This window comes from Nansenia antarctica, assembly GCF_963989245.1.
Source record: "Nansenia antarctica genome assembly, chromosome: 2".
In the NCBI taxonomy this organism is placed as follows: Eukaryota; Metazoa; Chordata; class Actinopteri; order Argentiniformes; family Microstomatidae; genus Nansenia; species Nansenia antarctica.
This window is the reverse complement of record NC_137675.1, coordinates 37,768,650-37,831,850: the sequence shown is the minus strand read 5'-3', so window position 1 is coordinate 37,831,850 and position 63,201 is coordinate 37,768,650. Positions and strand designations below refer to the sequence as shown.

The 63,201-nt window shown below is 44.6% G+C and overlaps 1 protein-coding gene across 1 annotated transcript; it reads left to right on the top strand.

Annotated features, from left to right (window-relative positions):
- Positions 1-3,249: 3,249 nt before the first annotated feature.
- On the top strand, positions 3,250-41,301 carry asphd1 (aspartate beta-hydroxylase domain containing 1; the record flags this gene model as incomplete). Its single annotated transcript, XM_080524801.1, is given in 7 exon segments — positions 3,250-3,465; positions 3,467-3,704; positions 3,707-3,708; positions 4,346-4,552; positions 12,510-12,717; positions 14,202-14,315; positions 41,192-41,301. Coding segments are annotated over 7 exon segments (1,095 nt in total).
- Positions 41,302-63,201: the final 21,900 nt, after the last annotated feature.

Genomic DNA, 63,201 nt, shown 5'->3' with positions numbered 1-63,201 from the left:
ATGACACCAGGGCGGGAAAACAACATCATTGGGCACAATTAGGACATGTTCACTATGGGGTGTACTCACTTTTGTTGCCAGCTGTTTAGACATTAATTAGTAATTTTCAAAGGACAATAAATCTATACTGTTATTCAAGCAGCACACTGACTACTTTAAGTGATATCAAAGTTTCAGTAGGATAATGTTATCCCCTGAAAGGATATAACAGAATATTTGCAAAAATCTAAAGGGTGTACTCACTTTTGAGATATACTGTATGTCCCCATCAACACCATATCTGAGAAAATTGGAAAAGACATGTCTAACTGTCTACCAGCATGTCATGCACTCACTGGCTGTGACACAACAAGTAGTTTGTACAGAATAGGAAAGACAACAGCATTCAACAAACTCAAGACCCATCTCAGCGAGCTCAAAGATCTGGCCCATTTTGGACTCTCTGCCAGCTTGGAAGAGTCTTTGCCAGTCGCAAGAGAATTTGCGCTACTCCTATATGGAAAGAAGAAAATGGAAAATGGATTGATGTGCACAAACCTGGATGAACTGAGGTTCATAATTGCATCAACATCAGATACAGCCTCTGCAAATCTGTCGCCAACAGAGGATGCATTTCAGCAGCATGTGCAGAGAGCAATGTTCCAGACAGCGGTATGGTGTCACAGCCACATGCCCAAACCCCTGTTACGGAGTCCTATTGGCAAGGGGTGGATTATCAGACATGGGGCCATTCAACCTGTCCTTTTTACAAAACCCCCAGCACCTACAGAAGTGAGAGATATCACTCACTTATATTGCAAAGATGCAAAGTGTGGAGAGAGTGGAAGGTGCCAGTGCCTCTCTGTTGGCCTTCCCTGTACAGAGTTCTGCACCTGCTGTGCAGAATGTCAGAATGTGTCCCCTAATGTTTGAGGACTAAATTTAATTGTACTTTGAATTAAGGTTCCAGTTTTAATAAAACCTGTACTATTTACACCTATGTTTTAGAGGCTTGCAATTTAGAACTAATAAACTTTATTTTATTGGGTTACTCTTATTCTGACTATTTGGTGATGTAGTTCAGCCACCTGGTATTTCCCTCTCCAAATATGATGACCATCAGAGTGAGCATTCTTAACTTATTAGGCTATTATGCCACTTATCCCCCATTCGGAATTTGACTGTATCAGAGAAGAGGTAGGCCTATGTCTAAAGAAATTAGGCCCAATCCCGATTCCCTTTTCTACCCATATGGCTCGTTTTCGAGTGTGACTTGATTTCGAGCCAAGGCCTTCGAACAGAGCCACAAGCCGTCGGGGTTGAAATCTACCCCTATGAAATGGGACAACCCTTCAAGACTGATACGTCATCAGTAGCTAAAGCATTGACGCTCACGACTCATTCACAACTTCACTTCTACGCTATCAATCGATCAAACAAGTCATCAAATAAAAAAGAACAATGCTTCATTATCAGACCATGACAGAATAACAGCGCTCTAACCTGTATGAAACCTGTGCTCCTACCCTGCCAGTCTGCACTGATTTAGGACAACAGTGCAGCAACTTCGCGGCTGAACTTTAGTTACATTTACGGCGGCATATACCATCAATGGGAAACATGGAAAAATGCATGACTTACAGATTTAATTGTATGACGTTCCGAAATCCGAAGTGACAGGAACGCTGGAGAAACAGCCGCTGTCCACTGCATTAATTAACTACATGTCCTTGATGAGTCTCCCGCTCACTGCCCTCCATAAAAAATGGCACATCCATCGATAATATTACATAATAACAACTGCTCGGATTAGATTGCGAGTTGTTTTGGTATAATAAGTGCCGCAATACAGATAGCGTCATATACCACCAAGGGGGGGGGGGGGGGTGGAATTCCCGCCTATCATGCACATATCAGCCTGTGGATGGATAACTTTAGATAGATAACTTTACATTAAATATGTCTACCATCATCCGCTGTCAAACACCACAATTTATTTCTAAATAAACATGATTGTACATCTCTGTAATCGCGCACCAATGTATTTCTATGGGGAAGGCTGTGCTTGACGATTCCATTGGACTAACGCCGGGCAGAGGAACAGGGACTGTCACCCTGTGACAAACGTGCAGATATGAATGCTCCGGTGTCCTGCTTTGATAGTCTAATGGAAGTGATCAGTAGGCTACCAGCCCTCTACTGCTAAACCCGAGCGCGCTGGACTGTGGAAATTTCTATGTTAAGCATAGGCACCTCGGCATAACAGCGATTTTTTGTTATGCTTGTTGTAAAGAAAAGGTCTATAATGCATTGAAATGACATTAGTACATCAGACATTAGACATTAGACATCAGACATGGAAATATGTCATATGCGCGACTGTCCACAAATCAGCCTGTAACGTTAGACACAGCACCTCGACATAAAAGCGATTTTTTTTGTTATGCTTGTTATAAAGAAAAGGTCTATAATGCATTGTAATGACATTAAACTAAGATAATTAGATGGTTATCATAAATTTTCAAATCTTTATTAATAAGTAATTACAGAGAAAGTAATGACATTTCCGCATTGAATAGAGCGACATAACATTTGTGTAGATGATTCGCAATGCATGTTGGAATCAAGGGGTAGGTACCCCTACGGCTTCAAAGCTAGTCTGGTCCTGGAATCGCTCGAAACAAAGTCATAGTTAGCACTAGAAATGAAGCCATGGCTTGATGAAATATGAATTGGGATTGGCCCTTAATACACGAAATAAGAACGCTGTTTGAATTATCTTGAAAGTGTGAAACCCCAGTTCTTCAGGCGAGAATAACCTATCTATACTACCCTAATCCCCTAGGTCAAGGTTCAACAGGTTCAAACAACCACGTTTGTGGTCATGCTCCACATGATCTCCTGATGATCTTTTTAAAATTATGTTTATATTGAAGATTATCCACCACTGCCAGTGAGCACAGATGGGCAAAGATACATACAGTGGTGAACACAGTCCTGAGTCTATAGGCTCTAGCCCAGTGGTGAACACAGTCCTGAGTCTATAGGCTCCAGCCCAGACCAACACAGTCCTGAGTCGCCCAGACGATGCAGGCTCCAAACAAAGCCACCGCACTTCCCAGTCCATCCCTAAATATGTGCATGGGGAATAACAACAGTAACAATGTGATCTCTCTCTCTCTCTTTTTCCTCCTCATCCTCATCACTTCTTATCAGCTCCTCTCTCTCCTCTCCCTCCATTAACTTTCTGTTCATCACTACCTTTCTTGAATGCACTGGCCAATGGACTTAATCCCCCTGGTGCCCTGTACGGAACAGGGGGTCCGGTCTCTGAGTGGACTCATGTGGACCTTGCTGCTCCTGTTCCTATGGTACTGTTACCGGGTGGGCTCGGACCCGCCGGCCCCTGGCCGAGCCCACCAAGGGAAGCTCAAGTCCGGCAAGTCCAGGTGCTCCGTGCTGTCTCGCGCAGGCAGCTGTGTGGGAAGCGGAGTGTCGCGCGGCGTCCAAGGCGGTCGCCAGCGGAGACCGGGGGACTCCCTGCATCGCCGCGGAGACAGGGGACGAGGAGGACCAGGGGCGCGCCTACCTGACGCCGGTGCTGAGCCACGCCCTGTTCCCCGCCCAGGCGTCCTCCAGCTGCAGGAAGCTGTACGCAGCGCTGCAGGAGTACGCCAAGAGGTACAGCTGGGCGGGCATGGGACGCATCCACAAGGGGCTCCGCGAGAGGTAAGGATCACCCCCCCCCCCAGTTCCCAAACTGACCCCCCCTACTCACTACCTCGACACCAGCGGCTCCCAACGTTTTTTGGACTCAAGGCCCACTTAAAAATCTCAAAGTTATTCGCGGCCCACACAGGCATTTTACGGACGCGTACATTTTTTTTTTTTCAACATTATTCTCTTATTCTTATTGGAGATTTCATATGCATCATCATACAATCATCATACATAGGCCTAGTAGTAGCACACTGATGATGCATTTTTGAAGGTTTTAAAGAAACAAATATTATAAAAAATATTTCGCGCATGATTTGGCGGCCCACTTGCAGTACTCTCGCGGACCACCGGAGGGCCGCGGCCCCTAGGTTGGGAATCGCTGCTCTAGACACTTCAGTCTGGAAGTACCTGTCCTTTCAGCTCTATGCCAGTAGTGTTATAGGAGGGGTGACTGCACAAAGCATGTGTGCTGTAGCTGTCTACAGCCTGGCGGTTTGCTCTGTTGCAACGGCTCGCCGAATGTTTTTTGGCCACTCTATGTTTCGTTGTTGATGGTAGATATGCTTTATCAGCAGGAAGTCTAACCCTTCTGTCGGAATATTGGTTTACATTATTGATACTCTCTCTCTATCTCTCTCTTTCTCAGGCCACATTAAACGATCGTTCTTTGATCCAGAGGCCTCATCTGTTCTTTCTCCCCGACGTCCCCAGTCTTCCCTTCTTCCCCCGTGACGCCCATCGCCATGACATCGAGGTCTTGGAGTCCAACTATCCTATTATCCTGGCTGAGTTCCAGGCAGTCTACCAAAGGGGCATTGACCCAAAGATGGGGTGGACATGTCTAGGACCAAAGGTACAAAATGTTTTAAAAAAATGTATTGGGGCCAATACATACAGAGAGTAGGAGGCTCACTTCCTCCCCCGAAAAAGTTGTTCCACCTTTTTTCTGCTACCAAGTCGGACTGAAATTACTTTTTGTTCTGTATTTTGTTGTCTCAGAGCAACATGAATGAAGCATAAAGTGAAGCTAATTAAGCTAACCTATCGCATTTCACAGATAATTCATATAACTCACTTGTAGCCTACCTGAAATTGTCTGATAAAGCATTCAAATTTAGAGAGAATCTCTTGAGTTTCAATCTGTAGTGGTTTCAGTAGAAAGTGCTTTGTAGGCCAACAGCTTAGAAAATAAAACAGCTATCACACTATCAGCAGGGCTGGACTGGGACAAAAATTAGGCCCTGGCATTTGTGGCCCAGACAGGCCCATCCCAATCGGTCGGACCACACCCACCAGCACAAAAAGACTTGCCTTATATACTCATCTTATATACTGTGCTGTACAGTCATATGACAAACTGTAGTATTCCCCCAAACCACTACAAAGACGACTACATGCAGTAAGCAATGGTACCAGTGCAAGTAGACCAGTGTACTCACTCACTCTTGACTGGCGGTGGTGGCCATGGGGTACACAATCTCCATACTTGACTCAAGTATAGTAGAAGTAAAATGTTATCAAAGAAAAAGCACCAGAAGTCAAAGAATAATTTCAAATGTTTTATTATATTAAATAATATATAATGAATTCAAATATTTAAGTACTAGTAATAAATGCATTATAGACTGTAAACTCACTGCTAAATAAAAAAGAAAGACTGTTAAGTCCAGTTAAATTTTTCAAACAAACGGCAACAGCAACCTTTGAGAGAGAGAGAGAAACAGAGACAGAGACAAGGGTGATCATTTAGTAGTAGTAGTAATAACCTACCGGTTAACAGAAACCCAGCTGTACAGCTGCTAGGGGTGTAACGGATCACCTAACTCACGGTTTTTGAGTCACGGATCGGATCATTTTTCGAATCAACACAAAACATACAAATAAAAATAAAAAGCTTTTTCCTCGAATTCTGTAAAAACACCACTTTTACTGTGTAAAACCCAACAACATTCAAGATGTCAAAACTGGTATATACAGTATATGTGTGTGTGTGTGTGTGTGTGTGTGTGTGTGTATATACAGTATATACAGTACAGGCCAAAAGTTTGGACACACCTTCTCATTCAATGCGTTTCCTTTATTTTCATGACTATTTGGTACATTGTAGATTCTCACTGAAGGCATCAAAACTATGAATGAACACATAGGAATTATGTATTTAACAATAAAGTGTGAAATAACTCTAAATATGTCTTATATTTTAGATTCCTCAAAGTAGCCACCCTTTGCTTTTTTGTTGTTAATAAAATATATAATAATAATAATATTAAATATAATATGTGTTAATAATAATATGTTATTATATATATATATATATTTAATATTATTATTATATATTTTATTAACAACAAAACATTTTTATTTTATTAACAACAAAAAAGCAAAGGGTGGCTACTTTGAGGAATCTAAAATATAAGACATATTTAGAGTTATTTCACACTTTTTTGTTAAGTACATCATTCCACATGTGTTCATTCATAGTTTTGATGCCTTCAGTGAGAATCTACAATGTAAATAGTCATGAAAATAAAGGGAACACATTGAATGAGAAGGTGTGTCCAAACTTTTGGCCTGTACTGTATATATATATATACAGTATATATATATATATATATATATATATATATATATATATATATATATATATATATATATATATATATACACACACATACATACATAACATATTCTACACTCAAACATTAGGCTACATATTAAACAGAAACACACATTCAACTTAAATGATGCAGTAGGAGAGAGGGGGGAGGCACCTGGTTGCAGCAGTGAATCACCGGGCTCTTTAAAGCAGACAAATAAACATGTTTTATGCCACTTTTAACTAAATAATAAAGTGAAACCTTACTTTAAACATGGTATGAAAAAATTGGCTCCATTATCAGAAGTTGTCAAGCTGCCTTTTTCGTGCCTCCCGTCAACACACCAGGGTTATGTCGCGGCAAATGTGTGGCCGTGCTCGTACGACTTTCTCGTTGCACAACGCTTACACACCGTAACTTTGTTATCGACCACACTTTGTCCGTCATTGTTATAATTGACAGAGAAGCCAAAGTGCTCCCATACATGGGATTTAAATGACGAGGGAGGCATTTCGAGTTCTTCTCTGTCGCCAACATTAGCAGCACTACTCTACTCGCCATGATACACTTGGGATGCGTTCGTAAATTTGCTCTGAGAGCGCCGGAGAGCACACTGGGTCCGACGTCATAAAGGGACCAAGTAATTTGATTGGACAAGAGGCGTTCCATGAATGCTGATCAGATTCCAGAGCGAATTTACGAACGCAGCCTTGTTGTTCTGGATTTTTTTTTCATTATCAGCCTATTATTCTGTTCCCACTGCGCGTAACCAGGGCGCAACTTCAACCGATAGCGAACACACACTGACACATCAATGAATCCTCAGACGCTGGAGTAAAGTTTAGTTCTTTACTAAATCCTCAGAAACATGAGTGGTCGTTTGGTTATTTTGTAAAACTGTAAATAAACATAAGAGTACAATTACTGTAATGCTCAAAACTATACTGTTACACTTTCAACATCAACAGTATGTAGCCAACATATAATATCAATATAGCAATACAAATAGTTATACTTAAATAATATAAGCTATGTATTTATAAACATATACATTATACATTGTAGTTAAACAAGAAAAGAAAAGGCAACTTATAAGCAAAGCCTTTTCCAGGGCAAGAATGTAAACAAAGAGATTCTCCGGAGCTCTTTCTCTCAGCTAGCTGCTGCTACGAGCTACTATCACGTCTGAACAGTGTGCTCACGTCATGTGACTAAACAAAACCGAAACTGAATAAAGGCAGTAACAAATGTAATGTCATCAAGGACCCCAATTGAAATAAGCCAGTGGCTTTCTTGGGTTTTTATCCTGTTAGTTGACCTTGTATGTAATATGTACTTTCATGTACCTACTTCTGCAAATCTTCTAATAAAGTTCTCAATCAATCAATCAATAAAATGTCCACTAGATGTCTCTAAAATGAAAACCTAAGAAACCATGACACCTATCATTGAGCTTTAGAGTAAAACAAAAATCATGTTCCTAATGTTTACACATTTGGCAGCTTCTGCCTCGAGTTTCTTTTTGTTTTTCTCCCTAAGTTTTTCCCAGCCTCCCTTCCGTTTTAGTGTGCTTTTGTGCTCCATCTCTCTCAGTATCCACTATCCAGGCTAACTAAATTTATTTTGCCGGCCGGCTCGGCCCAAAACTACCGCGAAACTGAGACGGAGGTCTGGTGCTGCGTGCGTGACCCCTGCCCCCCCCCCCTCTCTCTCTCTGTTGATTGGGCCAGCCCAGTGTCTGTATCGAAAATTGTCCAATGGGCCGCTGTCCCCGATTTATGGGCCGTTCGATGGTAGCTTTCGATTTATGGGCCGTTCCGATGGTAGCTTTCGGCCGGGCCGGCTGGTAAAAAAATAATACAAAAATAAAAAATTGCCGGCCGGCTCGGCCCAAAACTACCGCGGCCCACCGGGCAAATGCCCGGTATGCCAGATGGCCAGTCCAGCCCTGACTATCAGTAACCCAAGATTAAAAGTAGATACTATTTACTTACTCAGGCTGGAAAGAGGTGAGTTCACTTGTCCACAAATGTTATCATTCCACTGCTGAGGTACTGTATGCAAATGAGTTTACATTCAAGGCAGGCACAATTTACCAAGGCCTTATTATGATTGGAGAACGTGAGCAGTTGTAATTCATGATGTAATGAGCTATTTTACAGGGAAAGAATATATAAAACATGGTGGTGCACATCAAAGTATCAAAATCTTTGAGTGTCATTATGTTGCAGTCAACTTATTGTAAATACGAAACTAGAAAGTTCCTGAAGAACCTCAGTCTTGTAACCCATGTAAATTCAGGCAACTTTACATGTTTATAGGTATGTCAGTCTGCACATTTCAACGTTACATGTTTATAGGTATGTCAGTCTGCACATTTTAAAGTTGGATTGGTATTCCTAGCTTAAAGAGCAATTTTTAGACACCCCAAATCATTATTGATTAACTTGCATCTTCAATATGGGTTAGGGTTAGGGTTAGGGTTAGAGTCAGAGTTAGGGTATGTATCGCAAACATTTTAGACAAAACTAAATTGCAAAACACTCAAGCTAAGGACAAATCCATTTAGAAATTAACGTAGCGACTGAAGAAGTGTTCCCCCAGCTGCTCTGAGGAGCTATTGGTACTGATGGGTACTAAGACCACTGGAAATCTTACTTTATGATGCATGTTTATTTATTTTTATTTATTTTTACAAAAATATGTATTCAATAATTAACTGTCAGTGAAGTGTGCATCTCACAACACAGATTGTTTGCTGCATTGCTGCAGTGAAGTCTCCTAAACTTGCACAAATGTCACCCCTGCATGACAACTCAGACTTTTCTTGCTCTGGAAAAATGTACTTTGTGTCTAGAAGGGAGTTCAAGCAACCACTAAAAACACCAAAATGCACCATGTTTACCGTGACGAATGCTGTGCTACAAATCTTGATGAATTTCAACTACGACTCAACAATGGAAAACAGCATGTTGAGGGAGGCTTACTCAGTCAACGTCTCTCACTATATCAGTCCTATTTAGCTTTAGGGTTGAATTGTATTTGTTTTAAAGCATCACTCACAGCACAATACCATTCTATTTTTACAGAATAAAAAATATTTGAAAAAAAGAAATGAGAGGAAATGAAATGAGAGGAATAGAAATGAGAGGAAAAGAAATGAGAGGAAAAGAAATTAGAGGAATATGGGAGCAAATATGTGAGAGCAAACATAGTCTCTGTTGAAACTAATTTCTACATGTCTCATGTCATTTCTACATATTTAAACTCATGTCATTTCTACATATTTAAACTCATGTCATTTCTACATATTTAAACTCATGTCATTTCTACATGTTTAAACTCATGTCATTTCTACATATTTAAACTCATGTCATTTCTACATATTTAAACTCATGTCATTTATACATATTTAAACTCATGTAATTTTTACATACTTAAACTCATGTAATTTATACATATTTAAACTCATGTCATTTATACATATTTAAACTCATGTCATTTATACATATTTAAACTCATGTCATTTATACATATTTAAACGTATCTTTGGCGACACTGAACATCTGAAAACGTACGTATGCTACGTCTTCTAATAGTGACACATTTGTGCATATCCACAAAACGTACGAATGGTAAGTGATGGATCTGATCGTTGTTTCGGTTATTGACTATGGAGGATGTTGATCTCAGATGTCTCTCGTCTCTGCGTTGTGTCATTCCAAACGTTCAATGTAAAACAGCCCCTCAACAACACACTCTTCAGGATCAACGATAGACATCAAACACGGGTTGCTGGGTCCTCAGGAGAATAGATTTATTACAGAATTGCAGCATATAGGATATAGGCATAGTCTCTCTCTCATTACAGCTTGCAACACTCCAACCCAACAACAACATATTTTCACACAGACAGAAGCATATGTGACAGGGTTTCATTAATAGGTCCCCATCTCGGCAATTTTGAAAGCTCACAATCGAGCCAAACAAGTCTTGTTGTGAAAAAAATTATTCGTATTAGTGTGGCAGTGTGTGTAGCCACGCCCACCCCAGCTGTATGTAAGGAGCCATCTGCGTTTGTTTACAAGTTTACAAGATGGAGGCTCAAACTCTCGCTAATGCTATCAACAGAATTTCATAAGCAGGCAGAAATATCGACAGTGGGCAATTAATGAACTCCTTCATATTGGACTATACATAACGAGAACTCTGAACGGGAACTCCGAACTCCGAATCTGACGATGACAGATGACAACGGAATTTCAGACATTGATCTCCACTTCACTTTCATGGGACAGTCGTCTGCAGACAGACCTTCTGCTGTGTTCTTGGGTAAGTTTTAGTGAGTTACATATACTAGGCTTTTGTGTTGTTTACTTAGGATAGCCAAACAGTTATTTGTTGTTTTGTGAGTAAGGTAGATAACGCATTTGTTAGCATCAGTTATCAAACCACTGAAACTGCTCACCACAATTATGCCACCCCTCTACAAAACTAATGAGATGGTGGGAGGAAGAAATACGTTGTCAAAGATAAAACATAATGAATAAATACATTTGTTGCAGACCTACTAAACATGCAACATACTGTACAGTATGTTTCATGCACCATTTTAGTGTGTTTGTGTGTACCAGCTAGCCAAACAAGTGTTAGCTTGTTAGCTAGCTATCTAGCTTTGTTAGAGATGTAATAGATTATAGAAAAAGTAAATGCTTTTGTAATGAACGGTAATGTTATGTGGAATCAAAAAGAATGATTAATTCATTGATATGTAGATTTGCTGTAGAATAATACTGTGAATTGAAATGATTTCACTAGCCTACTTCAGTACAAGTACAGTATACTGAGTCTATGGAAAACCTACACTAGAGAAGTGTCCACACCTCTGACCTGAAATTTGTGTTACAGAATGAGGAGGTGAGAGGTTCTGAGAGATGACACCTTGATGAGAGTCACCAGCACTTCAGGTATTTGTCATTGTCATTGTATAAGCAATTCTATTTTGTGAAGATAGTAGTAGGCTATTTCGTAAAAGTGGTGTTGGTAACAGTGGGCAATCATTTGAAATGTACTGTCTTCTTTTTTTATTACAGCTTTGATGCCCAGATGGGATGGGAAGGAACTACGCCGAAGTCCCACTAGATGCTTTATGGACTATAATGATAAATGCATGCACACAGACAACATTATACTTTTTTTACCATTCTATTATTGTATTGCTCAATTGTATCTTGTATCTCAATTGTATTTTTTCCATTGCCATGAATTTTACTCTCTTGTACTTGTAATGGGACGTAATAAACTTTTGGCACACATGGCAATAAAATGATGATGAATCATGAATCTTGAATTATTATTATTATTATTATTTAGCTATTTAAACGTGTCAGCCCTGCAATTTTGCTTCCTGAGGGTTAGCTGACAACCCCACTGACAGATGACAGGTAGGTAATGACAGGTAGTGTAATGGGGGAGTGGTTGTCTTGAGGGTGTGGTTGTCTTGAGGGAGTGATTAGGGTGGAGTTAACCAGCTATTGTTCCCACCCATTACCTCTGTGAAAAACGTCTCTGAAGACTTTGAGACTTTGATATCTCAGTACGGTGGTTCAGGGGGTATCACCATTAAACTATCCATGACTTCTTCAACTTGTTTCAGATTTCAATGTATGACACATCATTTTAAAGCTTACAATCTACCCTTTCATAACACGGAGAAAACAGAAAAAAGATTTTGCCCTAGTTGAGGACTTTTTAACCAAGCCCTGTCACATATAAGCACCCATCTCACTTTTAGAAAGCACCTTGTCTGGACTAAAACAGCATTTCCAATTGATATTCTTTATTAATGAAATTCATTCAATGTTATTCCTAGATTGCTAACGATATCATGGGCATTTAGCTCTATTTTAAAAACTCTACACAGTGGATATTTAAATGCTTATAGTGTAAGAATTATAAAATGTATCAAAAAGCTGTATAGATAGATAAAGTATATTATATAAACAAACCCAAAATAGTAGATTCAACTCAGTCCTTGTCCATAGAATGCTGACAAGGTAAGGAAATACATAAGCATAATGTCAATGCCAATTTGGGTATGTGTATAGCAGCAGCAGTATGTGGGCATTATAGGGGTTGCATTATAGGTGTGCAGGTGAAGTGGGGTTTGTGTGTGACACAAAGTGTGTGTAATACTACCTGTGTCTGTCTTAGGGTCAGGCAGTGTTTCCCCTGTACAGCGCTGGTGTGTGTGTGGCAGGAAACTGCCGCTCCTGCCCCTGGACCTACCGCATCCTCCTCTCCCTCCGCACCTTCATCAGCAGCAACTCTCTCGGGGCGGCCGGGTTCTGGCTGTTAGGGCCCGGGGCCACGTTGGGTGGCTCGTACGGCCCCACCAACACCCGCCTACGCTGCCACCTAGGTGAGTAAAGAGGGCTTCCAGTCACATCACAGTTGTTGTTGGGCTTACAATTAGTGTGGTTTTGAACATCATTGCCATGACAATCTGTCTCTGAATCCTTGGAGTAGTTGTTAGTTTGCTTTGGCTACGTACAGTAACATTTCAGTACATTCATTCAAATTCATTCATTAAAATAGAGATACCTCATTTACTGTACATTAAGTATTCAAACCCTAAGTTGAATTTAGTCCATCTTAACGCAAGGATAATGTCATTTGGGAATGAATATCTTTGTTTTTATAAAGCCTCTGATTTGGATAGGAATTAATTATGCACTGTGTAGATTAGGATGTCACTACCAACTCATATTTAATAATTTCCACTTGATCCTGACAAACTCCCCAGTCCCTGCCAGTGACAAACACCATAGAATGACTCAAGAATCAAGTGACCTACAAAAAGAATCGCAAATGGCTGCTGGGGTGAAGTGCATGGCGAGGACGGCTTGAAACTGACTCAGTTTGACTCCTAGGGGCAGGGCTGAAGTCAGGCAAAGCTAGAAGAAAAGTAAAAAAAGCCCTTCATCAATGAGAAGCAAAGAAGAGCCAGGCTGAGGTTTGCAAAAGACCATAAGGATTGGACCTGAGGACTGGAGTCAGGTCATCTTCTCAGCTTTGCCCAACACCTGGTCATCTAACGGTTAGATGGACACCTGGAGGGGCCTACAAGCCACAGTGTCTCACACCCACTGTGAAATTTGGTGGAGGATCAGTGATGATCTGGGGGTGCTTCAGCAAGGCTGGAAACGGACAGATTGACCTTTGTGAATGACACATGAATCAAGCCATGTACAAGGTTGTCCTGGAAGAAAAATTCCTTCCTTCTGTTTTTTACAGAAGGACAATGCTCCATGCCACACAGCCAGGTCAACCATGGTAAGGTTAGAGGACCACCAGATCAAGACCCTGTCATGGCCAGCCCAATCTCCAGACCTGAACCCCACTGAAAACCTCTGGAATGTGATCAAGAGGAAGACAGATAGTCACAAGCCATCATACAAAGCAAAGCTGCATGATTTCTTTGCACCAGGAGTGGCATAAAGTCACCCAACAGCAATGTGAAAGACATGCGTGCCAAGATGCATAAAAGATATGATTGAAAATCTGGGTTAATCCAGTTTATTGATTTCTGAATACCGTACTTCCTAAGTTAAATCATGAATAATGTGTTGCTAACCCTAACCCGAACTCTTTTTTGTTATTCTGACCAGTTGTCATGTTCTGCAAATAAATGCTCTGAATGACAACTCAAAACACATACCTATAAATAGTCATACTGTGTTGCAGGTGTGGTAGGGGCACCCAAAAGTTCTTGCTGAGGGCTCCATAATAGCTTGAGCCAGGACTGCCTACATGGAATGTAAAATCTCTTAAAAGAAAAACGCAATGCAAATCAGTATCATTCAGTGATCTCCAATTGATTTAAATCCATCCTCTCCCTCTCAGGCCTGCAGACCCCGCCTCAGTGTGAGCTGGTGGTGGGAGGAGAACCTCAGTGCTGGTCAGAGGGCCACTGCCTCCTGGTGGACGATTCCTTCCTGCACAACGTCTCCCACAACGGTCAGTTTACAACTCCCATGACTTTGGAATTCTCCCAAAAATCTCTGAGGCTCTACTATTGCAATTATCCGCCCTTCTCCCTGTAATGTGCACTTGTAATGTTCTGTCCCCCTCATTGGGAATGGAAAAGGAATGGACTGGTGTGTAAGAAACGTGGATGAGACTCCACCTAAAGCTGATTTCTCCTCACACCAATCCAATGCTTTTACCTATTTTTTATCAGAGGGAATGAACAAGAATACACTTTGGGAAGGGGAAGAAGTAGTGAGTATGGGGCCCTTTTCTTTGATCTCGATTTCCTTTGTTCTTTTTTATGAGGGGGGGGGGGGTCATAAAACATGGGCTCTTTTACAGAAGGGGGGGTTTATTTACCCCCCGCGTTGTGGTTTTATTAACCCTCGCCATTTGCTCAGAACACGCAGGTGTTTAGGAAGGGGGGCCAAAACGATAGTAGACGCAGGTGTTAGTTGACACGCACACACACACACACACACACACACACACACAGGGTTACCCTAACCCTAACCCTTAATTAGGAAGGGGGGGGGTGTCCCAAATGACTAGGGGTGAAATGTAGCTGTCTAGCTGTGTTTAAATAACGAATATTGTTGTTAGAAAGAGACTTAGGGTTAGAAATGAAATTAGAGGAAAAGATGCCCAGTGGGAGCGAACTCTCTCTCCGGTCGATACAATATATAATAACATATAATATTCACATTATCATGTCCTTTCGGGCTTTCATGTGGACAGGGGATGTCATACTGTCTCCCTAAAAAAGTATGTACATAGTACATCTATGTATATCTATCTGACTCTAACTCTAACTCTTAAGAGAGTGAACGGGGGTTTCGTATCAGCAGTCAGATATGCGTTCAGACAGCCTCTGTTGTTAGACAGACACATCGAGTTGCTTTTCATGCCTCTCTGCTACTCCCAACCCCTCTCTCTCTGAAGCGTCATTCTGACAGCAAGAGACAATCTTGGTCTCTGACAATCTTGGTTACCAGAATGGTCCTAGAGTTTGCGTCGACATCGACTGCGCAAAATGGGGAACGTGTACAATCCTGTCAAACTTTGCCAAAAGGACACCCCCGCAAAAACACATCTAGAATGCCAGGTTTGATCAACCTGAATGTGATACCTTCCAACCAGCTGCATCCCAAAATACCCTGCATCCCAAAATTGCCATTGTAAATTACAGATAGACCTGTTAGAACATCAGTTGTCTTTTAGCGGACCTCTTGGACACCCAATTTATACCAAGTTATACCAATAGTAGCGGCCAATAGTAGTGACTACCCCATCCCTGGCATATTACATGTTCAGCTATCGCCAACATTCACAATGTTATTAACATGTTTATAGAAATAGACTGTAAATTGTAGTAATGGCAACAATTGGCTTTATCGCAACAAAACATGAATCAAATGAATCAAAGTAATCGTGTTATTTCCAGATTGTAAGCTTTCAAATGATGTGTCATACATAGACATCGGGAAAAAATGTAAGACAACATGAGTATTTGAAACTTGTTAACCCTGAAAACTAAACACTTCAGGGTTGTAGATGTTGCTTGGCAGAGCATTGAGATTGTTTCATCATCGTGTCTTTTTGAGAACGCACTAACGGTACCCAAATGCTTGGACGCACAGCCGAGTCCTGGCGAACGGGTGAACTTATAATACAGGGCAGGTATTATAAGCCTACTGTGAGTAGGCTACTCGGAATTCACCTCAACACCTCATATCAGCACGGTTGTCAACCGATTGTCAAGTCAAAAACAGAACTGTATCATTTTACGCACGAAAATAAATCCTTAGCCTACCTCACTCAATGAGCGACATCTGAGACAGCTGAGACAGCTGGGACAGCTGGAACAGCTGGGACACCTGAGACACTGAGACACCAGGTGTCCCAGCTGTTCCAGCTGTCCCAGCTGTCCCAGCTGTCCCTGCTGTCCCAGCCCCCCCAGGTGTCTCAGGAGACACTTTTCAGGAACCCTCTGTCTAATACCATCAATCATACTATCATATACCACATAAATTATTAGATTGATTATCTAAATATTCTTCTAATCTGTTTAAAAATGACACAATGGTAACACGTTTTGTGAAAAAGTTGCAACCGTGTGTGTGTGTGTGTTCATAATGTGTTTAGTTGTGTTCAACATGTTCAGACAATTGTGTAAGATTGTGCAAGTCAATAAAATGTTGGTCAAATAAATTATCAGAGTTCATGTATCATTACAATCGTTTTTATTTAGTCAAGCAAGGGGTTTTAGTCAAACAATAACATAGTCATTCACAGTCATTCACAATAAAAATAAAAAATACAAACATTGTATACAAATTGGCGCAAGGGGTTTTAGTCAAACAATAACATAGTCATTCACAGTCATTCACAATAAAAATAAAAAATACAAACATTGTATACAAATTGGCTGTAGCAGAAATACATTCACAATGTTAACAAGGGTTAAAAATGTTAAAACAAAAAACAAGTAAATAAAAGAAATTAAAATAACAAATCTAGACCCAATCATGCCACAACAAGTCTCTATGAGATTCTGGATTCAGAATTCAGACATTTCAGCCACTCGTCTTCCTCTGTTTGTACACAACCTGATAAGGGGAGCATAACGCTGTTCTGAGACGATAGGCCTCTGGCGTTTTAGCTTTATAATCAACCAACAAATACCCATAAGGGGCTTCTGTAGCATCTTTAAATGACTCCATAAAATATTTAGTATTACCAGGATACATTTGTCTAGCCAATACAGAGATTTGATTATTATCACGGGGGTTTTTAAATAACACTAAATAGTTTGTGTTCAAGCTAATTGTCCTACTGGTTTTACCTTGGAAAAACAAATTCTGTACTAGATATAAAACACTGAGATTTCTATGGTGAACATACTGGGTAAAAACCTTCTCAACTTCGAGGCTATTACTGGCGTCATTCATGACGTCGTCAATGATTAACAAATTATTATTGGACACCGGCAGGATTTCATCATTGTCTAGTCTTTCGGGAATCCCCTCGACAAAATTGATATCCCTAATCTTTAACAAATCATCATATAACGGTTGCCAGCAAACATATATGTATACAATATTTTCAATGTGATGCGAGAGTAAAAGCTCTGCATTAGTTAACAGCTCCTTAACAAAATAGGTTTTACCCGAGTTAGAAGGGCCCGACAACAGCAAGCTGAACATATGCTGTAGTCTAAAATCAAAATCACTATTGCCAAAATCGGCCATGATTCAAAAACCATACGGTAAGGTTGTGTAGTCTTGCATTAAAACCCTTTTGTTGTAGACTATTCTAAACCTCTTGACAACGGTTGTGTTCTTCAATGTGAGAGATTTCTTAACACGTACAATATTTTCAGTGCAGGTCAACACATGACTTGTGCTGTTCCTGTCGGCTACGAAATGATCAACTAGCTCCACCAGAGTGTCTAGTTTAACAACTTTAGAATTCTCAGCGTTCAGGGTAATACCTTTAGCTTTCATGCATGTAACACCCTTTAAAGTTCGATAACCATATGTTTTAGGCCCCCCTGAACAAAACTCCACAATATGGTCGCCGCCCCCTATCTCGTCAGTTAAATCCCCCAAGTATGGGCCTAGTGGAGGGACCCAATCACCTGGCTTTGTTACAAAGATCACCGAATCCGTGTCACTGTACAAAAGTCTGTCATCCAGTTTATACATCAGATCATACAACTCGAGCCTGGCATGTGCAGTTGTGAAAGCTCCTAGAAAGACATTGATATCCTTTGTATTCCATAAAGCCCCGTCAGCATGAGCCCACTGGACCAATGCAACTGTGTCAGATATGAATGCAAAGTATTTCAAGTCCACATCGGCTGAAAATATGTATCTAGCAAAATCTTCAGGATCCTTCAACAATTCAGTGTTGGGGAGATTCTCTCTCATGGAGAATCTACCCCACAAGCTGTTTAGGAGTAGTTTGTTGATAGATCGTCTGGCCTGATTTAAAACTATTTTGGTAGGATCGAGTCTTATCCCTTCCTTGGCGTAATAATTATCCACATAGGTTTGCTTGTCGACATCAGACACAACATGTTCAGGGTAACCACTGGCTTCCTGCTTATATTGCAAGAATTTTTTTACATATCCTGCAAACAAGTCATCACTCTTTTGAGCAAAATGCCATACTTCGTCTACCCTGGTGACTATGTAACCAAGCTCTATAGATTTTAACAATTCGATACTAACCCAGGTACCTGAAATGGCTCTCTCGTCATCTGTATGGGTACACAACCCTGACTGATTCTCGCTCTCTGCACAGCTGCAGAACAAGGGAAACATTAGTTTACCTCCGCATCTATAGGGTAGAACAGGGTGGAGCAGCCCTCTGGGGGGTAATACAGTAGCCTTGATTAAACCGTAATAATTCTCCAGGGGCTCAAAATCGTTGAAGATGATTTGGGGGTGACCCACTGGGTAAGACTTACGAGCTTGGCAGAAGGGGTATAACGATGTGAAGTCTAGATATTGTATCTTCTCATCAACACTAGCCTTGTGGTAGAGTTTATAGGCATTAGTACGGCCCCCGTAGAGTGCGTCCCTAGGTTTCAATCGCTCTGTGTGTGTGTATGTTGACATGAAATTAATAACTTGCTGATCATGGCGTTTAGCCCTCTGCCATTGGCATTCCCACATGATTTCGCGACAGTCAGCCCATGAACCCTCTCAAGTGTCTCGGCTCTCACATCGGCCTCTGCTCTCAATTCTCCATATGTCTTTTGAAGGAGAGGGTTTAAATGATTTGGATCATGTTTACAATTGTGTCCATGGTGGAAACAACCGTTAAATTCCAAAGCCACTTTACCCCCGTCTTTCTCATAATAGCCGTCAACGTGGTATGCCCCAAACTTTCTCTCCCCATCGTTTAAAGCATGTTGTACACAAACAGATCGAGTGTGTTTAACATACTCCAACCATTCAATCGACACAGCAGAATAGGTCTTGTGTTGTTTTATGTACGCATTGTCATAAGTCAAGGCAACAAGATCCTTTGGCAGGAATTGTGTTTTGTAAACAGCCATGCAACAGGCGGCTAGTGTTGATTGGTTAAATGGATCAACATCTGTGCACGCCAGGAATTCAAGCCGGTATTTTAGACAAGCCTCTCTTAACAATACAACATCATTCACGCCATATGCGTGCAACTGTTTCTGAAAGTCAAACACCTCATCTTTGACCCCCTCGTACCACCTGTCAAAAACCTTTTGATCCTTATCGGACATATACTCAAAGCCGTACATGTCCTTTGAAGGGTATGGGCCTATGTAACGATCATTCACACGTTTGTTAAATTTGTGAGGAAAAAAGCCTTTATCCTGGGTTTGTAAGTCAAATGCAGCAACGGTCTTTGACAACCTCATAGGTATAAAAGAATAACTATCAATATAACGCTGTTTGAACACATCATCAATCATTAGCACCAATCGACCCCCACTCATTATGATTTTAACTACCAACCCCACGCTCTATAAATATTCTGCCAGAATATGATGGTCAAACCCAGCAGCGTTATGAGCAATGAATGTATAGCCCTCAAACAAACTGTTTCTGAAATGTTTGACAAGTTTTTCAACACAATCCTCCCCCGTAGCATGGAATTCTCTACCGTCGTATGTCATAGCACAGACAAAATTAGCAACATGCTTGCCGTCTTCAAATCTAGTTTCAAAATCTTAGAAGATTAGTTTGTTGTTTGGCTTACCAGCTTTCATAGGCTGTATAAAGCATTCATGCTTGGAATTTGGGACGAGATTTACCCTGCAATACTTGCATCTACCTATGACGCATTTATGCTTTTTACCTGCGCGGTGATAAATTCGGTCGCAGGTTTTGCAAAATATCAATGTATTGCATTGTGATGGTATTGTGCTACCTCTGGGGGTGGTCATACTCTCTTTGTGTCTGTTGTAGCATTCTAGGGAATGACACCATCTGTTACAATCGCAACAGTACACCCACGATCTACCATTGTCACAACAACCTTCCGTTGCACACGTCGAGCAATGATGTGGACAACGTTGCGACCTATAACTATTGTGACCTTGGCAACAATGTTTACAGAAATAGCTGGTCCCCAAGAACCTGTGGACACTAGTTATTAAGTGGTAATGATTGTCTTGCAGGTACAAGTATGCGTTATTGTTGTTTGACGCGCTACCTGTCATAAACCACTGCATCTGATTGTTTACACTCATGGTTACTACAGCTATTTTAACATCTAACACCCTCTCAAACGAGGCTATGCCATCCAGGGCTATTTCAGCATCCTGTGTAAACCCTGCTTTTGCATGTATTTCGGTCGCTAGGCGGGGTATTGCTCTGTCGGACACATTAGGATTCATATGTCGGGCTAGACAGTGTGAGAAACACATATTGTCTGCTGTATTGTTTGGAGAGTATACATTTAGTTTCTTTCTGATCAAAATCTCATCACGGGCTAGTCTGGTCAGCTTCTTTGTGCGGCCTCCACCACTCATGTTACGTGCAATAGAGACTACAGCTTCTAAGCTGTCATCAATCATAATGTTGTCATTACTCTGTAAAATCTTGCCAAACTCTTGTAAGATTAACTCGCTATCGTAACCTTGTTTAGTGTTTAACAGTCTGTTAACAGAGCTCTGTATGCTAGAACCTCTTATGGTAATATTCAGAGATGCATTATCACCCCCCACCCTTCTGCTAAAATCTATGATCTCTGTCATTCTGGCTGTTATGCCATCCATGTATTTAGATAGATAGATAGATAGATAGATAGATAGATAGATAGATAGATAGATAGATAGATAGATAGATAGATAGATAGATAGATAGATAGATAGACTTTATTTGTCATTGCTACAGTACAGGTACCAAACAACGAAATTTAGGAGGGGAGGCTCCCCTGGTGTTTAGGAAAGGAAAAAGAAACACATTTTAGAAAAAGCATAGATGCATAAAATCACAAGAAGGTAAGGAGCTGGTTTACATCAATAGAGGCTATGTACACAATCCACTGTACTATACTGCACAGATAGTCAACTAGGGTTGTCATATTTCACAAGAAAGTATTTTTTCACATTATTTTAAAGTGTCACAGTTTGCAGGCTTGAAAATGTACATGTTTGTGCCTCAGCACTAGCTGCCATACAATCCGTCCGGACTGTCCTGGGCCCAGAACTTAGGCCTTTTCTGTGTTCAGGGCCTTGACGGCCCTGTGGTAGAAGCTGTCCTTCAGTCTGTTTGTCTTAGCGGCCGGGGTCCTGTACCTCCTGTTCGAGGGCAGCTTGACAAAGTGTTCGTGCCCAGGGTGGGTCGGGTCCTTGGAGATCTTGGAGGCCCTCCTGAGACAGCGTGTTTTGTACAGCTCCTCCAGAGAGGGGAGGGGGGCGCCGGTGATCTTCTGTGCTGTTCTCACGACTCTCTGTAGCTCGCTTCTCTCCGCTGCCGTGCAGCTGTGGAACCAGTTGGAGATGCCGAAGGTGAGGATGCTCTCCACTGCGCCGTGGTAGAAGGCCACCAGCATCTCCTTCTTGCTGTGTTGTTTCTTGAGGCATCTCAGGGTGTATAGCCGCTGTTGTGACCTCTTGATGGTGCCTTTAGTGTTGTCCTTCCAGGCCAGGTCATCCCGCATGTTGTGTCCCAGGAATCGGAGGTTTGAGACTATCTCCACGCTCTCTCCGTCGATGAGCAGGGGCAGGATCTCGGACTTTTTCCTCCTGAAGTCTACGATGAATTCCTGGGTCTTTGACTTGTTTAGCAGCAGGTTGTTAACCTTGCACAGCTTGCTCAATTGCTCTACCTCATCCCTGTACGCCGCCTCGTCCCCCCCCGAGATACATCCCACCACGGTGGTGTCGTCTGCAAACTTTACGATGTAGTTGCTGGGGTGGATGGGGGTGAAGTCGTGGGTGTAGAGGTTGTAGAGGATGGGGCTTAGCACGCAGCCCTGGGGTGACCCAGTGCTGAGGCTGAGGGCTGTGGAGGTGTGGGGGCCCACCCGCACCCTCTGGGGGCGGTCGGTCAGGAAGTCCTTGATCCACGCACATATAGAGTGTGATAGACCCAGGTCTAGTAGTTTGGTCACTAGCCTGTCTGGAAGGATGGTGTTAAAGGCGGAGCTGAAGTCCACGAAGAGCAGTCTCGCGTAGCTGTTTCCCCTCTCCAGGTGGGATAGAGTGGCGTGGAGAGTCGTCGCTATGGCGTCCTCTGTGGACCTGTGGGCTCTGTAGGCGAACTGGTATGGATCCAGGTTGGGCGGGAGGCGTGTGAGTATGTGGGCCCGGACTAGTTTCTCGAAGCACTTCATGATGATTGGTGTGAGTGCCACCGGGCGGTAGTCGTTTAGGCAGCTCACCGTGCTTTTCTTCGGGACTGGGATGATAGTTGAGGTTTTCAGGCAGGGTGGGACGGTGGCCTGGGACAGGGACTGGTTAAAGATGTTGGTGAAAACCCCGGCCAGCTGGTCGGCGCAGTCTCTCAGCACCCGTCCCAGGACGCCATCCGGCCCCGAGGCTTTCCTGGGGTCCACCGCCTTCAGTATGCGTCTCACCTCGTGCTCTGTGAGGGTGAGGCTGCTGAGAGCTGGAGAGAGTGGTGTCTGTGTTGTGGTTTCCTCCGTTCGCCCCTCGTCGAACCGGGCGTAGAAGGTGTTCAGCTTTCCCGCCAGCAGGGGGTCGTCCTCTGCGGCTGTGAGCCTGTTGGCTCTGAAGTTTGTCATCTGCTGAACCCCCTGCCACATCCGCCTGGAGTCGTTGCTCAGGAGGCATTCCTCAATCTTCTCTCTGTGCTCTGCCTTGGCCGCTTTGATGCCGCGCTTTAGGTTGGCCCTGGTGGAGCTGTACAGCGGTGTGCGCTTCCCTGCGAAGAAGGCGTTGTCCCTCTCATTTAACAGTTTTTGGACCTTCCCAGTCATCCATGGCTTCGTGTTGGGGTAGACCCGGACCCGTTTGTCCACGGTGACTGAGTTGGTGCAGTTCACTATGTGGTTCAGAACCGACGACGTGTACTGTTCCAGGTCCTCATGCTCATATTCCTGCCATAGGGTGTCATTTAGGCAGATCTGCATATTAGACTGTAACAATGTCATTCGTAGCAACCCCTCTAAAATTGAGGTTTCTGTTCAATGTTAAACCCCTGAAATGGGGTCTGACTGTAACTCTATATTCGCCCACAATCCCACCGTACAATCTGATGTTTTCAACATCTCGTGAATTTAATGAGTCACTATTTGCAATATTAACACTGGACCCTACACCACAAACCCCCAGGGCACCACCTATTTGACTAGCTGCTATTTGACTAGCTGCTATTTGACTAGCTGCTATTTGACTAGCTGCTATTTGACTAGCTGCTATTTGACTAGCTGCTATTTGACTAGCTGCTATTTGACTAGCTGCTATTTGACTAGCTGCTATATGACTAGCTGCTATTTGACTAGCTGCTATTTGACTAGCTGCTATTTGACTAGCTGCTATTTGACTAGCTGCTATTTGACTAGCTGCTATTTGACTAGCTGCTATTTGACTAGCTGCTATTTGACTAGCTGCTATTTGACTAGCTGCTAGTGTAGTACCACCGTCTACACTATGTCGACTGTTAAATGCTTTAAAACCTTGATTGATTAACTCTATGCTACACACATCTGTTGTGGGGAGTGAGGCATCACCATGACACTGTCTTGTTAAAAACATGCTGTCTCTGTTGGCCATATTAGACTGTTCAATTGTGGCTTGTTGTGTGTTAAAACTCGCAAGCTCATAATTAATCAAGCTGACGACGCCCATGTTACACACATCTGCTGTGGGGGGTGAGGCGTCACCATGACACTGTCTTGTTAAAAACATGCTGTCTCTGTTTGTCATATTAGACTGTTCAATTGTGGCTTGTTGTGTGTTAAAACTCGCAAGCTGTTGATTGATAAGTCTAATTGCCTCAATATTAGACCTAATTGTCTGTGTATCTGGACAAACCCCAGACCCCTGGATGTCTGTTCTACGCCTCTTGTCCTGAGGCTCCATTATCAAAAAGTATAAAATACAGATAAATCAATATTAAGAAATGAGTAGGTACTTAAGAAGAGTTAGATGAAAAATAATAAATGAAAACAATTCATATTTACACAACACTACGCCTAAATATGGGTGACTTACACCCTAGGTCTCTTTGAACCATTACCATCTGTAAAACTGGTCGATGCTTGGGGGGCATGCCCCAATTCAGCATCTCTAGCCTCAGCCACAGTAGGGTCTTGTTGAATTCTTACGTTTTTTAAAACAGTCATAATCGCCGTATACGCGGACACCCAATTGAGACCAGTCACCTCTGATAGGGCACTAGACAGAGTTGCTACATTGGTTATCAGCGCTGTCGTCTTGGCTTCAATTTGACCCAACCAGACATTTACACTATACACCATACGCTCTAAAATACCCACGTTGCTCTCTAGCCTTTGCAAATATTGATGAGTGGCTACTGCATTAAGTCTCACAACATTGTCAATATCTTCCTTATAAGTCAACCCATTACACTCTAGCCTTTGCAAACATTGGCTGTTTACAGACGTAAGTAGGATAACCTTGTCAATAGCGTCCTGGTTATGCTTCACAGCTTGCTGTAGATCGTTAAGACCCTGTGCATTAAGAAACTGATGCTTTTTCAATGCAGCCAACTGTTATATCCTAACTAGGTATGTAGATATAACTAAATATACTTTCTATATAGTAGAGCAAGCAGGAGCTGGAGACCGTGTTACTGTAATGGTGGTAACTTTATTAGTCGACAACGGAAACGGATAACACGTCATACATATATATTAGGCAGTACCCGGATGCCCCACAAGGTGGTAGTATAAGTACATGACAACTCCTCCCCACTTAATGAACAAGTAGGCTCACTAACAAACCCTTGAAATTAACAATCGCTCAGAACTCCAATCACAACAACAAGATCACTATGTTAACTAGTTATAACCCATTCATCTTATTCTAAGGGAATGAGTTACAGACTACTCAAACCCTGACATGACCCAGGGGATTATTATGCCCCATTCTTGAGGGTCTGTCACATCCCTACTACAGATCCAGGCGTTTCGGCGGTCGCCGCTCTCTCTGTGACTGGCGATGAGTAGTACGGCCATCCGGCAGAACTACACTGTCTGTATCCGGAACAGGTTTCGGTGTGGAACACGGCGACAGTTCTGTCTCCGATACAGCGGTGAAAGTGGATCCAGAGTCAACAGGCTCCACTGTACCTGGTGTATCCTGGATGAGTGTGCTCTGGATTGGGCTGCCCCGGTTGCTTGGCTCAGCAGCAACCACTGGTGTGTTTTCCCCAGGTGTTGCAGACCCCGCGAGAAGCTGGTCGGTGTGTCTCCTCCAGACTAGGTCATCCTTGGTCCGCACTGTATAAGACACCGGCCCGGTCTGTTCCAGGACTGTAGCAGGCGTCCACTTAGCTCGGTTGTTATAGTTACGTGCCAGTACACGGTCACCGGGCCGGAAGGTCCTTTCTTTTGCTCTCTGCTCACGTCTCTTGACCTGAGCCTGTTGTTTCAGGTGCACAGTCTCTTTGGTCTTTGGGGGTTTCAGAAGGTCGAGATTGGTGCGGAGTTGTCTCTTCATGAGAAGTGCTGCCGGCGCGACTTGAGTGGTTGAGTGCGGTATATTTCTGTATGACAGCAGAAACCTATTGAGCCGCTGGTGGAGAGATCCTTGTCCCTGTGAGGCCTTCAGGCCGTTTTTCATGCTCTGAACAAATCTCTCTGCTAATCCATTTGTGGATGGGTGATAGGGGGCAGAGCGGATGTGTTGTACTCCATTTGCCTCCAGGAATCTCTCAAACTCTTGTGAGACGAATTGGGGCCCGTTATCGCTCACCAGCTGTTCTGGAAACCCGAATCGACTGAACATCTCTCCTAGTTTCTCGATGGTTTTCTCTGCTGTGGTCGATCTCATTATCGCCACTTCCGGCCACTTACTGTGGGCATCAACCACCACCAGGAACATCCTCTCCTCCATCGGGCCAGCGAAGTCCACATGAACTCGCTGCCATGGTGCCTCCGGCCAATCCCACGGATGGAGGGGAGCTGGCTGCGGAATGCAGCGCACCTGCTGGCATGACGTACATGTTTTCACAGTCTCCTCGATCTGACCATCCAGTCCAGGCCACCAAAAGTAGCTTCTCGCAAGCTCCTTCATGCGGACGATCCCACTATGTCCTTCATGTAGCTGCAGTAGTAGCCTTTTCCGTAACACAGGCGGAATAATCACCCGGCGTCCCCAGAGGAGACATCCTGCCTGCACAGACAGTTCACTCCTTCTTGTGAGGTAGGGCTTGAGCTCGGGAAGGTCTCCCCTCCTACCGGTAATCAGTACATCCATCAGCGTTGACAATACAGGGTCATTCCGGGTGTGTCTCTTCACTTGAGCTGCTGTGATGGGCGCTTCCTCAACTTGACTGAAGTAGAAAATGCCGGTCCGTGTCGGCTCGGCACGGACCACAGGCAGGGGTAGTCTCGAGAGGCCATCCGCATTGGCGTGCATCTCCGACTTGCGGTATTTGATGTCGTAGTCATGAGCAGACAACAAGGCCCATCTTTGCATCCTTCCCGCCGCCAGGGATGGAATGCCGGTGTGGGGCCCGAAGATTGTTGTGAGGGGCTGATGGTCTGTCAGGAGAACAAACTTTCTCCCAAAGAGATAGTGATGAAATTTCTTTACTCCAAACACAATCCCCAGTGCTTCACGTTCTATTTGTGCATAGCCGCTCTCAGCCTTGCTGAGTGTACGGGAGGCGAATGCAATTGGCCGTTCCTCCCCGCTGGGCATGATGTGTGAAACAACTGCTCCCACCCCATATGGGGAGGCATCACACGCCAGTTGTAGGGGCAGTGCGGGGTCAAAATGTGTCAGGGCGTCAGATTCCAGCAGCGCCCGTTTCGTTATCTCAAACGCAGCCTCACATTGTTGAGTCCATACCCAGGCTTGCCCATGGCACAGCAGCTGATGTAGGGGTCGCAGTAGAGAAGACAGGTTCTGGATAAACTTCCCGTAGTAATTGAGGAGCCCCAGATAAGAGCGGAGTTGACTCACATTTTGAGGTGCTGGTGCTTCCACAATGGCCTTGGTTTTGGATGGAGCCTTGTGCAAGCCCTCCGCGTCAATCACGTGACCCAGATACTCGACGGAAGACTGGAAAAACTCACACTTTGACTTGCGAACTTTTAATCCATATTCTTCCAGTCGCTGCAGTGTGGCCTCCAGGTTCCCCAGATGTTCCTGTTCTGTCCTTCCCGTGATGAGTATGTCATCCAAATAACATTGGACCCCGTCTAAGCCGCTCAGTATCTGCTCCATCGCACGCTGGAAGAGAGCCGGTGCAGACGTAATCCCGAAAGGTAGTCTGCAGTATCGGTACAGGCCCTTGTGAGTGACTATGGTGAGCAGGTCTCTAGATTTCTCGTCGACCTGCATCTGTAAGTAGGCTTGGTTGAGGTCGATTTTGCTGAATCTTTGTCCTCCAGCCAAGCCTGTGAACAGGTCCTCTATGCGAGGGAGTGGATAGTGTTCAGCCTCTAGCACAGGGTTCAGGGTGACTTTAAAATCTCCGCAGATTCTCACCGAAGTATCTTTTTTAATGACTGGTACGATGGGAGTGGCCCACTCACTTCGACTGATGGGCTCCAGCACCCCACTCTTGACCAATGATTCCAGCTCAGCTTCCACTTTTGGCTTTATGGCGTATGGGACTTGTCTCGCTTTCAGGAACTTGGGTCTGCTGTCTGGCTTGATGTTCAGACTGACTATGATGTCCTTCATTTTTCCAAGTTCCTCTTTGAACACCTCCGCATGTTTGTTCAGGATAGCAGTCAGAGGGGATTCCCCTTTGTTCAGCATGTGAACCTTGGGCCAGTCCAGTCGGAGTTCCGCCAGCCACGAACGGCCTAGCAGAGATGACAAGCCGCCCCCCACGACGTACAGTGGTAGGTGTGCGGTTTGCCCATTCACCTGGACTGTGACATGGATGACCCCCTTGGTTGGCACTGACTCGCCGGTGTAGGTTCTCAGTTTGAGTTTCGTTGGTTGTAGTGGCAGATGCGGCAGGGTTTCTTTGTAGACAGCATACGATATAAGAGAGACTGCTGCCCCAGTGTCTATTTCCATACGCACTGGTTTCCCCTCCAGCAGTGGAGTTTCGAAATAACCCCCTGCACCTCCCACTACTGACAGGACATACACAGGTTCCTCGTCTGATGAGCTGCTGAGATTAGCCGTAGCTTGGCTAGGTTGTACACTATGCACAGGCTGTCTCTTTTGGAATCTGTATTTTGACTTATTGTTGTCCAGACTAGGATTTTTTAATCAGTCCCTTACTTTTGCATGCCCGTTCAATGTGACCTTTTTTTCCACACTTCCTGCAGTCCACATCCTTACTCCAACACTCAGCAACCAAATGTCCACTCTTGTCGCATCTGTAACATTTGCTCTGGGTACCTCTGTCCTCTGCGGAGACTCTGTGCAGCTTACCGCTCTCACTGAGCTGATGAGCGTCCTTGGTCGCTAATTCCATGGACACACTCACTTCAATAGCTCTTTCCAGGGTAAGTGCACTTTCAGTTAAGAGGCGTTTCTGGGCAGCCTCACTCCTGAGGCCGCACACGAGCCTGTCCCGTATGGTGTCGTTCAGTACATTGCCAAATTCACAATGCTCTGTCAGCCTTCTAAGGGCAGCCACAAATGTCACTACTGACTCCCCCTCCTCCTGGTTCCTTTTATGGAAGCGAAACCGCTCCGCAATCACCAGGGGCTTTGGTGAAAAGTGCTCTGACAGGGTTTTCACAATAGCAGTATAGTTTTTAGTCCCAGGTTTGTCAGGCTGGACTAGTGCACGGAGCAAATTATATGCTTTAGGTCCCATGACACTCAAAAACGTCGGCACCAACTTCACCCCTTCAATGCCATTTGCTGCTGCAAAGTACTCAAAACGTTCAGTGTAGGAGTTCCACTGCTCCGTACCTTCCTCAAAGGGGCCGATGCTTCCCAATATCCCCGCCATAATAACAGCTGGGATAGGCTGGCTGGTTCAGCTGGCTGCCGCTGTTCGCCGTCAGACATGCGTCGCTTTCACTGCCGGTGCTAGCAATGCTAATGTTGTTAGCATACCTTGGTAGCCTGGCTCCGTCGTAACGTCTCCTAACTCTACTAACTCTACTAAACCGACGAAAACACACGTAAGTCTCGCCGATCCTCGTCGCCACTTGTTATATCCTAACTAGGTATGTTGATATAACTAAATATACTTTCTATATAGTAGAGCAAGCAGGAGCTGGAGACCGTGTTACTGTAATGGTGGTAACTTTATTAGTCGACAACGGAAACGGATAACACGTCATACATATATATTAGGCAGTACCCGGATGCCCCACAAGGTGGTAGTATAAGTACATGACACCAACAAGTTACGATTATTTACAACACGACCAGACGAGTTGGGGGTTATCTTTGCAACACAAGGTTCGGACCTGGGTCGATGATCAGCAATATTCAACAAGAGTGGCGTCGACCTCAACTCCCCTCCGTCTAGACCTTCAAGGGGGGCTTCAGCAGGCCTGATAGCCGGGGTGTATGGAGGGGTGTCCAGTCCGCTGTCTGACGATTGGGGTGTGTTGTTGACCCTCTCAATCACTCGTTGTAATCTATGGATATAGATAGTTTCAGCATATTGTTAGAAATACATTTGACACACATGTTTCAAAATCATTTCCTTTTCTGCTAATCTTTCAAACATCATACCTCTGTGTATAGGGGGGGTCAGCGACGTCCTGTTCTCCCTCCAAATTGTCTAAGAAGCCTCTACTGAGTTCAGCGTCGGCCGATTCTCTATCCAAATCGGCTAAGTAGATTCTACTGAGTTCATCGTCGTAGTACTCTGACCCATCAACAGCAGTGTTTTGCAGTGTCTCTGCAGCAGATAATATTCCGTCCCAAACGTTTTCAAACAGATCGCCTAGGTCTGGGAGGCCAGCGTCAAGCCTGTGTACACGCATATAAATACAACCATTATTAAACAGTCACGCCCCCACACACACACACACACACACACACACACACACACACACACACCCACACACACACACACACACACACACACACACACATACACACGGTTGCAACTTTTTCACAGATGTTTTCATTTTAATAACTTGTATACATAGTGTAAACATTATTTGATTATTAATCATTTGATTATTAATACACATTAAAGGCCTTGCCTTACCTTACATATTAACATCCATGGCGATTTCGGGTCTCTGAATGCACTCGAGGCTGGAGAATTCGTCAGGATCTCTCACGGAAGTGAAAGGGAAGAATTCGACAGACCTTCTGCTCTCTCTCTCATGAAAGTGTCTGCATCAAGAGCTGTCTTATATACCATTTAAACAGCTCCCCTCCAAACGTCATCATGCTTATTGAAGCATTCGTGAACCTTTTTTTAAAATGAGGGTTAAAATCAACACCTTTATGAGCGTCTGCCGAGGGTGTGATCTGCCGAGCGAACTCACGCTGTGACTAAAGCCAGACTCAGACGCCATGCGTATCGTTTGAAACTTGTATATCACATGTCATATCAAACTTATTAAAACCAACACCTTAACCAAACATTATTTTAGACAGACGTCTGAGCAACACCCCACCATTCCACATGGCACGCTCTCTGTGGCACCTCGGAGCCGCCAGGTGTCACACAGGTGTCACACAGGTGTCACACAGTAGAATGCCCCAGAATGAAATAACGAATAAATGTTCTTCATGTTAAAACGTTTTTATTATAATCGACACAAACCACGGTGTAAACAGTCCCACAAACCACACACACACACACACACACACACACGAGAAGTAAAGAAGTCTTGTTAATCGACCTCCATCATCTCATCGTCGGGGTAGTGCAACAACTTCCTGACAGTCGACCATTCAAAGATCTGGTCTATTTCAGCCAATATTTTCTCCATAATCATCCACTCATCCCAGGTCACTAACATTTTAAGATGCCCCCACATTGCGACATATTCCATGTTGAATGTATATCTATTTCTGCCAATACCACCGTAACACAACGCCACATTTTTCATTGCATTAGTCGGTTTGTACTTAGAACCATTGTCACCATTGTCAATGTCCTGGATGCAACTCAAACACACATAGTATGTCATTTCAGGGTTGTCTGCAATCCACAATGTTTGACAGGGAGGGTCCACAGATCCAGCCATTTTAGGCATTACATGATTACGTAACATTCTCCAATCTCCAGCACTGAACGGCACAACTGCAGTCGTTTGATCATGTTTGCTCCCCGCTTCTAACACATAGAGCTGCACCACACGGTCATCATTGTTGAAGGAATAACAGGCGGTGCGCCCCTCGTTCAAAGTGACAAAACCAGTGACATTTTCAGCCTGTGATCTCATGAAAAGTCCGAATGTCTGATCAGGATAATGCTTATTCTTCCTCTTCCTCTTCTGCGGTGCCAACACTAGCGATCCCAGCCGGTCGATCTCGGCGTCTGATCCGATGTCATTGAAATCCATACATGCGAAATCATCACAAGTATCCATTGTTGAGTCCTTGACATTAAAGTGATAGATACAGCAAGTATATTTAAATACATTTCAACCCTTGCCAGTCATTTGGGGGAATCCCCTTGCTAACACCTCCTCCTCTACGTCAACTTTCGTTTTGACCCAACCCTCCGTTTGGGGGGTGTTGTGAACAACTGGCTGGGTGAATAAAACCACAACGCTGGGGCAAATAAGCCCCCTCCCTGCTGTAAAAGAGCTTATGTTTTATGACCCCACCCTCATAAAAAAGCAGGATTCATTTGATTCATTCATTGTTGTTCTCTCTAAACCTGTCTGCGATGGGGCACTTCAATCACACTATCATATACCGCATAAAATACCATCAATCTAATAATTTATGTGGTATATGATAGTATGATTGATGGTATTAGGCAGAGGGTTCCTGAAAAGTGTCTCCTGAGTTGTCTCAGATGTCGCTCACTGAGTGAGGTAGGCTAAGGATTTATTTTCGTGCGTAAAATGATACAGTTCTGTTTTTGACTTGACAATCGGTTGACAACCGAACAAATAGGCTAGAATAGTGAATTCCGAGTAGCCTACTCACAGTAGCCTTATAATACCTGCCCTGTATTATAAGTTCACCAACAAATCAAATCAAAACCCGTTCGCCAGCACTCGGCTGTGCGTCCAAGCATTTGGGTACCGTTAGTGCGTTCTCAAAAAGACACGATGATGAAACAATCTCAATGCTCTGCCAAGCAACATCTACAACCCTGAAGTGTTTAGTTTTCAGGGTTAACAAGTTTCAAATACTCATGTTGTCTTACATTTTTTCCCGATGTCTATGTATGACACATCATTTGAAAGCTTACAATCTGGAAATAACGCGATTACTTTGATTCATTTGATTCATGTTTTCAAAGCCAATTGTTGTCATTACTACAATTTACAGTCTATTTCTATAAACATGTTAATAACGTTGTGAATGTTGGCGATAGCTGAAAAAGTAATATGCCAGGGATGGGGTAGTCACTACTATTGGCCGCTACTATTGGTATAACTTGGTATAAATTGGGTGTCCAAGAGGTCCGCTAAAAGCCAACTGATGTTCTAACAGGTCTATCTGTAATTTACAATGGCTATTTTGGGATGCAGGGTATTTTGGGATGCAGCTGGTTGGAAGGTATCACATTCAGGTTGATCAAACCTGGCATTCTAGATGTGTTTTTGCGGGGGTGTCCTTTTGGCAAAGTTTGACAGGATTGTACGCGTTCCCCATTTTGCGCAGTCGATGTCGACGCAAACTCTAGGACCATTCTGGTAACCAAGATCGTCAGAGACCAAGATTGTCTCTTGCTGTCAGAATGACGCTTCAGAGAGAGAGGGGTTGGGAGTAGCAGAGAGGCAGGAAAAAGCAACTCGATGTGTCTGTCTAACAACAGAGGCTGTCTGAACGCATATCTGACTGCTGATACGAAACCCCCGTTCACTCTCTTAAGAGTTAGAGTTAGAGTCAGATAGATATACATAGATGTACTATGTACATACTTTTTTAGGGAGACAGTATGACATCCCCTGTCCACATGAAAGCCCGAAAGGACATGATAATGTGAGTATTATATGTTATTATATATTGTATCGACCGGAGAGAGAGTTCGCTCCCACTGGGCATCTTTTCCTCTAATTTCATTTCTAACCCTAAGTCTCTTTCTAACAACAATATTCGTTATTTAAACACAGCTAGACAGCTACATTTCACCCCTAGTCATTTGGGACACCCCCCCCTTCCTAATTAAGGGTTAGGGTTAGGGTAACCCTGTGTGTGTGTGTGTGTGTGTGTGTGTGTGTGTGCGTGTGTGCGTGTCAACTAACACCTGCGTCTACTATCGTTTTGGCCCCCCTTCCTAAACACCTGCGTGTTCTGAGCAAATGGCGAGGGTTAATAAAACCACAACGCGGGGGGTAAATAAACCCCCCCTTCTGTAAAAGAGCCCATGTTTTATGACCCCCCCCCCCTCATAAAAAAGAACAAAGGAAATCGAGATCAAAGAAAAGGGCCCCATACTCACTACTGGAAGAGATGGTGATCTGATCTCATGGCCATGAACGTTCCCGTTGTTCATGCCTCAGAATATGACCGATGTTTACGTATGTTTAACCATGTGAATTACGACTTGGCGTGGTGGTGAGGCATTATTAGGCTTGGCGTGGTGGTTAGGCATTATTAGGCTTGGCGTGGTGGTTAGGCATTATTAGGCTTGGCGTGGTGGTTAGGCATTATTAGGCAGAACTTTGAGTGGTTATGGTTAGGGTGAGTTGTCAGGGGAAGGCATTAGCAAATAGCTTAAGCAACAACAATTAGCTACATTTAGCAATGCAATTTCCCTGCGCTATTTGACCGAGCAACATTCTGGTTGCAAGGCTGTCATGCATGGGCGGTTCCCCTCGCGGCCGATGGACGCATACGTAAACATGGTTTGTTTTCTGTGGCATGAACAATGGGAACATGCGTCCGTATGTCGGGGTGAGCAGGATGGTAGAGAAGATGGGGTGAAAGCATGCACTGTTAAATAAGGATAGAAGTTGTCCAGCTGGCCGGGGTTTTCACCAACATCTTCAACCAGTCCCTGTCCCAGGCCACCATCCCACCCTGCCTGAAAACCTCAACTATCCTCCCAGTCCCGAAGAAAAGCACGGTGAGCTGCCTAAACGACTACCGCCCGGTGGCACTCACACCAATCATCATGAAGTGCTTCGAGAAACTAGTCCGGGCCCACATAGTCACACGCCTCCCGCCCAACCTGGATCCATACCAGTTCGCCTACAGAGCCCACAGGTCCACAGAGGACGCCATCGCGACGACTCTCCACTCCACTCTATCCCACCTGGAGAGGGGAAACAGCTACGCGAGACTGCTCTTCGTGGACTTCAGCTCTGCCTTCAACACCATCCTTCCAGACAGGCTAGTGACCAAACTACTAGACCTGGGACTATCACACTCTATATGTGCATGGATCAAGGACTTCCTGTCTGACCGCCCCCAGAGGGTGCGGGTGGGCTCCCACACCTCCACAGCCCTCAGACTCAGCACTGGGTCCCCCCAGGGCTGCGTGCTAAGCCCCATCCTCTACAACCTCTACACCTACGACTTCACCCCCGTCCACCCCAGCAACTCCATCGTAAAGTTTGCAGACGACACCACCGTGGTGGGCTGCATCTCGGGGGGGGACGAGGCGGCGTACAGGGATGAGGTAGAGCAGCTGAGCAAGCTGTGCAAGGTTAACAACCTGCTGCTGAACCAGTCAAAGACCCAGGAAATCACCGTGGACTTCAGGAGGAAAAAATCTGAGGTCCAGCCCCTGCTCGTCGACGGAGGGAGCGTGGAGAGAGTCTCAACCCTCCGATTCCTGGGGGTGCACATACAGGATGACCTGTCCTGGAAGAACAACACAGCAGCCATCATCAAGAAGGCACAACAGCGGCTCTTCTTCCTGAGAGTCCTCAGGAAAGACCACATCGGACAGGAGATGCTGGTGGCCTTCTACCGCTGCGCAGTGGAGAGCATCCTCACCTACTGCATCTGCATCTGGTTCTCCAGCTGCACAGCCGCAGAGAGGAATGCGCTACAGAGAGTCGTGAGATCGGCCCAGAAGATCACCGGCGCCCCCCTCCCCTCTCTGGAAGAGCTGTACAACACACGCTGCCTCAGGAAGGCCTCCAAGATCTCCAGAGACCCATCCCACCCTGGGTACGAACACTTTGCTCGGCTGCCCTCGAACAGGCGGTTCAGGACCATGTTCGCAAGGACAAACAGACTGAAGCTCAGCTTCTACCCCAGGGCCATTCAGGCCCTGAACACAGCAAAGACCTAGGTTCTGGGCCCTGGACAGTCTGGACGGATCGATGGCAGCTGCTGGATTGAAATCAGGTGTAGTGCTGAGGCACAAATGTGTACATTTCAAGCCTGCAAACTGCGACACTTTAAATGAATGTGCAATAACACTATGTGCAATATGACAACCCTAGGGTACATAAGGTTCAGAGAATAGGAAATGTTAGAATAGGTATAGCATAGCATAGAGTACAGCACAGTGTTTTATTTGTATAGTATAGTATAGTGGATAGTGTACATAGCCTTTATTTATGTAAACCAGCTCCTTTCCCTTCTTGTTTTTTAGTAGGTTTTTTTCCTAGCACCAGGGGAGCCCCCCCCTCCCAAATTTCGTTGTTTGGTACCTGTACTGTATCAATGACAATAAAGACCATTCATTCATTACTACTACTACTATTATGTATTCATCTATATTTTTAGCTCTATAGTCCAACAGTTTGGATTTGAAATCAAACAGTTACTATGGGCTTAAAGTAGATATTTGCAGCTTTAATTCAATGTTGTTGTTTATTCAGATTGAGTTCACCATTTAGAAAGTACAACATTTTTTAAAGTTGTTTTTTCTGAGTGGAGCAGTCCCACTCATAGTTTTTCATTTTATTGGACAGATATAGTGAAGAGAGACAGGAAAGTAAGGAGAAGAAGGGAAAGAGGGCATGTCAGCAGGGTGTAACCCCTCACAATCCGGACAGACCAGGCAGGCACACAGGTTCACTTTCAAGCTGTTTATTTATCTGAATGTGCAAACAAAATGATGGTTATTTAATGGTAGGCTCCAGCACAAAACAGCTCTCACCCCATCTCAACCGCTCACAAAGACGAAAAGGCTCTGCCTTTGTCATAACATCAAATAATTATTAGTTATCATACCATTCATATCATTATAACACACAAGACTAAACCATACCCATGGATACAACATGCATACAACATACCTGAATGTGCAAACAAAATGATGGTTATTTAATGGTAGGCTCCAGCACAAAACAGCTCTCACCCCTGCATGTCAGCAAAACAAAACATTCAGAACACGCCACATTGCCGCCATCTTAGCTCACGTTAACTGGCTGGCAAAGTAGCTAACTAGCTGTTAGCTAGTTAGCTCACAACTTTATCCATCCATAAAATACAAATAAACAAAACATAACTCAAAAGTAATGGCATAAAAACCAATGGTAAACATTAATCTCAAACAATACATTCGGTTTATATCAGTGGCGACTCTTTATCAAAGGAAATATAAAACGGGGACCGGAGCACAAACTTTAACCTACCATCTCAACCGCTCACAAAGACTAAAGGGGTGATCTACGGTGGCCTTCGTCATAACATTAAATGCGGCCAGTCCAACCACCACTAGGGGCACTACACACCGTATGCAGCCATGGGTAAATCAATTCAAAACACTAACCAAATGATAAAAAGCAAACGATTTTGATGAACTTCAACCTATAACTTAAATATAATTTATAACCCTGTTACAAGGGCATGGGCCGGAGTCGAACCCATGCCGACATGGGCATATGTGTGTACTGTAGACCACGACACTAGACCACTAGACCACCCCAGGCCACTCAGAAAGTAAGACATTTTTAAAACATACTCCCCATTATTTTTTCATATAGTGTCACCATAGTTGCTATGGCAGTATGTTTGGGTCATTGTCTTGATGTATGATGAAGTGCTATTGAATAAGTTTGGAAGCATTTGCTTGTACTCGACACAATGTTTCTGTACACTTCAGAATACATTCTGCTGCTGCTGTCAGCAGTAACATCATTGACTAAGGGTGTGTTCTCACTAGAACATTTGCTTCACTTGGAATCGGAGTTTAGGATAAAATTTGCTTTGCTCTGTGTCGTTTTGAGCTGTGAGAACGCGCATTCGAAGTCACTCCCGGAGCAAACAACCGACGGATGCTCCGCTTGAAAAGGGTGGTTTCGCTCCGGTTAGAAACGACGCATCGAGGCTGTCCATAGGAAAACAACAGCGCATGCGTGTTGATCTGGATAAGAGCGGGACGAACTGGCAATTTAAAAAAAATCTGACCAATCAACTACCACGTCTGTTGCTTCGATGCATATGTTACTTCGTTTACATGAAGGGCTGTGAGAACGCAAATCAGATAAATAATTTATGCAACAATATTGCAAACTCATCCACTTGCTCCGCCTCATGATTCGGACTTTCATGTGAGAACATGACCTAAGACTAGTTAGCCAGTTCTTGTGGCAGCTAAACATGCCCAAACCAAAGCACCATGATCCACCATGTTTCACAGATGAGGTGCTATTCTGTAAATCTTGGGCAGATCCTTTTTTCTCCAAACATTCCTCTTGCAATCACTCTGGTACATGGTAATATTTGTCTAATCTGTCCAGGAGACAGGAGGCTTTTTAGGTACTTTTTAACAAGCTGTAATCTGACCATCCTTTTTTAGGATAACTAGCAGTTTGAAGCTTGCAGTGAAACCTCTGTAGTTGGGCTGGTGATGTATTCGGCGGATGGTAGTTTCTGACACATTCACGTCAACCTCCTGGAGAGTGTTCCTGGTCTGTGGGACAGTTGTTCTACCTTCTGGAGAGTGTTCCTGGTCTGTGGGACAGTTGTTCTACCTCCTGGAGAGTGTTCCTGGTCTGTGGGACAGTTGTTCTACCTCCTGGAGAGTGTTCCTGGTCTGTGGGACAGTTGTTCTACCTCCTGGAGAGTGTTCCTGGTCTGTGGGACAGTTGTTCTGCCTCCTGGAGAGTGTTCCTGGTCTGTGGGACAGTTGTTCTACCTCCTGGAGAGTGTTCCTGGTCTGTGGTACAGTTGTTTTGGATTTGTTGTTAATTATGGCGAGCATTCTTCGGTCATCCACTGTAGAAGTCTACTTTGGCTCACAAGTGCTTTCTTTATTTTTGAATGATATTTATTACAATAAATATATCATGTATAATTACAAACTGTTGATTTTGGGTAAGTCTAACGTTTTGGTTATATTTCTGTTTTTTTCTGGTATTTCAGCCTCATGAAGGCTTCCTTGACTTTTATTGACGTCTCGTTGGTCATGTGGACAGACACCCATAGCAGACTGGAAAGTGTTGAATCAAATTGACAGCTCTTGTATGCCTGCACAAATGGTGTGATAGAATACACCTGAAAACATCAGAAACATCATGTCATGCCGATTGTCCAATATTTTTTGGTGCTCTGAAATAGGGGGAGTCATTTCTAAATGGTCAAACCAATCTGAAAAAAGAAAACAGTGAATTAAAGCTGAGAATATGTATGTTAACCCCTTATAAAACATGTCAACTTGAATATACACGAACAAACAACTTGTGTTTGTTGTGATATATTGTATGGAGAGGCAGAATGTTTTTTTCAGTCTGCGTTATTACAGGCTCTCAGATTACACACACACACACACACACACCTATACACACACTCTCACACACACACACACACACACACACACACACACACACCTATATTTGAAATATATAAAGCTTGCGATGTTGGAAACAGATTGTGTCTTGTCGCTAAGGAAAGCAGCTGACAGTACCTCATGCTCCTGTGACCCAACTCTCTGACTGTGTTTACACTTGGTATCAACATGCTCTCTGTGTCACATTCTGATTGGGCCTGCACGTTTACACAGGTGTAGACGATTTGGGTAGTGGTGGCCTAGTGGATAGTGAGTTGGACTGGTGATCAGAAGGTCAAATCCCACCTGGGAACACCACCACTAGTGTGCCCTTGAGTAAGACCTGGGAACACCACCACTAGTGTGCCCTTGAGTAAGACCTGGGAACACCACCACTAGTGTGTCCTTGAGTAAGACCTGGGAACACCACCACTAGTGTGTCCTTGAGTAAGACCTGGGAACACCACCACTAGTGTGTCCTTGAGTAAGACCTGGGAACACCACCACTAGTGTGTCCTTGAGTAAGACCTGGGAACACCACCACTAGTGTGTCCTTGAGTAAGACCTGGGAACACCACCACTAGTGTGTCCTTGAGTAAGACCTGGGAACACCACCACTAGTGTGTCCTTGAGTAAGACCTGGGAACACCACCATTAGTGTGTCCTTCAGTAAGACCTGGGAACACCACCACTAGTGTGTCCTTGAGTAAGACCTGGTAACACCACCACTAGTGTGTCCTTGAGTAACACCTGGGAACACCACCACTAGTGTGTCCTTGAGTAAGACCTGGGAACACCACCACTAGTGTGTCCTTGAGTAAGACCTGGGAACACCACCACTAGTGTGTCCTTGAGTAAGACCTGGGAACACCACCACTAGTGTGTCCTTGAGTAAGACCTGGGAACACCACCACTAGTGTGTCCTTCAGTAAGACCTGGGAACACCACCACTAGTGTGTCCTTGAGTAAGACCTGGGAACACCACCACTAGTGTGTCCTTGAGTAACACCTGGGAACACCACCACTAGTGTGTCCTTGAGTAAGACCTGGGAACACCACCACTAGTGTGTCCTTGAGTAAGGCACTTAGCCCTAAGTTACTCCAGGAAGACTTGTCCGTATAGTCTCTAAGGCTTCGTTCACACGGCAATGAAATGTGACCCAAATCCGTTTTTTTTGCCGACATGCGACTCAGGTCTGATTTATGCATGACCGTGTGAACAGCGCAAGTCACATGAAATCGGATTATTTTAAATCCGACCTGGGTCGCGTTCAGAGGTGGTATTATATCGGATACATATCTGATATTTAGCAACGCACCCTGAACTGTCAAGTCGCGTTTAATGCGACTTTTACGTCACTCTAGCAGGGTTGCCAGATGGGATTGAAAATGTACAGCCTAACCAGTTTATAACCGCTAAATCCAGTAGCCCATTCGGTGGTAACCCGCCCCATCTGGCAACCCTGCACTCTAGACGCACTTGCTCATATCTTGCTCATATCTTTGCCGGCTACCGCTGCACAAAAACTTGAAAATGAAACCGGTTGTAACGTTATCAGGTTATCCTATATATGTTATCATGTTATCATATATATTATATATCATACATCTAGATATACTTGCAGTATACAGAGTAGACCTGTATCCTACAAAGAGACTTAGATTTAGATTTAGTTATCTAAAAAATAATTAGACCCCTATGCTTTCTTTTATTTATTTTTTTGTTTCTTTTTATTTTACTACTCAATCTTTTCAGTTTGTAAAGCGTCTTTGAGTGTCTAGAAAAGCGCTATATAAGTCTAATGTATTATTATTATTATTATCCATAGTTACTTCCGTAAGCAGTGCGCTGCACGTGACATCCTGACGTCATTGTTATTGTCCTTCTGCACATGTGGGTCTCTACCTGCAAGTTATCTGTATCTGTAAGACACACAGTATCAACTTTGTCCCCTTATGAAGGTGTGGCAGAGGACGGGCCGCGAGTGATCTTCAATGTCGACCTCTGGCATCCGAATGTGGCTGCAGCAGAGAGACAAGCCCTGGACTACATTTTCTGCCCTGACCAATGATCTACGATTCTCACTGTGAGCTTCAGGGGCAAGGTCTCCCGATTCTAGCCTGGCGGACCATGCTCTTTAACCTCAACCTCAGCATTCCAGTCAAAGTATCACTGTGTATCACAAGTGAAACCACTGAAACAGTGAAACCAGTGAAAAGAAGCTAAAAAAGCGGTCATCTATGATCACAACTTGTCACCCTTTGCTTTACCATGTTAATAAGTGGATTTATTTTGTATTGCACCAAAGTTAGCGACAACAATATGTTTCGACAGACAGACAGACAGACAGACAGACAGACAGACAGACAGACACACACACACACACACACACACACACACACACACACTGCGGGAAGCATTTTGGGAAACTCACTCGGGAAGACGGATGATGGTGCTTGTGGACAGTAACAGCTATAAGTGTTTTTCACATGCATTTTACCATGTGGTTATGAATGAAGAAATGAGCCAGTTAACGTGACACAGAAATATTAATTTTAACTTTATTCATAATTTATCCAATTCACATGATGTATTTACTGTAATCACAAACCACGACTAGTACTAGCAAATACCACAGCTGTGAAAGAGTAACATGTATTCCAACAATGGTTTTTATTACCCATATCTGTAAAATAATTACTTTTTTATATACTTTTTTATTTTATTTTATATAATTTAAGTTTTCTATTTTATTTTTCTCAATAGTGCCTCTTTTATTGTTTAAATGATGATCTCCACTGGCATATACAGTGGTATTGTTTTTTTTGTTTGTTTTGTGTGATTATGAGGAAGAGCCTGCAAATGCAAAATCCTACAGTATTGGAATGCATATCCCACAAGCATAACTCACCATCAATATCGATGCAGCACATATGCACTGGGTACGATATGCAACTAATAAAAGTGTGTCCCTCTATGACATTTTCCTGAACCTAAATGATAAAGAAGAAGCCACAACAAACATTAGGAGAATACTCAGGTGTGAAGAATACATTTGTGACATGGTCGTTAGTTTAACTTTTGTTGTAGCTTCATAGTAGTAACTAAATTAGAATCTTAGTCGTGTTTCCAGTAGTTTACAACTTGTTTGCCAAGTACAGTAGCAGTGTAGTGAGCTGTCAATACTCACTACACCCCCACCCCCCAACAATTTATTTTTAATTGAAATTGAACTATTATTACTGTTACGGTCAGATAGGGAACCCAAGCGCAGACACAGACAGAGACAGGTTAAAGTAAAATAAAGTATAATTTATTTTAGGGAGTAGGCAGAGAATGGTCGTAGGGCAAGCGGGGGGTCAGGCAGGGGGGCGTAGTCAGCAGGCAGGCAGGGGGTTTAGGCAGGAGGGGTGTCGGCAGGCAGGCAGGGGGGTTAGGCAGGAGGGGTAGTCGGCAGGCAGGCAGGGGCTTAGGCAGGAGGGGTAGTCGGCAGGCAGGCAGGGGCTTTAGGCAGGAAGAGTAGTCGTTAGGCAGGCAGGGGTCAGGCCGGTAGGGCAGGCAGGCAAGAGGGCAGGTAGGACAGGCAGGCAGGAGGGCAGGTAGGGCAGGCAGGCAAGAGGGCAGGCAGGAGGGCAGGTAGCAGGAGTCCGGTAGGGGTACTGGGGGGTAAAGGCAAAACAGGGGTAAGTAGGAGGCAGGTACAGGCAGGGTAGTAAATAGGTAGGGGAGCTGGAAGCGTATCTTTACGGTAAGCTGAAGCTACGATCTGGCAGAGAAGTGAAGGCTGGAACGGGTCTTTATGCAGGGCTAACGATGAGGTAATTGTGAAACAGCCGGACAAAACGCACACCTGAAGCCACTCCTGCCAATTAGAGGGAGAGAGAGAGAGAGAGAGAGAGAGGGAGAGAGGGAAAGAGAGAGAGAGAGAGGCACTGCCCACTACCTAGAGGTAGAGGGCGTGACAATTACAGCCCTTGAACTTCAAATGTCCCTATTATCTGTTTCCTCACTGCTTCCTACGTAAAAGATAGTAATTGTTCCAGAGTGAGGCGTCCGTTATAACCAGTTTCCTCTGTGTTGCACATAGGGTTAAAAGTATGGTTAAACTTTGTTTACTACAGTTTGATACAGTTATATGTTACTTTGGAATTTTAAATTGGTTAATTGTGTTGATACTCTATTCTCATTCTTCCTATGTGTATTCAAGTTGTTGAGTGCTAGATAAAGGTTCTGTTAAAACAGCACGGCATAACCATGGTTCTCCCCTCCATGTCTATTGTTCACACGCACCGTTAACAACACATTAGAGTCGAGTCATCGGCTTCAGGTATTGGCTTTGAGCATAAACTCCTTTCATTGTTACTTGAGAGCATGGTAAAATAGCATTTTGGGTATTCTTAATGGCATCTAGGATCCAATATGATTGAGTGTCTTATCACACAGGGAGGAGCAAATCATTATCAATCTTTATTAACCATCAAATATATTTTGGAGTCAGATATAATGTAAAGTTAACTCATGTTCATTTGGTCATGTGACCACTTGTGTCCGTTGTATTATAACCATAACCGTCTGAAGTTGTACTTGGGAATAAATGTATGTCTTATTCTTAACCTGTCCCTCTATTCTTCAGTGTTTTCATTCCAATTCTTCAGTGGTTACTGAATAAACTTTGTGGGCTTGGCAAAGTCTTAGGCCCTGTCCACACCTATACGTTTTTTTGATAAACGTGGATTTTTATATTCGTTTTGGGGGGTTCGTCCAGACGCAAACGAGTTGTTGCCCCCTGAAAACGAAGATGTTTAAAAACGCCTGCCAGAGTGAAGATGTTTAAAAACGCTGTATATTCGCCGTATATTGTTTACATGTGGACGAGATAGACAGAGCTTTTTGTATTCGTCACGTCATCATGCATGTAGATTTCTATGATCATGCGCACTGCAGCTGTTTGCTGTTCCCTCCAACGTCATATCCTAAATCCAGTAACTACTTTGTTTACAACAGGAAACGGTGGTCGAGGCTACACAAGCGAGGAAAATGGATGTGAACAAAGTGCTTCTAGTTGTTTCACTGTTAACTGGACTTTTTTTTACCTGTTTACAGATAAATGCACAGTTAATGATCGAGAACATTGAGAGACAGAGGCGTCTGATTGGCCAGCGGGGCTATGGGGATAATAGTATATCGCCGACTACTGGTGTGGAATGCTCAATGCCAGCGTTTATATTGCGTTCATGCGTATGCATGTGGACACAGACATTGTTTATAAACATGCTGGTGTGGACGGTAATATTTTTATATACGAAAAACGTTTATCAAAAAAACGTATAGGTGTGGACAGGGCCTTATTCTGGTAGTTGACAAAGTTAAGAGTGAACTTCTCACATAAGGACTTCTTCCGATCGTCAAACACAGTTTTTGTTTTTGCTCCAGTTTTTCACGAGTTGAAATCAAAGATCTAAGATTTGTTCTATATACACAAAAAAAACTATTTCTCTCCAATTTTGTTCACAATTTTGTTTAAATCTTTGTTAGTGAGCACTTCTCCTTTGCCGAAATAATCCATCCACCTGACAGGTGTGGCATATCCAGATGCTGATTAGACAGCATGGTTACTGCACAGGTGTGCCTTAGGCTGGTCACAATAAAAGGCCAACTCACTATGGAAAGTGCAAGAGAGTTGGTCCCTAAAAAATAAAGCAACGGCTGTCATTTGGAAGCTTTTCGGGTTCCGACAGAATGACAAGGGCGAGCCAGCAAATCTTGACGAGGCTGTGTGTGAGGCTGTGTGTAAGGCTGTGTGTGAGGCTGTGTGTGAGGCTGTGTGAGGCTGTGTGTGCAGCCTGGTCTCACACGGCAGACGTCAGAATTCAACGTTTTCCATCGCATCCAAACGTCGAATTCCGACGTGAGATTGCATCCAAACGTCGAATTCCAACGTGACATTGGGGTAGCTCGTTCTGAAAGCGCAGGGGTGCGCCTGCTATGTGCGCCTGTCGGGGCTTCTCTTGGGATTATTCCATTTTGAATTGCACTTGCATTAATTAGTTATTCCAATTGCACTTGCATTAATTAGTTAAGCCACATTTTGAGATACAACCAACGGAGAGGGTTAGGGTTAGGGTTACCCTAACCCTAACCTTAACCCTAACCCTAACCCTAACCTTAACCCTAACCCTAAATGTGGCCTAACTAATTAATGCAAGTGCAATTCAAAATGGAATAATCCCGAGAGAAGCCCCGATAGGCGCACATAACAGGCGCACCCCTGCGCTTTCAAACGAGCTACCCCAATGTCACGTCGGAATTCGACGTTTGGATGCAATCTCACGTCGGAATTCGACGTTTGGATGCGATGGAAAACGTCGAATTCTGACGTCTGCCGTGTGAGACCAGGTTGGTGTGTGAGGCTTTGTGTGAGGCTGTGTGTAAGGCTGTGTGTGAGGATGTGTGTGAGGCTGTGTGTAAGGTTTGTGTGAGGCTATGTGTGAGGCTGTGTGTGAGGCTGTGTGTAAGGCTGTGTGTGAGGATGTGTGTGAGGCTGTGTGTGAGGCTGTGTGTGAGGCTGTGTGTAAAGCTGTGTGTGAGGCTGTGTGTAAGGCTGTGTGTGAGGCTGTGTGTGAGGCTGTGTGTAAGGCTGTGTGTGAGGCTGTGTGTGAGGCTGTGTGTGAGGCTCTGTGTAAGGCTGTGTGTGAGGCTGTGTGTGAGGCTGTGTGTGAGGCTGTGTGTGAGGCTGTGTCTGAGGCTGTGTGTAAGGCTGTGTGTGAGGCTGTGTGTGAGGCTGTGTGTGAGGCTGTGTGTGAGGATGTGTGTGAGGCTGTGTGTGAGGCTGTGTGTGAGGCTGTGTGTGAGGCTGTGTGTGAGGCTGTGTGTGAGGCTGTGTGTGAGGCTGTGTGTGAGGCTGTGTGTGAGGCTGTGTGTAAAGCTGTGTGTGAGGCTGTGTGTAAGGCTGTGTGTAAGGCTGTGTGTGAGGCTGTGTGTGAGGCTGTGTGTAAAGCTGTGTGTAAGGCTGTGTGTGAGGCTGTGTGTGAGGCTGTGTGTGAGGCTATGTGTGAGGCTGTGTGTGAGGCTGTGTGTGAGGCTGTGTGTGAGGCTGTGTGTGAGGCTGTGTGTAAGGCTGTGTGTGAGGCTGTGTGTGAGGCTGTGTGTAAGGCTGTGTGTGAGGCTGTGTGTGAGGCTGTGTGTGAGGCTCTGTGTAAGGCTGTGTGTGAGGCTGTGTGTGAGGCTGTGTGTGAGGCTGTGTGTGAGGCTGTGTCTGAGGCTGTGTGTAAGGCTGTGTGTGAGGCTGTGTGTGAGGCTGTGTGTAAGGCTGTGTGTAAGGATGTGTGTGAGGCTGTGTGTAAGGCTGTGTGTGAGGCTGTGTGTGAGGCTGTGTGTGAGGCTGTGTGTGAGGCTGTGTGTGAGGCTGTGTGTGAGGCTGTGTGTGAGGCTGTGTGTGAGGCTGTGTGTGAGGCTGTGTGTAAGGCTGTGTGTAAAGCTGTGTGTGAGGCTGTGTGTAAGGCTGTGTGTAAGGCTGTGTGTGAGGCTGTGTGTAAAGCTGTGTGTAAGGCTGTGTGTGAGGCTGTGTGTGAGGCTGTGTGTGAGGCTGTGTGTAAGGCTGTGTGTGAGGCTGTGTGTGAGGCTGTGTGTGAGGCTCTGTGTAAGGCTGTGTGTGAGGCTGTGTGTGAGGCTGTGTGTAAGGCTGTGTGTGAGGCTGTGTGTGAGGCTGTGTGTGAGGCTCTGTGTAAGGCTGTGTGTGAGGCTGTGTGTGAGTCTGTGTGTGAGGCTGTGTGTGAGGCTGTGTCTGAGGCTGTGTGTAAGGCTGTGTGTGAGGCTGTGTGTGAGGCTGTGTGTAAGGCTGTGTGTAAGGATGTGTGTGAGGCTGTGTGTAAGGCTGTGTGTTAAGGGCTGTGTGTGAGGCTGTGTGTGAGGCTGTGTGTGAGGCTGTGTGTGAGGCTGTGTGTGAGGCTGTGTGTGAGGCTGTGTGTGAGGCTGTGTGTGAGGCTGTGTGTGAGGCTGTGTGTAAGGCTGTGTGTAAAGCTGTGTGTGAGGCTGTGTGTAAGGCTGTGTGTAAGGCTGTGTGTGAGGCTGTGTGTGAGGCTGTGTGTAAAGCTGTGTGTAAGGCTGTGTGTGAGGCTGTGTGTGAGGCTGTGTGTGAGGCTGTGTGTAAGGCTTGTGTGAGGCTATGTGTGAGGCTGTGTGTGAGGCTGTGTGTGAGGCTGTGTGTAAGGCTGTGTGTGAGGCTGTGTGTGAGGCTGTGTGTAAGGCTGTGTGTGAGGCTGTGTGTGAGGCTGTGTGTGAGGCTGTGTGTGAGGCTGTGTGTGAGGCTGTGTGTAAGGCTGTGTGTAAGGCTGTGTGTGAGGCTTGGTGTGAGGCTGTGTGTGAGGCTGTGTGTAAGGCTGTGTGTAAGGCTGTGTGTGAGGCTGTGTGTGAGGCTGTGTGTGAGGCTGTGTGTGAGGCTGTGTGTAAGGCTGTGTGTAAGGCTGTGTGTAAGGCTGTGTGTGAGGTTGTGTGTCCTTGCACACCAATGCGTTTTTTACGTCCGTTAAAAAAATAAATTAGAACTCATGTTGTGTCAATCACGCTTGCACACCGAAACCGTAATATTCGTCCGTCAAAAAAAAAATCGGAACAGGTTCGATTTTCTGCGTTTTTCGCGTCCGTCAAAAGCCTTTTGACAGTTGTTATTGACCACTCCGCCATGGTATAGACTGGGACACATCGTCAAATTAGAACTGCAGGACAGTTGGATTAATGTTTACAGAAGTACAAGTCTCAAGTATTATCTCGGCGGTTAGTCGAGTGAAAGAAAACAACATACAGATGATAATTCACACAATATAATACCACGAAAGCGTACGGCACTAAACAATAACATTCATTTGGGCAGCATCCTACTCAAACTCAGGCAGAAGGGCAGGGTCCGGGCAGGTGCACACTGTGACAGACTGCCAGTGCATCATACAGGTACATAATTCAGCATGGTTATAGAGGTTTCTTTTTCTATTCTACTATTCTATTCTACTTCTGCTGTCTGCGTCTCCCTGGGTATTCCTAGACCAGATGGCAAACAGTAAAGAAATGCCACAATATACCAGGACTTAAGAAACGAGATGCCCAACAAAGGATTTGACAAACCCTGGCCTATTTTGCGCAACAAGTAGACTCTGATGCAGCGGAGACAGGGTTGCCAGATGGGCTGGTTTTTGGTGGATTTAGCCGTTTTTAGACTGTGGTTAGGTTGGAAATTCTCAATCCCATCTGGCAACCCTGAGCGGAGAGTCTACACATGGTATGATTACAGATATCACACTGCAGGAGATGCACACCACGCTTTGTTAAAAGAAATAAAGATGTATTGTACTTTTCTACTGATAATACATTCTACTGATGTGGTCTACCATTTGGTTTTAGTTACAGTATATTGCTCTCAGTTGTTTGTACTGTGGTATATTTTAAGTTACTTGAAACACACACAGATACCATGAATTTGTATAATAAGGCTTTGTAAAAGTCTGACCCCTCCTTTGGGCCTACAGGAAGCATGTTCTCTGAACAATGGGGGTTTTACGACAAGCCACATGGTCGAACACACACACACGCGCACACACACACACACACACACACTTTTTCTCAAACCAACCCAGAGAGAGAGTTTGAGAAACAATCGATCAGCTCCTTATTAGGGCAGAGGCCAAGGAGCAAGAATCACGATTGGTCAAGAAGCATTGAACTGATACTGTGATGTGGTTGGCTCAAATGTGAGCTGGGGCAGGTATAAAACTTGAAGAGACACAAGGATCATTCTCTTTGTCCTCGGACCCCCACCCTGATGCCTTGTGTTGATGACCTGATCCTGTGTAACCTGATCCTGATGACCTGATCCTGTCTTTTTTGAATAAATAGTCTTAAACTTTGCTCAAGACCTTTTCCTCATTTTTGACAATCACCAGACGACGAATATATTCTACAAAGTGGCGAGCCTAATGGGAGAAGAATTTTAGCCTTTGAATCACCGTCGGTTTTTGCATCTCTTCAATTCAGCACAGAGGTGAGTCTTCTGCAGAATACCCCTCCCTCGCTGGATTTTCGCCAGGCCAAGGCGGAGTTGTGCAAGATTGACTGTGTCTATCAGATGAGCTATATTCAAAAGAATCTTGATGTGTTGAAATATAATATCTTTAAGGATTGGGTAGGGGCTGGACAATTAGCCGGATTGTGAAATCTGTATATGTAAATATAGTGATTTGATTGTTCGATACGTTAAAATATCGTGTTTGTTGTACAGCAGAGAATGACCTGCATGTAGGGCTTGTTTTGGGAACGAGCTATTAGCATAAAACTGTGGAAAAGACGTTTTCCCAGTGGGCTGATAAATGTTTTAGATCAGAAAATAGTCTGATGAGTGTATTAATGTGTTAATATTTAGGGGATAAGTATTCCTAATTTGATAAAGTGTAATTGGACTGTGAAGTCTATTTTGTAAGAAAGAGCATACTTGTGAAATAAGTTGAAATAGACGCCGTTCTGAATTCGCCATTGCTCATTGTTGTCGCGGACACGCGGAGAAACAAAGGCCATTAAATTAGCCTTTAACTTCTCTTGGAAAAGGAATGTGAAGAAGCAATGGTCAATGGAGAATATTAGAATGAGATTAATTTGGTAAATAATACGTTTAACTGCATTGAAAGATAATCTTGATATTGCTGTGTCGTGAAAAGTAATTTGTTTGTGAAAACAAGTTGTGTTAAAGAGATTGTTTTAAAGCAGGCCCCAACACGGCCGTGGGTTTTCAAGAACAATAAAGCCCCCCCTCTTCCTGCTCTGCAAAAGCGCACACACAGTGGAACATTCCTTTACAAGGGAACCTGAATTTGATTAATTTCATTACTTATCCCTTACAGATAAAGATAAATTCATTCACATAGATTGTAGTATTTATAAAGATAGAGATAAAGTGAATTGATCATCGGGGTATTTTAAATAGTTTAGAATTACGGTTAAAACATTCATAGACTCCATTTCACACGGAGGAGCGGGCGCATGCGCATTAGCCGGAGCGCATTCCACAAAGGGCGTAGCCCAGTAAGAGAACACGGGGTTCGAAAAGAATACTCTTTTTTCCATTTTACTTTTCTTTCCTTTCACCTCTCCCCGCAATAAAGTTGTGATTGCTGAATCACGGATGCTGAAGCATTGTGTTTGTTAGGAGAAGATAATAGGTTGTGACTTAAGACCACGAAAGAAAGTTTTGAAGCAATCGATACGCAAGTCGGTTGCTTAGCTCCATCTGCTGGCCAAAACACGACAAGACATTTTTAAACACTGGTTCTCTGCAGTTTGAGGAAACACAGTCCTCCTTCATAGATTGGTGTTTGTAAATGATTGTTCTATATTACATTACTTTAATTAATTAAATTAATTACTAATTGGTTAGGCAGGGGATTAGGCACCCCGAACCTAGCCAATAACAGGCGGCGGTGGAATTGCAAAGTTCCGAGGGCACGTTAAAAACAGTATATAGTGCTGGGGAGAGGACTGAAGGCCCCCGTTTCTGATGAAGTATGAATGAACATACTACCGTGGTACCGTCTAGTCGGCGCAGCTGTCGCATGTAGGTGTGTGGGCAGTGCGTGGTACGTGGGCGACAGCCCACACCTAGCGGGATGTGAGAGGAAGCTACACCCGTGAACAGGCAAGGCTGGTGTAAACGGTCAAAGTTTCTAGACCCATAGCGAAGTGGGCTAGGGATCAGACCGTCGGTTCCCACCTGGGCGGCTAATCACCGCTACAGGGCCAGTGTTATACATTGGCAGGGGGTCGCTATCGACTGGGTCACCGGCCGGTTGGGTCGCTCAAGAACGTAAGGCCATATGATATGGCAGTAGCGCTCAGCTCAATGTACAGTCAGGCCACCATAAGCTGAAAGCGACGTACAGCTAGTAGGCGAGTGGTGCTTTCTGTGATCAGGGCTCTGAAAAGGAGACGCCTGGGAAGCAGAGAGGCTGAGATGAGATGTCCTTTGGAAAGGACCTCAGCGGAAAGGGTTCCAGCCTGAGACTGCGCCCTGGGAAGAGGGGAGGTCTGAAGGAACCAAGTGTGAATTAATTATTCAGATCATTCATTATCTGTTTCACAAAACTTTGATCAATTGTTTTGTGATCATTTAATGATAACCATTCCTTTTTGATAATTTGATAATAGCTGAATGACTTCACAGGTTTGCATCAATGAAGTGTACGATTGTACAATGACTAAGTCTAACTAATTACATTTACATTTACATTTTTGGCATTTAGCAGACGCCTTATTCCAAAGCGACTTACAATCAATACATTTGAATACTAAGCATGTGAATCAGCAGTCCACCATTCGTTGCAGGAAGAGTACTCTAGCTCGGGCCCGGGGCCACTGATAGAAGGAAAAACCTTCTCCCTATTATCGCCTTCTACTAAAACTTTTTTTTTTTTTTATTATTATTACTGGAGAAACTGAGAAACAGTACAAGGGGGGCAATAAAAGTTCTTAGGGACACAGTAGAGGGGAAAGCGGGTGTCTTTAGGAGACGTAGTGGTGAGGGTCAGAAGATGTCTCAGGAGGAGCAGTTAAGATGTAACCTGAAGAGATGGGTCTTCAGTCTACGACGGAAGATGGGTAGTGACTCTGCCGTTCTGACAGCCGTGGGGAGCTCATTCCACCAGCGGGGAGCCAGTGTTGTGAAAAGACGTGATCGGGCAGCCCGACTGCTGTGTAGAGGAGGTGGGGCCAGTCGGCCAGCCGAGGTGGAGGAGCGGAGTGAGCGGGCAGGGGTTTGGGGGGTTACCATTTCCTTCAGGTAGGCAGGGGCTGTCCCTTTAGCTGCCTGGTATGCAAGCACCAGGGTCTTGAATCTGATGCGAGCTGCTATCGGGAGCCAGTGCAGGGTGCGAAGGAGAGGGGTGACATGCGAGTATTTGGGGAGGTTGAATACCAGCCGGGCAGCAGCATTCTGGATGAGCTGCAGAGGTCTAATGGCTGAAGCGGGGAGCCCAGCCAGGAGTACATTGCAGTAATCCAGGCGGGAGATGACCAGTGCCTGGATCAAGAGTTGCGCTGCCTCTCTGGTAAGGAATGGTCGTATCCTTCTGATGTTGTAGAGGACGAATCTGCAGGAGCGAGCCGTTGCTGCAATGTTCTCCGCACAGGATAGTCGGTTATCCAGGATCACTCCAAGGTTCTTGGCTGTCAGGGAGGGGGTTACAGTAGAGTTCTCCACTGTGATGGAGAAGTCTTGGAGAGGGCAGGCTTTCCCGGGGATGAAGAGGAGCTCTGTCTTATTAAGATTGAGCTTGAGATGGTGGTCAGCCATCCAAGTTGAAATGTCAGCGAGACATGCTGAGATACGGGTTGCCACGTGTACATCAGACGGGGGGAAGGACAGGAAGAGTTGAGTGTCGTCTGCGTAGCTGTGGTAGGAGAGCCCATGTGAAGAGATTACCGAGCCAAGAGACTTGGTGTAGAGGGAGAAGAGTAGGGGCCCTAGGACGGAACCCTGGGGAACTCCAGTGGAGAGGGTTCGTGGAGAAGATAGCGATTCTCTCCAGGTCACCTGGTAGGAGCGGCCCGCCAGGTAGGAAGAAAACCAGGAGTGTGCGGTGCCAGAGATGCCCAGGTCTGAGAGGATGGAGAGAAGGATCTGGTGATTGACTGTGTCGAAGGCAGCAGACAGGTCAAGGAGAATGAGAACAGAGGAGAGGGAGGAAGCTTGGGCAGAGTGGAGGGCTTCCGTGACAGCAAGGAGCGCAGTCTCAGTGGAATGCCCAGCCTTGAAGCCGGATTGGTGGGGGTCTAAGTGATCCATCTTCCGGAGATAGTCAGTCAGTTGTTTAGATGCCGCGCGTTCAAGGGTTTTGGAAGGGAAGGAGAGAAGGGATACAGGTCTGTAGTTGTGGACAGATGATGGGTCAAGGGTAGGTTTCTTGAGGAGAGGCTTGACTCTGGCTATTTTGAAGGCCGCTGGGACAGATCCAGTGGATAGGGAGGAGTTGATTAGGGTGGTAAGGTAAGGAAGGATGTCGGCGGAAATGGATTGGAGAAGGGGGGTGGGGATGGGGTCAAGAGGGCATGTGGTTGCCCGCTTTGATGTGATAAGTGTGAGAATCTCATCGGGGGAGAGGGGGGAAAAAGATGACAATCCAGAGATCGAGTGTCGAGGGGAGAGTTTGGAAGGGGTGTTAGCATTGTTAGTGGGAACAGTGTTAGCATTGTTAGTGGGAGGAGGGAGCGGTGGGGGGACAAAGGTGCTGCTGATGTCGTGAACTAATCATTCATTCCTTTCAAATAACAAGTCGATTTCTTTACAGGTTGTAATTAATAACTAATCATTCATTCCTTTCAAATAACAAGTCGATTTCTTTACAGGTTGTAATTAATATTCGTATTTTACATCTTTTATTTCAAATTAAGTCCTTTTTCACAGCTTTTGATTAAAGAATAGCAGAACAGTTCCTATCTGAGGATTGAGCAGTCAAAGGTTTTGTAAATCGGCAAAGACTTAGAGCGTGACCTGCCCTTGTAGTCTGAAAATTGTGTTGAACAGCCTTTGTAGTTTAATAATTAAGTTGACCTGAACTATAATTAGTATTGAATGAGCAATTAAGTGACACATATTCATACACAATAAGGAAAAAACATTTAAGTAAAAAACACACCCATAGATTACATTTAGATTAAAACACACACATAGATTACAGTTAAGTCAATAACACACAATACCACTGAAACAATCCGTTGTTCGAGGTTGTAGTGATTCTGTGTGGACAGCTAATACAGTTAAAAGTCAGACTAGCATCTGTTTAGCAGATATGGGAGCAGAATCCAGTAAAATGGTAAAGGCTGTTAACAAAGATAGTGGAATATTGGCAACTTTATCCCCTATGGCTATAGTGGAAAAAATGAATCCTCTTGTTAGGGAAATTAGCAAAATGTCTACGAAATGGAATATTCGTTGGGCAGACATTGAACAACCGTGGCCAAAAGAGGGCGCCTTTGATTTACAAGTAATTGCAACATTGGAGATACTTATCAATGTACACAAGGCACATCAGAAAGGGAAATATAGGTCAGAGAAACGCAAGTTAGAATTAGACATCTTAGACCTCTTTAAGGTAGAGGGGCAGAAATTAGCATCAGCTTGGAATAAGAAAACAGCTCAGATGGATCTAAAAGAAAGAGATGAGTTGGCCAAAGCACTGGAAGAGAAAGTGAACATTCCATTCTCACACATGTCTCCAGTCTCCAGTCCTCCTCCCTATGCCAAGGTACTGGAGGACAATTCCCAGCGGATCTACCCTCAGGTCCCCGTCCTAAGTACGAACGGAGACTTCACTATCCAAGATGAGTATGATAACGTACTAGAGAGGGGAAGAGCGAAAGTGACCGTGGATTTCGAACCAGAGAACAAGTCAGGTGCCAAACAAAAGAAGAAAGAGAAGGGATCAAAGGACAAGAAGAAGGGCGGAAAGGAAGACCGTGAGGAGGACAAGAGTAACAAGACAGATGACAGTGAAGATGACAGTGGAGGTGATAGCGAAGGTTCAAGTGATGACAGCGATGCACAGGGAGGCTACAATGCTCAGGTCAGAAAAATAATAGCCAGGGCCGAAAAGCAGGGAGGGACAAGACGCTATAAGAAGGGAAAAGAGGAAAGTAGTTCTGAAGATGAGCAGAAGTCTCTGAAGGTAGAGAAGAAAAAAGAGAGCTTAAAGCAAAAACAGAAGAGGCTGCAGAAAGAGGAAGAAGAGAGGGAGGAAGAGGAGGAAGAAAAGATGAAGAAACGCCGCGGAGATTCCTAAAAAAGGAAGAGAGAGGAAGAGTCAAGAGAAAGGGCGAGAAAACTCCACAGGAGAATCCTAAGAGAGGAAGAAAGCCACAGACGACAGATACAGGAACTAGAAGCAGAGGAGGAAGAGTATCGTCAAACTCAAGCGGCATCATCACATACATCCCAGTTGAACTTCCCAAGGTCCGCAGCGACACCAAGGCGGGACGAAAAAACGAAGCCACTAGTAAGCGATTATGGCCTAAGGAGCACAGGGAAGGCACCGGAGGAAGAGGAAATTCAGAGGAACTTCCCGGTGCTGATTCGAGGTAACAAGATAGAATATCGTCCTTGGAATCATACAGATCTGTCTGAAGTGATAGAAAAGCTCCCAGTCCTGGAAGATGGTGGACACCCATGGACGACAGAGGTAGACGTGAGACTGACAGGAACGCAAGCAGCGATGGGAGACCTGAAAAGACTCTTAGCTACAATTACAGGATTGGACACCATGCAGGACATATTGATGAAGGCAGGACTTCATAGATATATCAATACATCAGTTTATGATCCAGAGCTCTTCGCAGCAAACAGAGGCAAACTGTGGAAAGCAATCAGGGAGACTTACCCTACTCACATTCACCCAGACAATATCATTGTGAAGCCACTGGGGGGAGATGAGAATCCCAGGGGTTTTGTTGCCCGTGTGCACTCTCAATGGAGAAGTGTGACAGGGAAGGACGCTGAAGATAACCCGTTAGAAAAAGCCATAATCAGGGAAAAAATACAACAAGGTCTCCCTACCCCAGTTAAGAACAAGTTAGCAGAAGTGGTGGGGCTACGACACATGAACAAGGCTGTTTATATAGACAACGTAGCACACCAAGTAGAATTATTTAGAAAGAAGATTCAGATACAGAAGACACAAGACGAAGAGTCACTCAGAAAATTAACTCAAGTACAATTGACTGAAGGCAAGAAAACCAGAGAGAGAGTGCAGGCTATATCCCTACAGGTCCCATCTCAGCCACAGCAACTGCAAACTGTCCCTCCCCAGTCATACCCACAGGGGCCACAAGGGGGGTATCCATACCCACAGGGGCCACCAGGGGTGCAAGTGGTTCGATACCAGCCATACAACCAGCCTGGCCAAGGACCACCACAAGAGGGATGGACCGCAGCAGGGAAGAAGATGCTAGGACCATGTTACCAATGCGGCCAGTATGGACATTTAGCCCGTACCTGCTGGAAGAAGAACCAGGGGGGCGCAGGGGGGAAACAAAAAGGAGGATATAGGCCCCCTGCTACACCGGCTCCAGGAGTGGTGAACCCCTACGGAGGCCCAGCAGCTGGGCTATAGGGGTGCCCAGAAGATCCGAGAGGGGGGTGCCAGCTGGTGGTGACAAACAGGCCTGAAGATGAACCTACAATATGGGTGTCGGTCAACCAACGTCCATTAGAATTGATGGTGGACAGTGGAGCAGCCTATACCTGTCTGAAGCCTGAAGACGCCACGCACCTTCCTATGTCTGGGAAATATGTGAAGACAATCGGATTCGAAGAATTAAACAGCTGATCCCTACCACTGAGCTTGTAAGCTTAGAGTACAAAGGACAGAGAGCAGATCTGTCAATACTTGTATCAGAACACACGCCAATAGGGCTGCTAGGGAGAGATGCACTATGCCAATTGAACTGTACAGTGAAATGCACACCTGACGGCTGTCAGGTGACAGTGCCACAAGAGAACAGACAGCTGTCTGTCATGATGGACAACAACGCATCTATGGTGTATTGGGTGGGAGGGCTTAGCCCAGACCTAATGGAACCAGCAAGGATGTGGGACAATTATATCCTGGCACACATGTCAGAGGCCAGAAGGCCTACTGATCCATTGCATTGTACACTCCAGTATTTTAGAGAAGTTGCAGACGCAAACCCAGATGAGTGGCTGAAGCATCAGCCAAAACAGGTACAGCTTAGCACAAGTTGTATAATCCTAGGGCCTCAGGGAGTGGCTATGAAGATAAACAGTGACACTTATCTAGATCAGGAGCATAAGGTTGAGGGTAGCATCCCTCATGTGACACTCATGATATCTGAACACTATGAACAGAAGCATTTAGGGGCAATGATGGCAGACTCAGAAAAGGCCAGATTTGTAACGACAAAAGAAAACCCTGCTATCTGGAGGAGCATTGATGGACAGTTTACAAAACTGATGATCTCTGCTCAAGGAATGGGACATCCACAGACTGTGAAGCTAATGAACCAGCTAATCCTTCCTGTACAAGCTGAAAGAGACCTCAGTGAAGAAATGATGCAGAATGTGCCAACAGACCTGTGGGCAAAGAACAGTACAGACATTGGATTTGTGAAATCAGCTCGTCCATTGAGAGTTGAACTCATACCGGGTGCAGAACCCCCTTGGAAAAATCAATACTCATTGAAACAGGAAGCAATTGATGGAATTGAGCCACAGATCAAAGGACTGTTAGAGGCAGGAGTCCTGAAGATAACTCAATATCCGTTAAGCAACACACCTCTTCTGCCAGTGACGAAACCTGATGGTTCATATCGTCTGGTACATGACCTACGGGCTGTGAATGAGGTAGTTGTCAGCTATCCAGCTGAAGTTCCTGATCCTCATGTGCTGTTGACTCAGATTCCATCTACAGCCAAAGTGTTTACAGTGATTGATTTATGCGGGGCTTTCTTTTCTATACCTCTTAGTGTAGAAAGTCAAGGGTTATTTGGGTTTACCTACAAAGGTCAGCATTATCAATATACCAGAATGCCACAGGGGTACAAACACAGTCCTCATGTTTTTAATCAGGTCTTGAAGGAGGACTTAGACGGGTTAGAACAGACGATAAGTAGTACTGCCATTCAGTACATGGATGACATACTCCTTTGTGCCCCAGATGAAGAAACATGTCACAGGGATTCCGTTAAACTGTTAAAGGTTTTGGCGGAGAAGGGACACAAGGTGTCTAAAAAGAAGCTACAGTATTGTCAGGAAAAGGTAACTTACTTAGGACAATCTATTACACAGGGACATCGCAGTGTCACTAATGTACATTTGGAAGCTATTCAGAAGGCTCCAAAACCACGAACAGTTAGGGAAATGATGATGTTTTTGGGCATTACTGGGTATAGTTCAGCATGGGTGGAGGATTACACTAGACTGGTCGGAAGTAGTGATAACAGGTAGTGATAGGAGTGAAACAGGTAGTGATAACCTCCAATGTTGCATCACTTGGACAAGGGAAGCTGATTTGGCGTTTGAGACAATTAAACACAAATTGCAAGAAGCGCCAGCTTTAGCGCTTCCAGATTATTCCAAAGAATTTGGATTGTATGTTTCTTCTTCAGCCGAAGGGAAGTATGCCTGCGCTGTTCTTACGCAACCAACAGGCATTGGACCTAGTCCACAGCCCATAGCCTATTATTCTGTCGCATATTCAGAGGTAGAAATGGGTTTCGCGCCATGCTACAGAGCAATGGCCGGGGCATATCTTATGTACGAGAAGGCAACAACCTTAACAATGGGGTACCCAATTACCATTCTCTGCCACCACAGTCTAAGGAATCTCTTGAATCAAGGCAAGTACACTTTGACGATGCCTAGGATTAGGGATTATTACAGGATGTTGGAAAGGGAAGATGTAACATTACTAAGATGTAACACACTTAACCCAGCAGAGACCTTGCCAACCCCAGAAGATGGGGAGCCACACGATTGTGTGAAGGAAGCCACGAGGTACTCTAAGCTTAGAGCAGATCTACTAGCTTTGCCTTTAAAGGAAGCTGACGTTGAGTATTGGACTGATGGATCTTGTTACCGGGTAGGAGAAAATGTACGTGCTGGGTATGCCATAGTCCGATCCCAAAATTCAGAGTTCATTGTGGAACAAGCCGAGGCTGTTCCTCAGCCTTGTTCAGCTCAGTTGGCTGAGTTGATTGCCCACACAGAAGCATGCAACTTGGGAACCGGACGAAGAGTGACAGTGTACACCGACTCTGCCTACGCCCATAATGTGTGTCACTTACATGGAGCTGTATGGAAGGGACGGGGTTTTAAGAAAACTGATGGTTCGCCTATACAGCACCACGCCCAAATCATGAAGCTGTTACAAGCCATGATGAAACCAAGGGAATTAGCCATAGTGAAGTGTGCCGCACACAGATCTGACTCATCACATGTCACACAAGGTAACAGGGCTGCAGATGATGCAGCCAAAGCCATTACAGGAGCAGACAAAGCAGGTAAAGTTCTTCTGATCACACATGAAGTACAGTTACAGGGCATGGTCACGCTTGAGGATTTGTTGATGTTACAGAGTGGGGCAACTGCGCTAGACAAAAACCTATGGTTAACAAGGGGGGCTAGTCAGGATGACACAGGTCTATGGAGAAATCATGAGGGACTGGTTGTGGCACCCCCAGATTTATTAGGCATGCTGATACAGGAAGCCCATGGATTAGCACATGTGGCCAGGGGGGAGGTAAGACGCAAGATCACCAAGGAATATGGTTTTTGGGCTCCATATTTGCTGGAACAAATAGACCATATCCTTGGTCAATGTGTGGTCTGTTTGAAAAACAATATCAGACCTGGAATACCAGTGGGAACTGGGCATATCCCTACCCCAAACGGGCCAATGAAACATTTGGTGATTGACTATGTGGACATGATTCGTCCTGTTGCAGGATACAGGTACATGTTAGTTGTAGTGGACAGGTTCAGCAGATGGGTAGAAGCTTGCCCCACTCGAAGAAAGGATGCTCAGTCTGTAGCAAAGTTCCTATGCAGGGAATTCATACCTAGGTTTGGAATTCCAGATAGGATAGCGTCAGACAATGGAAAGGAATTTGTGGATAAGACGGTAAAGCATATACTACAAAAGTTGAGGATCAAGCAGAGATTTGGGTGTATTTACTCACCTCAAAGCCAGGGGATGGTAGAGAGGATGAACGGGGTCCTTAAGAACCGTCTTTCTAAGGTCTGTCAGCATACAGGTCTTAATTGGGTGGAAGGACTCCCTCTTGCATTGATGGCCTGTCGTTCCAGTGAGATTCGAGGGCTGCACTTGACTCCCCATGAACTGGCTATGGGGAGAGTAATGACAGCTCCCTGTGCACGAACCAGCGGGAAAGGGCCAAGTTTGGCTCTCCTGGAGAGTGACATGAAAGCCTATGTACAGTACATGACTAACCGGCAAAAGAGTATCTCTTCTTATGTGATCCACAAACAGGAACGTGAAGAGGAGGTGAACGCACAGGAGAGGAAGGACGCGTTGCCACCGGGTGACAAAGTATACGTGAAGGTTTACCGACGAAAGTGGCATGAGGCTCGACGGGAAGGACCGTACGAGGTCGTTCGTTGCACTGGGACTGCCATTCAAATCAAGGGGTCCCCCACTTGGTATCATGTTCATCACTGCATCAAGGCACCCAATGAGGAAGATGAGGGGGAACCTCAGCAGGATGGTGAGGAAACCCCTGGGGACGAGGATGTCCACAGCTTGGACATCCGGGCTGATGAGGATGTTGGTGAGTATCTGCGTCATGATGCAGATGATGCCGGGGGCCTCGTCCCAGACCCTGTCCAGCCCAGAGGTGAGTGGGCCGATGGAGATCGTGAAGGATCCAGTGACTGCGACACCCCTCTTGGGGATTCTACCAAGCCTGGTGTTGCCCCTGTTGTCACCGCTTCCGACCCAGACAATGCTCCAGACGGAGATGTCAACAACCCGGGCGGCTGCCCGGACCAAGGTACCATTGAGAGACACAGACCTGTCAGTGATACACCCCAACCAGACAGACCCCGTGATAAACCAAGGCCAATTAGAAAAAAGCTCAAGCCATGCCGTTTCAGAGACTAGTATACCTCTTAGTGTTCCTACCCCATTGACTCCTTTGGACAATGTTACATTTCACTCACACACTGTTATGCCTGGACGTAAGAGAAGAATGGTCTCATCAAGTAGATCTTTTACTTGCCCACATTCACGTTGTACTGTTGATGATTGTTTGCTCTATACCGCCGAATATGAAGAGTGGTATTTACTGGATGCTAAATATATTAACCTTAAGCCTCGCACGCGAGAAACTTATTTGACATTAACTAATGTTGACATGGAGTTGAACCCATATTGGTGTGTTAGACGTAATATCGGTGATCAGGTGTCTAATAAGTCCAACAATTTCAAGGACCTAGTTTGTAGGTCCTCTCCTGACTTTCCATTTTTTTGGAAAGACCAGCTGGATTGTGGGGAATATGTGCATGAATATGTTAAAGTTGGGTTACCAAAGAAGGTTAAAAAAGTTGCTGTGATTGCTTCTACGAAGGCACCTGTAGTCACTACTGAAGATTATTTGTTGTTTGATTCTAATCAACTGGGGACACGGTCCCACCCTAATTCTGCCACTAGTATCATGAAGGATTTTGCTTCGAAAATGAATTATTCTGATTGCTGGATTTGTCAAGAAGTCCCTGTAAGTACGTCTGCTCCTATGTTCTTCCCCATACCATTAACCAAAGCGGAATGGTTTCATTATAATTGGCAGGGTCTAGCTAATTTTGTTTTACAGGGCAAGGACCAGAGTTCTTCTTGTCAGCACAGCACGATTCTGGTTCCTTTAAATTCTTCCTATGCAGGTGTCGATGATGGTGTGTTGGAACGTCTAACAGCAGAAGTTAACGAACACCATAGGCCTAGCGGTTTTGGGAGGGTTATTATTGATAGGCTTACACATTTGTCACAACCAACAGGTCCGAAGATGATGTATATTATCCAAGCTATGTTCGTTCAATTGAATGGTACAGCAGTGAGTCCTCATCTGTCATGTTCTGGGATTGTGACTTCTACACAGTGGAGAGCTTCAGTTGTTATTTCTGGGTTGAAATGTAAGGTTGTTGATTGTGCTATGGTGCCTCAAATGAAATTACATGATACCAATACTACCAGACAGCAGAAAGGCACCACGCAGCTTAAAGTCATGCCTCTCGTGAATGTTACAACCTGTATTGACATTCAATCTCCGGCCAAAGGCAGCGCGATTCGTCGGCTAGGGGACGCTTCTTGTGTGAGCCCTATTTATGTTTTCTCGTATCCTGGTAAGGAGCTTCAACTCCCGGAGGGTGTGTTTCTTGTGTGTAATAATGATGCATTCTCTAAACTACCTGCTTTGAGTGAGGGTATTTGTTATTTGGCTCATCTGATACCTTTGATTAGGAAAGTTACTCGGAAGGAAATGTCTGTACTTCACAAACAAGCAACCCATCGTAGTCGTAGGGAGTTATCTACTGCTCAGAAGTTTTTTGGCCTAATATTCCCAAGTTATGGTGTCTACAACTCTCAGACTGAATTGAGTGCCCTGTCATCCGTTCTTGAAAAACACATTAATGCTTCGGATACTGTGATATCTGCTCTGGCTACTGAATTGGCTGAAACTAAGAATGTTGCTCTCCAAAATAGAATGGCTTTGGACATTATTTTGGCCAGTCAGGGTGGTACTTGTGCATTGATAGGCGGTGAATGCTGCAGTTATATTTCGGATTCCGGTAAAGCTCTGTATGATTTTCATGAATCTAACAAGAAGGGTGTAGAGGATTTGCATAAAGAACACGGTTGGAATGTATTAGATTTCTTTGATTCTGCTTTTTCAGGTATTGGTAATATGATCAGGTCCGTCGCTATTATTTTTGTTGTCATTATCATCTGTATTATGTTACTTGGTATTTTGATCAAATGTTGTGGAAAGTGTATTTCTGATGTTCCTGTTAATGCTTTAATGTTGACCAACATAGCTGATGAGCAAAGGCTGGATTCTGTTTTGCTTTCTGATTTTGTTTCCTCTTTTGATGATTTGTTTATTAAGTGATGTTTTGTTATTGTTTGCTTCAGTTACTGTTTGTTTATTTCTATACCGTGTGATTGATGTCGGTTGGGGAGTGATGTAATGGTTACGCGAAGCTAGGAGAGAGGTTCTGTTCCTGGCGCAACGAAAATGGAAGCTCCTGACTATGAAAGTGTTATCAATCTGAGACGGCGGTAAAGGCTGTTCTCCAACTGGGGTCACGTGCTAGTAACCTCTGACCCTGACGATTCAAGGACAAAGAAAACATCGGTCGTTGGAGGTTTTTGTATTGATTTATGCATGATGAACTGTGTTTAGTTTAATTGTG